Here is a 72,089-nt window from a genome sequence, read left to right on the forward strand (position 1 = left end):
CTTAATGTAATTATAACTGGACAGTGTGATTTCCTGAATATAATCTAGCTGCCTTTCCTGCTCTGAGCCTATTCTGAGTCCAGCTCATTATCTTTTTTCAGGAATTGTACAAGATATATATATATATATATATATATATATATATATATATTAGTATATATATGTGTGTGTATATACATATATATTAGTAGAGGTGCTCTAAGGGTGGTCTAACACTATATTATAATCTGCACAATAAGCATTGATTGGTCATCCACTTGGTTCTTTTCTGCCTGTATGAAGGCACTGTAATGTTTGCAATGTCACCAGAGAAATGTATGACTGTTTAAAAAAGGTTAGCTCCTCAAATTGAGAAAGAGAGAGAGAGAGAGAGAGAGAGAGAGAGAGAGAGAGAGAGAGAGAGAGAGAGAGAGAGAGAGAGAGAGAGAGAGAGAGAGAGAGAGGGAGGGAGGGAGGGAGAGAGGGAGAGAGGGAGAGAGAGAGAAATTGATTTTTAAAGTTATTGTGCAACCGTGTGCTAGGCATTGTGTTAAGCATGTTATGCACTATATTGCATTTCATCCTTACAACAACCTTGAGAGGGAGGTGTTATTATCATCTCCATTTTACAATTGAGGAAACTAAGGCAAACAAACAAGCAAAAAAAGATTTGCCCAAGGTCACGCAATGTCTGAGTGTCTGAACCTGGATTTAAATTAAGGATTATCTGACTTCAGGCCTAACACTCTATCCAGTGCCTCAAAGAGCTTTCTCTATGGATAGTCCACATGCTCTCTGAAATTATATATGTGTCTGCATGTTAACTATTTTTGAATTCCATTTAAAAATGTTTCATGATTCATTTTTTAAATGTTGAGCTCCCAGTTCTCTCTGTCCCTCCCATCTTTCCCCCATTCATTGAAAAGGCAAGCAATAGATCAATTATACATGTGAAGTACTGCCAAATATATTTCCATATTAGCCATGTCATTAAAAAGCAAAATAAAAAGCGAGAAACAAAGGAAGTTTTTTTTTAGAAATGCTTTGAATCTGCACTCAGAGTTCATCAGTTTTCTCTCATGATGGATCCTTTGGAATTATCTGACATGATTGCCTTAATCAGAGTTGATAAGTCTTTCACAGTTGATCATCCTTAAAATATTGCTATTACTATATATACTGTTCTTCTGGTTCTGCTCATGTTACTTTGCTTCAGTTAATAGAAAACATCTCATAATTTTCTGAAACAATCCTATCAGTTACTTCTTCAAACACCATAGTATTCTATCATGAACATGCATCATTACTTATTCAGTAACTCCTCAGTTACCTCAATTTTTAATTCTTTGTGACCACAAATAGCTACTATCAAACATTCTATACTCATAGATCATTTTCATTTTTCTTTTACTTCTTTAGGTTAGAGGTCTAGTAGTGATATTGCTGGGTCAAAGGGTAGGTACAGTTTTATAGCCCTTTGGGTATAGTTTCAAATATTTCTCCACAATGATCAGGCCAGTTTGCAACTCCACCAATAGTGTATGGGCATGCCTATTTTTTCTATATATTTTCCAACATTTGTCATTTTTTATCTTTTCTATCACATTAGCCAATTCCATATGTTATCTTATTATCCATTTGACATAAAGAGAAAAAAAATCAAGTTCCCTACAAGTTAGATGGAGTTTTATAGTATATTCATTTGAGAACATGGACAAGATTCAAGCAGAAAGGCAGATATGGAAAAGTTGAGATCATCATCATTAGAGAGCATACCCATATGAATGAGATCACTCTTAAAGTATAATCCACAATTTAGCTTTCTGTAACTTAATTAGTTACTTGAAAACACACTATGTGTTAAGGCATTGTGTAAAGTTCTGAAGATAAAAGGGACAGCAAAAATAGATGTGCACCTGAAAAACAGTAACTCAAAGAAGCAAAATAGCAAGTTTCTGACACCATTTTAAAATTCCCTCATCCTTACCAAATGTATGATTACTCACAAACTCCCATTTAACTCATTTCATTGAATAGACAGTAAGTGCTTACTTTGCTCACAGTATTGTGCTTCCTTTTTTTCCCTATCCCACTGGCTGATTTCCTGGTGAGATGAATTTGGGTGATATGGAATAACAGAAGCCTTAAGGAGAGCATCTGGATCACTATTCTACAGGACTGTGACTCATTGGTTTCCCTCACATATTGATATTAATCCAGAGTACACTTTGTGCAAAAGCTGAATTGGGAACAAGAAGAGATTCAGATTCATGTAGACCAATCCTTTCATCCGAATGCTAAGTAAATTGAGATTCATCACTAGTGTGACTTACTGATCTTTCAAGCTTTAACAGACTGCCCACCCTCACAACCATGAATAAAAATGGTTTTTAATTCTGACTAAACACTACAAAAAGAGTCAGGGCCAAGAGAAACAAAACTAATTCAATAATGAGTGTGAGAGGAAATAAAATCAGCATAGTGAAGTGAATTTAGGACTTTGCTAAACTCTTCCAACACAACTTCTCCAAAACAATCTAAAAATGCATTAAACCAAACTGTCAATTCAAAAATATATTAGAAATCACAGAGTTCTCTTTCTAACTGAGATTGGGGTTGGTTCAGGGAGTAACCTGTACTAGAAGCAGCAGTACTAGAGACATCAACACTTGCCTATGGCAGCAGCAGCAACTGAACATCAAGAGATAGGAATGTTATTCCAAATCTGATTAGAAAGACATCTCAGGGGACCTCTGTACTATTACTTAGTACAAGAATAGGTATCACCTGACCTCTCTTGCACCCCTCCCACAGTTCCAGAGTGGAGAGAGAAATAGGCATGATCATTAGGGAGCAATAGTCCTACATATATAAGGATCAAAACACAGACCAGGAGGGCAATGACCAGACAACAGCCTGGTTCATAACATGCTGGAAAACACAAAGGAATTACAGATTTCTACTAAGTTTTGAAAACAAAGGAACAACTGTAATGGTTAAAATTAAAATGGTTATATGATAATTATATGAAATTATGTGGTCACCAGTATTTATTATATCTTGAGTCAGAAATGTATTTACAAATAGAGAGGAAACAATAAAGAAGAGAAGTGTGAGTGGGATAGGAAAGTTATCTATCCTATCATTCTAAATGTTTTGCTCTGGACTGCTTAATCCAGGCAGAGATTAATTAGCTCTCAACCAGGAAGGCTGGTATTGAGTAACCATGTGGCCTCCTCCAAGATGGAAACTAGTCTCTTCAAAAGCTCAAAAAGGAGTCAGCCTTTGACTCACTCAACAAAGTAATTCAATTTTCAGAATCCAAGTAGAAGTGGATCTCTGAGCCCATGATCCAAACCATAGTCTCCAGTGAAGTTCCCTGGAAGACTATCTCTTCCAGAAGACAATCTCTTCAGACTTTCTTCTCAAAGACAATCTCCTCTGAAGGAGGCTTGCTTTTTATGGTGACTTCTTGTCCTTTCCAGTTTCCATATTGTCTAGCACTGCCCAGGAGGCAGTGTCTGTAGGATGGACTTCTCAACTTCTGCAGGTTAAATTCTCATCAAAAAGATTCACAGATTCTGGGCTGGTTGAACTTTTAAAGGTGTGAATTCTCTAAGTACCTGGCTAGCTTCTCACCTAGTACTAATTAGGGTATTTCATCTTTTGTTGATTCAACTCAAAAGTAGACATGGGGGAGTTAATCCTGTCTTCAGTCTAGGGAGGTATGAAGTAGGGGTACTTAAATTAGTGTTAACTCAGAATAGACAATAGAGTAAAGAATTTTCTTTCATACAACATGGAAGACAAAAGCTCAGGCCAGACATCTATTCTCCACTCCCCCACCCAAAAATTGTACAGCTGATCCTAACACAAAAATGAAGGCTAAAGTGAAGTCACAGGCTGAAAAAAATGAGCAAACAATAATGAACTCCCTAAGGAAAAAAAAATCAGGACCAGATGAATTTCCAAGTGAATCATAATAAACAATTCTTTGTAGAACTACAGGAATTTTTTAAGAGGTAAAAAAGGAGTCCCATCAAATTCCTTCTAGGATAGAAATATGACTTTGATACCTAAACCAGAAAGAGCAAAAATAGAGAAAGAAGCAATAGACCAATTCCCCCAATTAATATTGATGTTAAAATGATAAATACTATTAGAAAAGATATTACAGTTAATTTTTACAAAGATTATACATTATAATCAGACTGATTCAGTCAGATGAGAAATGCAAGGCTTATTCAATATTAGGAAAATGATGAGCATATTGATTATATCAATAAAAAACAACAAAAATCACATACCTCATTAGATGCAAAAAAAAAACCTTTTAATAGACTATGTAACCAATTCCTTTAAAAAAAAAACACTAGAAATTTTAGAAAGAAATAGATTCTTAAAATGAGAAGTAGTACCTATCTGAACCTAACAGCAGACATGATTTATATAGGGTAAAATAGAAGCCTTTCTAATAAAATGAAGGATGAAGCAAGAATGTCCAAGGTCACCATTGTTATGCACTATTATGGAAAAAGAGCTACTGCTAGAAATTGGGCTAGAAAAAAAATTGATGGAATAAGAATAGACAACAGGGAGTCAAAACTATCACTTTTTAGAGATGATATGATAGAATACTTGGAAAACCCTAGAAAATGAACTAAAAAACTAGTTGAAACAATTAACAACTCAGGCAAATTTGCAAGATATAAAATAAACAAATACCTGCCTTAGAGCACAACCTCTCATCTCTGCCCTGATTCAATCTCTGCCCACACTCCTAACCCTCCTCCTCTTAGCTTGGGTACCTCTATATACCCCAATTTGGTCTATTTACCTAGTTCCACTAAAAGGACTTGATATATGTACGGAGCCCAACTCTCTCTTCTGACTGCCTGATTTTAATTTACTTTTTTTGATTTCCTGAATTCTCACAACAAAACTTAAAGGACAGATTTAATATGTATCTTACAGATTAAATATAGACTTGATTCTCTGCCTTACTTCATAATCAGGAGATGTCTAAACAATCAGTATTTAGAGATCAGTCATCAGTAGACTTCTCTGAGGGAAGAACAATGAATTTCTACATAGTTCTTAGTTTTTTCTTCAACAATCAAATTAAATAATATGTATTTGAGTGTGAATAATTATGCTTTGACCTATGATTTCATAAAGGTGAGGAACTCCTCTAAGGAAACATCATTTACAACTAAAGAATGTCAGTGACTCTTTTTTGGCATCTTAGATTCTTAAAGAGTTGCCAGAGACAATAAAAGAAATGATTTGTCCAAGGTCATATAGTATAATTCAGAGATGGGTCTTAAACCCAAATCTATCTTTAGGTGGACTTTTTATCCACTATACAACATTGCCTTGTACTTATACAGATCTGTCAATCTGTCTCTGTCTCTGTCTCTCTCTATATATATGTATGAAAAAAATATATATATATGTCCTTCATCTTTAACTATCACATCAACCTGTCTTTTTATTTCTATCAATTTATCTATCATCTAACTAGCTATCATGTATCCATATAGGACTCTTTATATATGTACATACATGTTTCTCTCTCTGTGTGAAACTCTGGCAGATAGATAGCACAGTAGATAGAGTGCTAGGCTTGGAGTAAGAAGACCAGGAAGATCAGAGTTCAAACAGGACCTCAGATATCTGCTTGCCAGGTGACCCTGGAAAAGTCCCTTAACCATTGCCTACAATTGGTAAAGAAAATGGCAAAACTTCTTGATTTTCTCTGCCAAAAAACCCCATGGTTCATGGGGTCACAAAGAGTGATTGAACAATCACAACAAATTTTAAAGTTGGAGAAAATTGGAGCATGTTACAATTGAAAAATCATTGGTTCTAAGGATAGAGAATTTAGGACTTACCTCCACCTCTGACCTATAAACTCTATAATATTGATCAAGTTACTTAACCTCCCTGAACTCAGTTTCCCCACCTGAAAAATAAGGGTATGAAACTAGATGGCCTCAGGGGTCCATTCAAGTTCTAGATCAATTATCCTATGACAATATGCACATGTATTTACATGTGTGTACAAAAATGTGCAAGTGTGTATTTTTTTAACAGACTGGTTTTCCTCAGTCTAGGGAGGGAGTCCCCAGTGCAGGACCTCTTTTACTAACTCAACACACTCTTCATTTGCAATCTTTCCGACACATCTGGCCACAGAGACTTCTCAAGTAACTGGCCCAGGGTCATACAGCCAAGTTGTGTGAGCCCTGTTTGGGCTTGAACCTGGGTCTTCCCTGCTCTTAAGCCAGCCTCTATCCATGACAGCACACTCTTCTATGCCCAGTCAATTTGGCTATAATGCAACAGGGGCTCCCTAAGAATCACTATTGGGCATTAAATCATGTAATAACAACTACAGAGATTATGGGCAGAAAGCGGTGAGGGGAATAACTCCCAGAAATTCCATGAGGGACACCTACAGATGCAGGAATAGACTCAAAACTGTAGCTCAGTGTTATATTTGTTGAATGGTTGGTTAAGAACACTAAAATTTTACAATCGGCAGTGATAGCTGCCTCAGTCTCAGGCTGATGCTTGACTTGGGCCCCCTTGCCAGGGCCCAGACTGACAAAGTCAATGGCCATGGGTGAGGGGCAGCCACAGCTCTGGGATGTAGTGGGCCACAGTAGAAAACACGAGAGCTGGGGGTGGATGAGCCCTCTTCAGCCCACAATGCCTATTGTAGCAGGAGCAATAATTAGAGCATTTCACCCTGGCAAAGACATGAAGTCACCTTGTGAATGTAGGCAAAGGAAAGGGTGAAGCTTGTGATTAACTGTCAAGTGATACACTTTAAAGTGGTCTTGTGCAGAAGGGCACGGAAGCAAGCATGAGTTGGTGTTAAGCATAGAGCAATGGCATAGGGTTAAGTTGGCTTTTTGGAAACAAGCATCATAGTAGCACTGAATGGATTTTTTCATATGTTCAGAATTACATTGTATAATAGATTTAGCTAGCATATGTAATATTCTAAGCTTTGCAAAGCAGTATATGGGGTTCTTATTTTTTTAAAACCCTCACCGTCCATCTTAAAATCAATACTGTCTATTGACTTCAAGGGAGAAGAAGAATAGGAACAGGCAATAAGGGTTAAGTGATTTGCTCAGGGTCACTCAGCTAGGAAGTGTCTGAGGTCAGATTTGAACCTGGGACCTCCCATCTCTAGACCCAGTTTTCAATCCACGTACCCACTTAGCTACTCCTTATGTATATCTTATTGAATCTCATACAGAGATATAGAGATAACAAAATATCCTCATGTTAATAATTTCTATTTCTCCATATATATCATCCCTATAAGCATCCATAAATATTTTACATATGTATATTATTTGTATAATGTATCTATATCTATCTGTCTATATGTCCATCCATCCATGCATTCATCCATCCATCCACCCACATTATCTATCTATCTAATCTGTCCATCCATCTCTATCTATATCTAATCTATCCATCCATCTATATATCTATCTATATATATATCCATCTATTTAATCTATTCATCCATCCATTCATCCATCAATCCATCCATCCATCTATCCATCTGTCTAATCTATTTATGTATGTGTGTATCTATCTATCTGACTGACTATCAAATCTATCTATCTAAATGTATGCATGTTTGATCTTTATCTTGGAGCATATCATAAGGATGTGTGTCAGGCAGTGTTATTTTATTTTAGATGGAACAAGGACTTTCTATCAAATAAGCAAACTGGGACATTTGATCTCTAAGGTCTCTCCCATGACTGACATTCTATGACTCTATGTAACATTTAACTTGAGCTTTAGAGTAAATTAATTTGATAAACCTCCCATCTGTCAATGCAATCTCGTCTCTGTCTCTGGACTGTCTCCTCCTTCTCTATCTTTCTCTCTCTATCTCTGTCTCTCTCTGTCTCTCTCTCTCCCTCTCTGTGTCTCCCTCTCTGTCTATCTCTGTCTCTTTGTCTCTCTATGTCTCTCTGTCTCTGTCTCTATGTCTCTGTCTCTCTCTCTCCCTGTGTCTCTCTCTGTGTCTCTCTGTCTGCATGTGTGTATGTCTCTCTCTCTGTCTCTGTCTCTGTGTCTCTCTCTGTGTCTCCCTCTCTGTCTATCTCTGTCTCTCTCTGTCTCTCTGTCTCTGTCTCTATATCTCTGTCTCTCTCCCTCTGTGTCTCTCTGTCTGCATGTGTGTATGTCTCTCTCTGTCTCTCTCTCTCTGTCTCTGTCTCTCTCTCTGTCTCTCTCTCTTTCTTTCTCTCCTCCTCCTCCTCCTCCTCCTCCTCCTCCTCCTCCTCCTCCTCCTCCTCCCTCTCTCCGTCCCTCTCTGTCTCTCTCATCTGTGTGTGTGTGACTCTCTCTCCCTCTTCCTTTCTCCCCCCCCCCCCCCACCTTCTCCCCTTTGCTCTCATTCTTTATAGCACTAGGGAGAACATCATGAAACTCACGCTGTGCCTGGAGCAAAGACTCTAATTAGAAATGTAGGAAGCAGGTTTGGCATAAGTCTGTGGCCAAAGGCCTCCATCAGAATCTCTGTCGGGGGCGGGGGGGGGGGGGGGGGGGGGAGGGGGAGGGGGAGAGTCACTCCCATCCATCCCGTGCCAGGCTCTGCTTTCTTTCAGAAACACTTCTGTTCTGGTGTCAATCACGGAGACCCAACCTGGTGCCCAGAAGCAGGAAAATGCTGATTTGGGATTTGGATGGGATGGTGGAAGCCATGTAGGCCAGCCCGTATCAGAAAGAATGAAATGGCTCCACAGCCGACAAGTGGTCCCCCAGCCTTGCTTGGAGACCTCGACCTGGAAGGGAGCCGCCCCCAGCACATGAGGCGCTCCATCCCACTCCTGCAGAACTAGTTACTCTGATGCTCTCCCTGAAAATACGGATAGCGTGAAAACACCGGCATAACCTATTACAGAGGTGGGGGTGGGGTGGGGTGTCTTTTACCTGTGCGGGGAGGGCAGGAAGGAGGGAGGGAGAGAGAAGGGGAGTGACAGACAGACAGAAACAGAGACAGAGAGAGAGAAGGAGGGAGGGAAGGAGAGGGAGACAGACAGACAGAGAGGGAGGGAGGGCAAGAAGAAAGGAGAGAATCTGATTCACAAAATGTCAGAAAACCATAAATGGTCCAAAACTGTTTCCTAGGTAACTGAAAAACATAAAATTAACAAAAAGAAGGAAAAAGTGGCCCTCTCAATAAAACTCAAGTGAATTCTTTGGAGCTTCCCCCCAACATCCCTTGCTCTGCTATTGCCTCCTATAAAAATTAAAATTAATATCAAATAATAAAAATATCATATTTTAAGAGATTTATTAATGATCATTAGAAATAAAGGAATAAAAAAGTAATGAATAAAAATCATTTGTCAATACTTTTTAAAAAATGCTTACCTTCCATCTTAGCGTCAATACTGTGTATTGATTCTAAGTCAGAAGAGTGGTATGGGCTAGGCAATGGGGGTTAAGTGACTTGCCCAAGGTCACACAGCTAGGAAGTGTCTGAGGTCAGATTTGAACCCAGGACCTCCTGTCTCTAGGCCTGGCTCTCAATCCATTGAGCTACCCAGTTGCCCCCTGGAAATGCTTTTCTATAGAAGCCCAAACCCATTTGATTATAAGCACACAGAAGGCAGGGACTGTCTCTTGCTTCTTTTGTATCCCCAGTGGTTAGCACTATTCCTGGCACATAGTAGGCACTTAATAAATATTTAGAAATTGACTGATTTATAGATAACAAGCCTAGCTAAGTTTGGAGATAGACATCATGTGAAAAATGGCCACTAGCTGAATGGGTATCGATAGTTTCATTGACTTCTGAATAGTTTAAAGAACATTTAGCTCTTGGGTGACAGGGCAAGTATGCTATGTCAAGGATATCCCAGAACCTTGTGCATGTGAAAGTATTATTTTTTAAATGGCAACCATCCCCTTGGAGTACCTTAGGTGACTCAGTGGATAAAGAGTCAGACCTGAAGGTAGGAGGTCCTGGGTTCAATTCTGTCCTCAGACACTAGATAGCTGTGTGACCTTAGGTAAATCACTTAACTCTAATTGTCTATCCCTTACTACACTTCTGTCTTGGAACCAATACTTAGCATCTATTCTATGACAAAAGGTAAGGGTTTAAAAAAGCCCAACAAGCATCCTAGGAAACCTAATGGGATAAAAATCAAGTCTATCAAAAGACTCAAAAATCAAAAGACTGAGCTTTGCTTCAGATGCCTCGAACATAAGACTTCATTAAGTTATCTTCTTAAGCATGAGTAATGGAAATAATTTCAGGATTTGATAAATCAGAAAAATTGATTCATGAAGGTTTTCAGACCAGGATTGTGATTTCATTGGGTTCAAAGGACCCAAGGTGATGGGAAGAGCAGCAGGTGCTTTGAAATTTAGAGGTGTGTGGGGCCCTGGGGATCTGAGTGACTTGACCACACTCACACAGGAGAGTGTGTCCAGGGGCAAGAAGTAAACTGAGCCCTACCTGATCCTAGGGCACCTCTCAGAGGAGGCCTTTTCCAATCCTCTGGTTATTAGAATGTTTTTCCTTCACAAAGACTTTATAGGTTTTTCTTCATTAGCTTTACGTCCCTTGAGGACAATGATTCTGTCTGCTTTTTTCTATTTTTTTAATCCCTGTAGCAGAACAGGACCTCCCAACAGTAGGTGTTTCCTAAATACTGGTGTACTCAGGATGTACTCGGTAGTTACTTTCCAATGTATAAATTGTATTTCTCCAGGAAAATGCAAGCTTCTAGAGGAAAAAGAATGCTTCCATTTCATTTTTGACTAACCAGTGTTTTGTATCATGCTTGGCACCTAATAGATGCTTCATAAGTAATTATCAAATAGAAATCTCATCTCATCTCTTTTGGTTTGTTTTGTTTGTTTTTATCAGTGAGCCTCTAGATTTGGTGTGACCTGTAAGCCAGATGTTTTGAAGGAGCACATCAGTCACACTCTTGATTGTGCCATTTAAATGTACAGGGAAGGGGCAAATGGGTGACTCAGTGCCAGACTTGGAGATCAGTGGTCCTGGGTTCTGTGAAGATTGGATTTGGCTCTCCCCTGATTGTAACAATGAAGACAGTCTCTCAGAGCTGGAGGGAAGACAGATACTTGAGGAGAGACTGAAAGACAAACGCTCAGACTTGGAATGAAGACAGTTGGCTGTGGAACTGGACCCCTGGAGGAGCTCATGCAGGAGACCTCAGACTACTTTCGTTTTAAATTGGTCACTGTGGTGAGTGGAAAGGCTGACTGTCTTCCTTGCCCTTTCTGGAGGTGTGAACCTCTGAGAAAGGCCCACTGATTAGAGACTTCTTTTCCCTGATTGGTGCCTTAGGATTTCTAACTGGTTCAAAGGAAGCCAGAGCTGGCTCTCCCTCTGTCTCTGTCTCTGTCACTGTCTCTGTCTCTGTCTCTTTCTGTCTCTCTCTCTCTCTCTGTCTCTCTCTCTCTGTGTCTCTCTGTCTCTCTGTCTCTCTCTCTCTCTCTCTCTCTCTCTCTCTCTCTCTCTCTCTCTCTCTCTCTCTCTCTCTCCTTTTCTTTCTTCCTTAATATATTCCTTCTATTGTAAAATAAACTACCATAAATTCCATTTGAGTAATTGATTTTGGGACTTAGTAATCAAATCCCTGGTGATCACCAATTCAATATATTCAGTCCAATCATAAAAATTAACAGTTTGAATCTGACCTCAGATACTTTCTAGCTGTGTAATCCTGGACAAGTTACTTAAATCCCAATGCCTAGCCCTTACCTCTCTTCTGCCTTAGAACCAATATCCAATATTGATTCTAAGATGGAGGTAAGGTTTTAAAAAAGGAGACTTTAGGGGGCAGTTGGGTAGCTCAGTGGATTGAGAGCCAGGCCTAGAGATGGGAGATCCTAGGTTAAAATCTGACCTCAGCCACTTCCCGGCTGTGTGACCCTGGGCAAGTCACTTGACCCCCATTGCCTAGCCCTTACCACTCTTCTGCCTTGGAGCCAATACACAGTATTGACTCCAAGACTGAAGGTAAGACTTTAAAAAAAAAAAAGGAGACTTTAGACAAAGAGTGGTTATTCATTTGTGGGAGGTGTTGGAGTCAGGCTTCTTCTTTAGGGATGTTTTAGAATTGATGGAGGGGGGCCAAAGTCCTTCCACCCTCTGAACTACAATTCTTCCTAATGTACTTTTTAAAACTGTTTTTTTTTCCTGTGTGGTGAATTAGAAAAAAATCATCTTCAGAAATCATGTCATTCTTTTGGCTCTGAAAGGCACTTGGCTGTTAGCAGATCTGAAGCCCAGCTGAACTAGTCATACGAGTATCTCCTATGACCAAGAACATCATTTCAGCTCCCAACATAAGGAATTCTCTGTGATGTTTAATAATCTTTCCTTCTCTCCTACCTTTAAGTCTTAAGCTGGATTTGGCAAGCACACACTCAACTATCTGGCAGCCATGTGTTTCCCCATTGATAATTTCATGCTATTTGAAAACGGTATTGTTCGATTGCCTCATTCCCAGGCTGTGGGTGTGTATGGACTGTTATCATGTGCCCAAACCCAAACAGTTGCAAAGAAATCCTTTTACCCGGTGCCAGTAAGCCTCAAACTGTGTAATAGTGATACAGAACCTGGGAAGGATAATGTGTTCAGCTCTACTAAGCTCACACTGATTGAACCTTCCCAGCTGTTGCTGCCAGCAAGCATGAGGCTAGTCTATTTCTGCCCAGCATGATGTGGTCAGCTGAATGCCGCCCAGCCTTGGGATGTCCAATACACACTTAGTAAGTGTCTACCGTATTCCAGATAGTCTGCCATAAAGACAAAGGAAAGCAGTACCTGAAGGGAAACACTAAGAAAATTCATTTTTCAGAGATAAATTTGATGTGAACAAAAGTGATTCATTCACTTGCCCAGGTCAATACCGGAAAAGGGATCACTTTTTTTAAACCCTTACCTTCCATTTTAGAATCAATACTGTGCATTGGTTCCACGGCAGAAGAGTGGTAAGGGCTAGGCAATGGGGGTTGTGAATTTTATAACTACTCTACCCTACTCAGACTGTACCTTAGAAGATTTGATATAGCTATCTCCTGATTAGTAACAATGGAGATACATGGTTTAACAGAATCTGAACACAGAATCAGAAACAGAGTAGGAACTCTACATTTCTCCACCCTACTTAGTTTAACAAGGTCAGGAATGTCTGTGCCATATTCAAGGATTAAGTATTTGAGAAAATGGCCTTCAACAGACATGTGCAAAATCAGCAGTGTCTACCGTATTCCAGTATATACCGTATTCCAGACCCTTGGGCTGTCCTAATTCAAGCTAAGCTAACATTGGTACAGATGAGATGCAGGAAAGTGACGTAAAACCATCTATATAGGGCAAGTGACTTGCTCTCTTCAGTCTCTTTTTTCCTGGAGAGGCATTTCTGGCTGGCAGCATGCTAAGTGTTCCAACATTTTGGTGTAGTGGCAGCTATTTGTCTGGGTTTTGGCTGTGAGTTTTCCCTTGAGCTAATTCAGGTTCAGGCATCTTGGCTGAGCCCTCTTGGAGTTCAGACTGATCCCTTCCTCTTTCACACTCCAACATCTTCCCACCCAGTACAAGCCAGGAGGGAGAAAATCCTACACCCTTTCCTTCTCCCTTCTTCTTAATTTCTTTCCACTATATTAATTAAATCACCATAAAATTTCAGACTGACTTGGGTATTTTTATTTTATTATTTGGGATATCCAATAATTAATATAATTTAGGTCACAATGCTAAAATTATCCTTCATAGGGTCAAGTGACTTACCCAGGGTCATACATCTAGGAAGTGGATGAGACCATATTTGAACCCAGGACCTCCCATCCCTAGGCCTGGTTCTCCCAGCTGCCCCCAAAGAGATAACTTAATGGGAGAAAAGGAGAATGTCACATGTGAAGAGTATTTATACACAGCTATTGAAGCTCTGGTATATTGGCAGTACACATGGTACCTGATGAGTCAGTTAAATAACAGTGTGATAACAGGAAAGGTAGATTTCTTTTGACTTCTTGTTACCTAGGCTTGTGAATCTTAAAATTTCTCAGACTCTATTTTGGAACATTTGGTTAAGGCTATTCCCCATTTTAAACAATGAATTTACTTGATCAGGAATGTGAGAAGTCTAACATTACTCCACTCATACTTAAGCATACTTTAGGGGAAGATAAAGTTGTGAACTCCTTACTGAACACTGAAAAGTACTTAACACATACTTAAAGTGAAGCTAAAACCCTTAAGCTAAATCTATTTTAGATCTAATACAAAAGGGTGCTAAGTACCTATGAAGGTCAAATTAATCACTAAAAGGTCAGGCAACTTGCAAACTTGCAAGGGACAAGCTTAACAAAAGAGGTGTGAAGTTTTAGTCTACTCAGGTGTGAACTTAGAAGTTTTAGTCTACCCAGAGAAGTTGAGAACTAAAGAAGATGTGAATTAAGAATGGTCAGTCCTGTGAAAACATCTACTGTGATTGGTAGATGTGAGAACTTAGGTGAGGTGACATAGGAGAAAATTCTCTCTAAAAGAAGGCCAAAAGGCCTCTGAAAGGGGAGGTCAGCTTGCCAAAGCTGAATTGGAGGGCTCAGTGGCTGAACTTAGTTGAACTGAGGAGCTGTACTCGTGGGTCTCTCTGAATCTTGCTTGGGACAAATCTTTTGGTGAGTGGATTAAAGACTGACTGATCTCTCTCTTAAGGCTTAAGCCCAGGCTGGCCTAGCCCTTTTCTCATTGTTTCCTCTTACTCTCTCTCTCCCTTTCATTAATTCCTTAATTTGTATTAATTAAAATCTCTATAAAACCCAGCTGACTTGGGTATATTTAATATTTGGAAATTTTCCCATGGCGACCACTATATTTTTGATTTGAAACCATATTTTCACGGTCACAGTTTAAGGCAACCACTCTTTTAACAGTTACAGGATCCCACTGAAAATCACATTCCTAAACACCTCCCCCAAAGTCGAGGCAAATACATCAAGAGTTGTTAAGAGACAATGGCTTTTATGGAACATCTCCTCGAGGAAGAATTTTGGTTAAAAAATTTTACTCTAAACTAGAGCAAATAAAAGCATCCAGGTGAAGCTGTGATAGCCCTTCCTTAGACAAATAAATAACCAAGGAGATGTTTTACCATCCTGAAGAAGACAATAATTCTATTATGTTCTGATGGGTTTGAAATGTTTAAAGGTGGGGAGTGAAGGGAGGGGAAACTAGAAGGCTTCTGCAAGTATACCTTTGAATAATTGGTAAAAGTCTCAGATGAAGGGAAAGACTCAAACCATTGAGTTTTCAGTGGTTTGGGACCATGGAACTACTGTCATGAAACTTCCTCATTTTATAAAAGATGAGACTAGTAGCTTGGAATTCCACTTGAAATTTATTACTTTTTTTCATTACATTTTCATGCTGCTTTTCTATTGAGTATTCATAGAAGAGGAAAAATAGAGTGAATTGAATTAGTTAATAATCTCCTTCCTAAAGTAACTTTTGAATGAAATCACTTTAGAGTCTAACGTAGATAAGGAAGAGAGAAACAATACAATCATTTTTAGTTTTAATCCAGAAAAATAATATGCAGGAATTGAGGGTATCCCACAAAGGTGGGCTGAAATCTTCAGTGAGATTCAAACTGAAGCTAGATATTTACTTCCTCCAAGGCACTCTTGCTGTAATATTCCCTGGCTTATGAAAATGAGTCAAATTTCTGGAAACAGTATCTTCTTTAATGAGATCATTCAGTTCTTATCCATCAAAGTGATACATTGAACAATGCCATGGGGACAATCTTCCACCATACCTGATGCTTTCCTTCATTAATTCCGTTATTTTTCCCCTTATTTTTCTATCTTCCTATCTATTTCTGTGTGTATAGGTGAGGGAGTATGGCTCTAATTTAAACATTTAAAAATTATCTTCCATTTTAAAATCAATATTGCATATTATTTCCAAGGCAGAAGAGAAGAAAGGCTGGAAAATGGGGGTTAAATGATTTACCCAGGATCATAGAGCTAGTAAGTGCTTGAGACAAGCTTTGAACACAGAATCTTTCATCTCTAGGTCTGCCTCTCAATTTACTGAGCCACCTAACTGCCCCTACTTTGGGAACTTGTGATGTACAAACTCCTTTACTTAGTATTAATTTATTGTTTTCTTATTTTTAACTTACTCATGATTTTCATTGACTGAACACCAAATTCTTAAGAACCAGAAAACTAAATCACATGAATAGGCTGCTTTCCAAATGAGGGGTGTGGACTAGCAGATCTTGAAGATGTTTCTTCCTGCTCAAAATCCAATGACTTCTTCAGTATCGATTTGTACCATCTCTTGAATTGATCTATGGCAGTGACCATTATACAAGGTAAATTATCTTGTTATAAAATTGCCTTAGCAAGGAAGCTATTAACCTATGAAAAATGTACCTATTAGCTTCACTGCTCAGAGGCACTTTATCAAATTTGCCTTGTTTGGTTGAATATCTTGGGTACAGATTTCATTGCTTACACATAAAAGACTAAGCTCACCAAAGATAAGCATTGTTTATTATAGCCTTTGGGTTTTTCCATAACAATTAGCACATTACTAATCATATTCAACATGGCAGTTGGGAAGTTGGTAACCCACATGTGGGTTACCATATATATTTATTAATAATAAAGGTTGAAAGAGGTGGAGTTTTTAATCAGGGTGCAAAGGACCATACTCCAAAAAAAATGAAGCTTCATTAAAATATATATGTGTATATATACATATATATATGATGCAAACATTGGACAAACATTTATTAACAACAGAATATTTAGGAGTTAAGAGAAGCAGTATACTTCATTGGAGAGAGAATTAATCAGCATACCGATCATTGGTTCAAATCTATCTTTTGACCCATGGGAGTGTGTGATCATAACTCACTCTGGAAACTGTTTCCACCACCAACTTCCCTATTACTGCAGATTGCCAAAGCCCTGAAACCTAGGGATCATTCTCAACTCCTCACTAATTCTCAATCCCATATCCAAGTCATTGCCTGTTCCTGTCGATTTCACCATTTTTTTTAAATCTATACAGATTTTGGTATCTTTTTAAAGATGAAAAAATGATGTTTTTCAATTTAATTTTCCTTCCCATGGGTTTCAAATTCTACGTCTCTTTCCCTTTCTACCCTTTCCTTGAGATGGTATGCAGACTCATAAATGTGTAATCAATCATGTAAAATTTTCTCTGTATTAATCATTTTGTGGAAGGAAAATAATTTTAAACAGTTAAGAAAGAAAGTGAAAAAAGTTTCCTTTGGTATGGATTCAAACTATCAGCACTTTTTTCTCTTGAAGCAGGTGTCCTTTTATCATGAGGCTCTTGTCATAGTTTTACATCATTGTGTTGCTGAGAATAGTGAAGTTATTCAGTTCTTCACCATACAGTATGGCTGTCACTATGTACAATGTTCTCCTGGTTTTGCCTGTTTCACTCTGGTTCAGTTTATGTAAGTCTTTCCAGGCTTTTATGAGCTCTTCTTGCTTGTAATTTCTTACAGCTCAATAGTATTCCATTACAATCATATGCTATAATTCAATAAGTGATTCCCTAATTGATAATCATATCTTCACTTTCCAATTCTTTGTCTCCACAAACAAAAGCTGCTTTAAATATTTCTTTACATATATTTACTTCCCCTTTTTGTTTTCTATCTCTTTGAAATATTAACCTAGTAACACTATTGCTGGGTCAAAGAATATGCACTGTTTCATAACCCTTTGGGCATGGGTCCAAATTATCCTCTAGAATGATTGAATCAGCTCACAACTCCCCCAACAGTGCATTCCTTTCTCAATTTTCCCACATCCCTTCCAAGTTTTGTTGTTTTCCTTTTTGATCAGAATAGCCAATCTGATAGGTATGAGGTGGTACCTTACAGTTGTTTAATTTGCATTTCTCTAATTCATTTAGAACATTTTTGCATGACTAAATTGAGCTTTAATTACTTTGATAAGTGCCTATTCATATCCTTTGACTATCTATTGGGAAATCATTTGTATTCTTTTATATTTAACTCATTTCTCTCTGTATTTGAGAAATAAGCCTTTTAATACAGACTTTTGTGGAAAAACATTACATTATTATGATTGCTGTGTTTTACTTTTCATCCTATGTATGCCTATTTAGTTTCTGACCAAAATCACCCCCAATTTGCCCCCTTTTCTATCAACTACAGCCCCTTCTTTTATTCCCTGCCCCTCCTATTTTCCTGTAGGTTGATACATTTCTATACCCAATTGATTGTGTATGTACTTCCCTTTTAAAGTAAACTTTGATGAAAGTTAAGATTCATGTGCTTCCCTCCCTATCTTCCCCATTTCTCCCTCCACTGTAAAAGTTATTTCATGACTCTTTTATGTGACAATTTAATCCATTCTATTTTCTTCTCCTCTAAATGTATTCCTCTTTCTCCTCCCTTAATTTTTTATACTATCCCATTAAACTCAATTAATACCCATGACCTCTGTCTATGTATGCTCCTTCTAACTACCCTAATAATGAACCTCTCTGGAGTTTAAAGAATCATTTCTCAACATCTCCTACCCTACACCAAGATAAACTCAGAATAGGTGAATGACTGGAATATAAAGAAGGAAACTATAAGTAAATTTGGTGAACACAGAATAGTATACCTGTCAGATCTTTGGGAAAGAAAAGATTTCAAGACCAAGCAAGAATTAGGAAAAAATTACAAAATGTAAAATAAACAATTTTGATTACATTAAATTAAAAGGATTTTGTAGAAACAAAACCAATGCAACAAAAATTAGAAGGGAAGCATCAAATTAGGGAAAAAATATTTCTAACAAAAACCTCTGCCAAAGGTCTAATTTTTCAAATTTATAAGGAGCAAAATCAATTGTACAAAAAAGTAAGCCATTCCCAAATTGATAAATAGGCAAGGGAAAAACCAAAACTATAAATAAGAACATGTAAAAGTGTTCTAAATTTCTTAGAATTAGAGAAATGCAAATCAGAACAATTCTGAGATACCAACTCACACCTATCAGATTGGCTAAAATGACAGCAAAGGAAAGTAATAAATGTTGGAGGGGATGTGGTAAAATTGGGACATTACTGCATTGCTGGTGGAGTTGTGAATTGATCCAACCATTTTGGATGGCAATTTGGAAGTATACTCAAAGAGTGCTAAAATCCTTCACTGTTGGGTTTATACCCCAAAGAGATAATAAGGAAAAAGACATGTAGAAAAATATTTATAGCTGTGCTCATTGTGGTGGCAAAAATTTGGAAAATGAGGGGATGCCCTTCAAGTGGGGAATGGCTGAACAAATTGTGTTATCTTTTAGTGATGGAATACTATTGTGCTCAAAGGAATAATGAAATGGAGGATTTCCATGTTAACTGGAATGACCTCTAGGAATTAATGCAAAGTAAAAGTAGTAGAACCTTATACAAGGAGACAGATATACTGTGGCACAATCCAATGTAATGGATTTCTCTACTAGCAGCAGGGCAATGATCCAAAACATTTCTGAGGGACTTATGAGAAAGAACACTATCCACATCCAGAGAAAGAACTGTGGGAGGAGAATCACAGAAGAAAAACAACTGCTTGATCACATGGTTCTATGGGGGTATGATTGGGGATGTAAACTCTAAACAATCACCCTAATATTGATATTATATCAATAATATGGAAATAGGTCTTGATCAATGACACATGTAAAACCAGTAGAATTGCACATTGGCTATGGGAGGGAGGTGGGATGAGGGGTGGGAAAGGACATGAATCATGTAATCATGAAAAAAATATTCTTAATTCATCAATAAAATTAAATTTAAAAAATAATAAAAGAATCATATCTCCCTGGATGTAGGGATGTACATAGTTCAACCTTATTTAGTGTCTTTTGATTTCTCATTCCTCATTACCTTTTCATTCTTCTCTTGAGTTTTGTATTTGAGAGTCAAATTTTTCATTCAGTTCTTGTCTTTTCATCATGAATGTTTGAAAGACTTCTAATTTATTGAATATCCATTTTCTCCTGAAAGATTATACTCAGTTTTGCTGGGTAAGTGATTCTTGGTCAAAATCCTAGCTCCTTTGCCCTCTGCTATATCCTATTCTAGGTCCTCTCATCTCTTAATGTAGAAGATACTAAATGTTATACTGATTGTGGCTTCATTGCCTTTTTCTTTTTAGGCTGCTTGCAATATTTTCCCCTTGACCTGGGAGTTCTGGAATTTAGCTATAATTTTCCTGGGAGTTAAGCTTTTAGGATCTCTTTGAGGAAGTCATTGGTGGAGTCTTTCGATTTTTATTTTGTCCTCTGCTCTAGAACTACATGGCAGTTTTCCTTAATAATTTCTTGAATGATAATATTTAAGCTCTTTTTTTGATCATGGCTTTCAGGCAATCCAAAAATTCTTATATTACCTCTCCTGGATTTATTTTCCAAGTCAGGTTTTTTTTCAATGTGATATTTCACATTTTCTACTGTCTTTTCTTTCTTTTGACTTTGTCTGAATTCTTCTTGACATCTCATGAGTCATTAGCTTCTACTTGCCCAGTTCTAAATTTTAAAACCTGATTTTCCTGAGTGAGTATTTATACCTCCTTTTCTATTTGCTACTTTGTAGAGTTCTTTTTCTCAGTGAATTCCTGTACCACTTTTTTCCATATGGCCAATTCTGTCTTTAAGTACTTCTTCTCTTCAATTAATATTCTTAATTCATTTTGCCAATTCTTCTTTTTAAAGAGTTCTTATCTTCACTGGATTTTTGAGTCATACCAAATGACCTATTCTGTTTTTTAAGGTATTAATTTCTTTAGGATTTTTTGTGCCTCCTTTACTTATCTAGTGACTCTCTTTCCATGATTTTCCTATGTTATTCTAATTTTTCTTCCCATTTTTCTTCAACTCTCTTATTTGACTTTTAAAATACTTTTTGAGGTTCTATATTCATTTATTTTTTGGCTTGATTCATAATTTTCTTGGACATTTGGTATGCATCAGTATTGACTTTGTTGCCTTCTTCTGATTTTATATTTTGTCCTTTTCTGTCACCAAAATAACTTTCTTAGGGTTGAGTTTCTTCTTCTGTTGTTAGCTTGTTTTCTAGCCTTTTTCTCTTCTTTTAATTTTAATTTTCTTTTAATTTAAAAGCTGTTAGAGTTGGTAAAGGGTACAGTGTTCTAAGCTTCAGGTTCTTTGTGCAGCTGCCTTCAAAACTAGAATTGGGTTTCTATTTGCTTTCAGTGCTTCCAAAGTGATATGATGTACAGATAAGTGTGTATAATATTCCCCAGGTCTGTGCTCTTGTCTGTGAGTAACGCTAAGCACCTTTTTATCCCTTGAAACTATGACCAGTGCCCCCTACTCCTCTGTGAATGCAAGCACTGATGTATGTTGATACTCCTGCTCATCTTGTTATTGTTCCCCAGGATTGAGACTTGACTGCATGTGGGCAAAGTGACAAGAATCTTGTACCCAGAGTCATCAAAGGGACTTCTGAAAACTCCTTGTGAGCAGTTGTCCAACACTGCCCCCCCTTACCATCTATGGCTGAGAGCTCCAGTATTTTAGCTGTGCCCAAAGCATATCATTTTAGTGGGGTCTGCCCCATGTGGTTGAGCTCTTCTTCTACCCTGATGCCCTAGATCACTCTTGTCAGTCTTCTAAATAGTTTTGGGCTGAAAAATTACTTCATCTTGTCTTTTTATGGGTTACAACACTACAGAATTCATTTTGAGGTATCATCTCATATTTTTTGGAGAATAATTGATAGAGATCATATGGGTTTGTGTACCTTCTCCACCAACTAGGTTCCCAGTTTCATCTGTTTGCTATTTCCCAAATATGCTCCATTCTCTCCTCTGACTCTGCTGCCCTTCTAATATAGGCTTTCATCATCTCATTCCTGGACTATTACAATAGCCTGATAGCATGTCTGTCTGCCTCAAGTATCTCATCAAACAAATCCATCCTCCTTTCAGACAACAAAATGATTTCCTTAAAGCAGAGGACCATGTTGCTTCCCTACTCATTACCCTCCAGTGGCTCCCCATTGCCTTGACAGACAAGTACAAAATCCACTGTTTGCCACTCAAAGCCCTTTATAACCTAGCCTAGGCCCCTTCTATATTTCCAGACATGTATACCTTATACTTATTCTCCTCTTCTGCTGTTGCATGAACAAGTCACTCCAACTCTCAGCTCTAGGAATTTTCTCTGGTTGCTTCCCCATCACCCTCATGCCTAGAGAAATATATACTATTTTTCCTACCTATAGCTTGCACATAGTATGCACTTAGTAAATATTTATTGGTTTATTGATTGAGTTTACCATTCAGTTCCTAAGACTATTATAGGTCAGGTGCAGATATTCATTGGAAGAAGGAAGCTTCCATTTTACAATTAGTCACCGTGTTAAGAGCCAGGGATAAAAGGGCAGAATTGAAAAACAGTCCAAGGACTGAAGAAGACTACATTCTACCTGGGGATACATCATGTAAGAAAATAATTAAATACACAAGAATTTGAGAAGAAATGGAAAACAACAATTTGTGGGATCAGGGAAGACTTTACAGAGGAAGGGACACTTGAGAAAGCTCAAAGAAAGCTAAGGATTCTGAGAAATGGGCTTGAGCAGGAAATGCATTTTATAATTGAAAAGCTGATAATCTGTGAAAATACTGTTATAATTTGTTCATAAAATACTGATTGGCAGAAACAATTCTAAGCTTGAGAAAGTCTGATAGCTATATAAGTTCCCATGGGAGGTGGGGCATTGACTCAAAATGCTTGATTCCCTTGAAACCCCAAATTCTCTCTCCACTTAGGGAAAAACATTCCAAGATAGAGCTCTACTCATGCAGGATGAATAAGTTTATAGGGGAGGAGAGTTTTACCTGAATATGCAGATTATATGATTTTCAATAATATCAAATAATTTCTTTTGCTGGAATTTAGGAGTATGAGACTCACTTGCAATGTGGTAACATAAATCTGGATTATTTTAAGGTCCCTGGGGGAGGTGATGGCTCACCAGAGAGGGAAAAACATCTTTCTTGATTTTTTAATGGGCTCATTGTGGGTCTTTTGGAGCATATCACTTTCCTATTCTGTGAATTATAGCAGCTTTCTATTGCCTCTAGAATCAAATACAATTTGCTCTGTTTAGCTTTAAAATCCCTTCACAGTCTTGCTCCAATTTCTTTCCAGTTTCATTATTCATTATTTCCTCTCTTCCATTTTAGATTTGGATTTGACTAAAGCATTCTTCTTCATGTTCCTCACACAGCACCCATCTTCTAACTCTATGCCTTTATCTTGGTATCTCTCCCCCATGCGGAGAATATACTCTCACCTTACCTCTTCCTTCAATATTCAACTCAAACAACAGCTTTCACATGAAGTATTTCCTAATTCCCTCCAACTCCAAATCCCTCTCTACCAAATTACTTTATATTTATTTCATCTTCTTGTATTCATCCCATACATACCTCTCTATGCCCTTGTGGTTAGGATATAATTGCCTTACCAGAAGATATTTTTATTTATTCTACTTGTGTTCCCAGAGCCTAGTATAGTACCTGGCACATAGTAGGTACTCTGTAAATGTTTGTTGATTTATATAAAATAGAATTGGTTTATTGCAAACAAATATATATGTATGTATGTGCATATATTTATACATGTATTTTTTGACAGAGAGAAAGGTAAGAAGAGAGAGAAACTGAAGTAAGCTGACTTCTGTTAGCATGTAGTAGGTATAATGGGAGCACTGAGGTAGAGAGGGCAGACTGTGACAGGAGAGTTATCTACTTGTAGCAGACTATGTATTAGGAACATCAGTATTTCTTTTTTCCTATTACAGTAAACATTTTGCTAATCTCATGGCGCTTCATCAGAGACCTGAAATGGATGTCTTTGCATTTGGTTTTTTAAAATTAATTAATTTGTTGTATTTAGCTCTGACAAGAATATGATATGGAACAGATGAGGGAGACTGACAGGGAATTCTCCCAAGAGGAGGGGCAGGTGAGGTTAATGGAAAGTACGATGCTGTCTTCGTTAGTGGCAGATTCTTCTCATTATAATAATCCTTCTCATTTTTCTTGAAGCAAAACAGCCTTTGTGGATTATGTTGACACTGGCAACCAAGTCAACATATTTCTTTTTCTCATACTTATGAAAATGTGGTTCATAATTCACATGGAATGTTGTACACATTCCTTTCCCAAACTGAATTTACAAAGAGCTTCTCACCATGGAGACTCGTTATCTACTGCCTGAGCCTTAGAACCATAGAATCTTTGAGTTCAAAGAGACTCCTTAGGCCATCTAGCCCAGTGGAAAGGATGGATCCTTCATAAATTGTGATGAATCTATAACAAAAGAGGCAAAACAAGATTCCTTATTCATACTTAAAAATGTGGCTCATTTTCTCTTAGAGACATCATCAGTGGAAGAGCTTAGTTCATCCCCTCACTTGGTATCTTTATTGCCACCAGTGTTACCATTTGGTATTGTTAATATGCATCCCAGACTTTTCCAGAGATATATTATTCTCCCTTCCTTTGTAATTTCACTTCAACCTTTGTATTGGCCAACTTTGTAATGACAGGTAAGGAGTATCATTTAAATAACATTTTTAAATACTAGAGTTTTCTATTCTAGGTCCATGTAGGTGGCACAGTGGATAGAGTCCTGCACCAGGAGTCAGGAAAACTTAAGTTCAAAACCAGCTTTATACACTTGTTAGTGAGTAACTCTAGGCAAGTCACTTAACTTCTTTCTCATTCATAAGATTGGAACAATAATAATACCTCCTTCACAAGATCACTGTGTAGCTCAAGAGTAGCTATGGTTATGAGATTAGTAGTAGAAAAGAACAGAAGACAAAGTTCAAAAAATAATCCAATAATAAAAATCTATTGGTCCCAGCTATCTCTCCCCAAATATACAAAAACAGGTAAAAAGCAAGTTGAAATAGAGACCCAAAGTGGAAGAACCAAATTGTAATGAACAGATTGCACTGAATTTTGGAGATGATATCCATGAAATATTACAATGGAAGCTGTGACTTATTCAAAAGAAACAAGTGAGGTAAAGGGGAGCTAGCATTGAATATGAAAAATATATATTCATAAGGAAATCTAAGAAACAAAGGGAGCAACACAGTCATAATTTGGATGAGAAGCAATGTAAAGAGCAACAGAAACACCAGTGCATCACCAGAGTACACTAGAGGCAATAGTAACAAAAAGAGGAAGAGATGTAGAAATCATCAGAAGACAAACATGGGGGATGAAAACACACTGGATTAATAAGGGATTTCAAACAAAGTAGCTTGGACTTTCTTAACTATTCCATCAGTCAATAAATCCTTGAATAGGTGGAAGAACATAGAAAGAGAAACTGTTCCCATGCTTTTTCTCACCACCCAGGAAGAACTAGTTGGGGGGGCCGAAATGAGGGCAAACTAATTCTGCATAGTGTTGAGATGATCTATGCACCTTGGAGAGGGGAAAATAGTCTAATATGGGGTGAATACATTTCAAATGGTTCAGGTAAAAGATAGATAGGATGCCTTCTACTAAAACCCTATAGAGGAAGGCAGCCCAAAGGAATCAAAGCTTTCAAAAACTAATTATGAAGATGAATATACAAAATGAAAGCATTCTGGTGAGGAGGGAAAGTTTTCTAAACAAATTCATGTGAGTGCATTTATCAAACAACTTAAACTTTTCAAAACACAGTGAGCAGAGAAGTGGACCTGGTATCAACAAACTTGAGCTCAAATTCAGTCCTAGACATTATTGTGTGACCTTGGTCTATCACTTAACCATTATCTGCTTCATTTTTTCCATCTGTAAAATGGGATCATAATAGCATATACCTTGCAGAATTGTGTGAATCAAATGAGTTAATATTTGTAAAGCATTTTATAAAAATTTTAAAGTGCAATATAAATAATAATTGATGCTATTTTAATATTTATTAACTTTTTGATTGACAGGAGTTAATATAGAGAACCAACATTTTCTTAGGGAAAGATATGACTATTACATGACCTTTAAATTCTTACTTTAATTTACAATTAAAATTAAGATAGTAACTTATGAGAGAAATGACCTTTATATCTCAGAATCCTCTTTGATTTAGCATAAAAATCAAATCAGATGAGCAAAAAAGGCTGATAGAAGCACCTACACAAAACACTTATCTCTATTCAGCTTTTAAAAGAAAAGAAATTCAAAGTCTTTAAAAAAAAAGAGTTGCCTAACCAACCACACTAAAAAGATGAAGTGGATGAAAATGTAATGTTGCCCAGATTGAAACATGTAATCAGATGGATACCCATTGATTACTATATCAATAGATGCCTTAGAAGGGCATAATCTATGAAGAATGTGATAGGTCTAGAACTGAATGGAAGTAAATAATCACCATTCATTACATCTGCAAAGTTATACAACACTTTACATGAACCCCAAAGTCCATTTAAAAAAACACATATTTTGCTGATGATGTTATATAGCTGCAAATATTGGCATATCACACACCCACAGACTCAATTTTTTAGGTGTCCCAAAGGAAAATGACAGGTCTAAGAAAATGACAACTAGATGTTATGGAGAAAGTGATGAACATGCAATCAGGAACAATCAGGTTTAAATATAATTTCAGATATTAATTGTATAGCCCAGAATGATTTACCTGATTTCTCTAAAACTCAGTTTCCTTATCTGTAAATTTGGCAAAATCATAGCACCTACTCACAGGGTAGCCATGAGGTTCAATTGATAGCAGTTTTTTAATTTATATACAATATGATGGCTACTTATTATTAATTAAGAGTAGTGGTAGTAGTTATCTTATAAGTGGGCTGTAGTTACTTATCAATAATGACAGGTAAAATAAATTGTGGGAAAAATATCAAGGCTATGTATGAATAAATATGTAAATAAGACAGTGTAATGGATAACAAATGGATAGCTGGACTGTTATTCTGGTATCCAAATAATATTAACCTAGTCAAAGGAAATAAGATGCCACCATATGCTATTTCTTTGGGGAGGTAGATATATGAGGGTGGAGGAGAGAGTACATTTTTCATCAAATTTTCTTTTAGATAACATTAATTGCTGAACTTTTCCTCTTTTTTTTAAATTCTTTGTTATAAGAACTGCATCTCTGGTAGAGAGAGACAGAAGAGATACAATGGGAACTGTAGGCAATTGGGAAAATATTATAAAAATTTTCATAAATAAAATAAACCTTACCACTAGAAGGTTTTTATCACATTGTATGGACAGTCTACAGAGGATCTGGAGAAAGATATGACAAGAGTCTAGAGAACAAGTTTCTATGGAGTGGCCTTGATTTACACTAGAGGAGAGAATATCCCCACTGCAAAGATCATGAATTCTTTGAAGCATGGAAGCAAAAAGAAGCAATCATAATGCTTCTACATCTTTTGAGCTCTGAAAGAGAATGCTAGAAAGATCCCAGATATCCTACTTTTTACTTTATAATTCCTTATCCTTCTGCACTATAAACACTGACTGATACAGTGAGTTGAAACCCAAGACGACAGACTGATGCTGTTTACAGCTGCCTAATGATTTTTTATTGTGTTTCCTGTCAAAGAAAATTTGTTAGATACTTTGGACACTACTATTGAAGAATTTCCTCGCAAGATTTATTATTTACAAAACACTCTATTCCATTTCTGTGTAGATCAATTAAGTCTCAATGTTAACAATTCAGATTTTCTTTTCTCAGAAACAAATCTTCCAAATGCAGCAGCCCACCAAGTAGCTGCCAAGAACTGTCTACATGAACACACTGTTACAATTAAGGTGACAAACAAGATTCCCCTCTGGAAGAAAAGACATGAAAAGTGGGTACAGTGGCAAACCCTGAGCCTGAAAACTAGCTTATTTCTAAATGGGAATGATAGATTAAGAAAATAAAAGTTAATTACTTCTGCGAAAATTTATAGAGAAACCACTGCTTCACTGTACTCAAAATTCTTCTCCCTTTAATTGTTTAGTATAGGGGTGGAGAAAGGATATGGCCCTTGTAAGAAATAGACTGGAGTAGTAGAAGCACATGGTAAGATTATAGAAATTGTGTGTGGGCACAATTGATAGCTAGTGAAACATTGGAAGCCTTGGTTTCCTTATCATAAAAAGGAGAATAAATGTAGCTTTAATAATTATCTAGAAGATGGGATAGTGTGAGGACCAACTCTGATGAAGTACATGGCAGTCCTTAAAGAGTAAGATCAATGTTTTACAAAGTAACAAAAATAACGTAAGCTGATGAACTGTGAATGATTTAACTCTTATCAATAAGGTGAAGATCTAGGACAACTTCAAGGGATGCATGATGAAAAAATATACCCACCACCACAGAAGGAATAGACATGTCTAAATGCATATTGAAACTTATCATTCTTCATTTGATTTCCTTCATGGATTTTTCTCTAGTGTAAGTAGTGTGTCTTGTTTCACAAAATGACAAACAGAGAAATTATGTGATACTATATATACCACCTGTATCTTATTATCTGCCTTCTTGGGGAAGGGGAGGAGTTTGAAGTAGGGGGAAAAATGAGAGAGATTTTTGGACATACAATGATCCCTCACCTGTCATGGGAGTTATATTCCAGAGACCCCTGTGATAGGTGAAAATCGGCAAAGTAGCGGCATCTTATTTATTTTATTATTTATATATGTTTTAAGGCTTTGTAAACCCTTCCCACTTTCCTACAAGCCTTTTCCACATTCTTATTAACCTTTCTCACTGTCTTATAAACACTTCATATGCCCTTAAACACTTTCTGAACATATGGGCACAGAGTGGGAGAGCAAACAGTCCAATGCTACAGTTGCTGAGTCAATCAGAACCCAGGAAACAGAACACAGTGATTTGGTTGGTCACTTTTCATTCCAGCAGCCAATAGTGTGCTGGGTACAATCTCATGTTGGCAAACTTGCACAAGAGGTAGTGGCATACTGCATTTCCATTGTGTACAGTATGGTTTTCATCTGCAAAATTTCACAACATAGCGAAAACTCTTTGATACAGAATTAGATATATATTTTTTTAAAACCTGAAATACAGTAAAATTGCAATAAATGAACCATGATATCACAAGGGACAACTGTAGTTTATATGAGAATTGGCTTTTCTAGGGTAAGCAAATTTATTATCATTGATTATATATTTATAATAAATTATATGCATTATCTTATTGTTACATATTATATATACATATATAATAAAATAAACTAACAAAAAGAGTAAGTTCAAAGTCAATTACTGAGAGGATAGGAGGTACAGTGTATTGAATGATAGGAAATAGGCTGAAATTTTATTTCAGTTGTTTATTCTCTATGGGCAAGTCCCTTTGATTATTTTTTTATTTTAATTTTATTTCATCAATTTAAAACATTCTTTGGTTATAAGAATCAGATTCTTTAATTGCCCTCCCCTCCCCCCACCTTTCCTGTAGCTGACACACAATTCCACTAGGTATTACATGTGTCCTTGATGAGAACCTATTTCCATGTTATTGATGTTTACAGTAGAATGATCATTTAGTGTCTATATCCCCAATCATATCCCCACTCGACCCATGTAATCAAGTAGGTGTTTTTCTTTGGTGTTTTTACTCCCACAGTGTTTCCTCTGAATGTGGATAGTGTTCTTTCTCCTAGATCCCTCCAGGTTGTTCAGGATCACTGCATTGCCACTAATGGAGAAGTCCATTACATTTGATTGTACCACAAATTCTCCTGGTTCTGCACCTTTTGCTCTGCATCACTTCCTGGAGGTCGTTCCAGTCTCCATGGAATTCCTCCATGTTATTATTCCTTTGAGCATAATAGTTTTCCATCACCAACATATACCTTAATTTATTCAGCCATTCCCTAATTGATGGGCATCCCCTCATTTTCCAATTTTTTGCCACCACAAAGACCACAACTATGAATATTCTAATACAGGTCTTTTTCCTTATTATCTTTTTGGGATACAGACCCAGCAGTGCTATGGCTGGATCAAAGGGCAGACAGTCTTTTATCGCCCTTTGTGCATAGTTCCAAATTGCCCTCCAGAATGGTTGGATCAATTCACAACTCCACCAACAATAAATTAGTGTCCCTACTTTGCCATATCCCCTCCAGCATTCATTACTTTCCTTTGCTGTCATGTTAGCCAATCTGCTAGGTGTGAGGTGATACCTCAGAGTTGTTTTGATTTGCATCTCTCTGGTTATCAGAGATTTAGAACACTTTTTCATGTGCTTATTAATAGTTTTGATTTCTTTAACTAAAAATTGCCTATTCATGTCCCTTGCCCATTTATCAATTGGAGAATGGCTTGATTTTTTGTACAATTGATTTAGCTCTTTATGAATTTGAGTAATTAGATTTTTGTCAGAGGTTTTTGTAATGAAGATTGTTTCCCAATTTGTTGCTTCCCTTCTAATTTTGTTTGCATTGGTTTTGTTTGTACAAAAACTTTTTAATTGGATGTAATCAAAATTATTTATTTTACATTTTGTGACTTTTTTCAAACTATTGCTGGGCCTTTAAATCTTTCCTTTCCCAAAGATCTGACATGTATACTATTCTGTGTTCATCTAATTTACTTATGATTTCCTTCTTTACCTTCAGGTCATTCACTCATTCTGAGTTTATCTTGGTGTAGGGTGTGAGATGTTGATTGAACTCCAATCTCTCCCTTACTGTCTTCCATTTTTCCCAGAAATTTTTTGTCAAATAGTGGATTTTGTTCCCCAAAGCTGGGATCTTTGGGTTTATCATAGACTGTCTTGCTGAGGTCATTTACCCCAGTTCTATTCCACTGATCCTACTTTCTGTCTCTTAGACAGTACCAAATTGTTTTGATGACCACTGCTTTATAGTATAATCTGAGATCTGACACTACAAGATCCCCTTCCTTTGCAGTTTTTTTTATTATTTCCCTGGATATCCTTGATCTTTTGTTCTTCCAAAAGAACTTATTTATGTTTTTTTTTTCTAATTCAGTAAAAAAGTTTTTTTGATAGTTCAATGGGTATGACACTAAATAACTAAATAAGTTTGGGTAGGATGGTCATTTTTATTATATTAGTTCATCCTATCCATGAGCAGTTGATGTTTTTTTTCCAATTGTCTAGATCTAATTTTAGTTGTGTGAAAAGTGTTTTGTAGTTGTGTTCATATAGTTCCTGTGTTTGTCTTGGCAGATAGATTCCTAAGTATTTTATATTGTCTAGGGTGATTTTAAATGGAATTTATCTTTCTAATTCTTGCTGCTGAAATGGATTGGAGACATATAGATACAATACTGCCACTGCACAAAGCTTCCCTTTGATTCTTAATGCCTTCATTTCTTTATTCATAAAGCAGTAGTAAAACTTGTCCTAAGTAATGGGGTGTTAGATACAAAAAAGACATTGAAATCAGGAAGACCTAGGTTAAAGTTCTGTTTCACATATAGATTATCAGTGTGACCCTAGGTGAATTATTTAGCCTCTCATTGTCAGAGGCAATTTTCTATGCCTCTAAGTTAGAGAAGTGATAATTTGTGCTATTATAGGGCATTTCCACAATGAGAGCTCCATATAACTATGAAACCACACATATAGATTCTTTATCTGACCCAGCTACCCTACTACTCCCAACCTATTATATTGTTAGATGGACTATGGAGGAATGATCAAAGACAGTTCAGCCCTTATAAGCTTGCACAGTATGCTAAATCTGATATAATCCCTTTGGACAATGGTCATATATTGCATAATGCTCCCTAATCAATTGCATACTTTTTAGGTGGCTGATGAGGCAAAACTGGATTGCATACAAAAGACCAATCTCCAAGAGTACAACTCCAACTTTTGTCATCCTTGATTGAATGCAAGGTAGGAGATAATAACTACTGTAAGTTCCAGGTAGAGTGACAGATAGAAGTAAAAATCAGTCACCTTAGGTTTTCAGGCACTCATCTGTACACCTGGCCTGACATGGAAATTTGATATGTTTCCCATGGTTCCTTTGCCTCTCTCCATTTGCTCTGCCCTGCTCTTAATTAAAAGAGAAAACCTCATGAAATGGTATGAAATGGTCCAGAGGAGACCATGGTAGAATTTGTAAACAGTCAAGAATGATGAAGAACAAAACCCTGTAACCCACTTTCCCCAGCCCAGGAATAGAGAGATGCTACAAGATTCTGGTTTTTACAAGCTAAACCTCCCCAGAAAAGAATTTGTGGGAGGTAAAGATGAATGCTTGGTAGCAACTTGTCACTGTTGTGACATGAAAGCCCATGATTCTCAGCACAGAGGGGTTAGAAGAAAGAATGTATCCCCAGAGGGAGATATGTTTATACTTATGTTCTTGTTATATCTTCTTAGTGAATCTCTTTTGTTAATCCTTAATTATTGATGTTAATTAACTAAATAATTACTGGAATAGTTAATGCTATGGAGGACATACTATGACAGGTAATTAAATAATTAACATCTAATTGATATTAGAAAGAACATAATAGAATAGTGTCTCCAGATGATAGAACTAAAGATATACCTCAACCAACTCGTGTTAATCCCTAGAACCTTGAGGATTTTATATAGAGACTAACTAGTAAAAGTGAGGATTAGAATAAAGATATCCCCTCCAAGTCCATAGCTAGAATGTCCTTTGGGAACCCAATGAGAGTGAGAATTGTAAAAAGGACCTCTATCTAATATTCTTTTAGGACATGACTTGCTAATAGAATGGGGGTTTGGGATAAGCAGCCTCATGGCTTATAAATACTAGATAAGCATTTTAGAAACTTTAAGATGCTATAAAAATGAATTATCCCCCAGGGTGACTTTAGAAATCAGAAGTCTGTAACAAGACATCACCCAGGAGAGAAGAGTTGTCCTGATTTTCCAGGGTCTAGAGATAAAGACTTCCTAGCCTGTTCATGACTTTCCAGAATTCAAAGCAATTCCTCTATCACTGTCTCATCCTGGAATTTTGTTCCACTCCTGGGACCTCCTTGAAGCAATGAACATAAGCTCAGACAGACTTTGGGAGATAAGAGGATAGAAGGTCCAGACATGCTGCAGTCCATGGGATCATAAAGCATGGGGTGTGACAATGACTGAAGTGCAAGAATAACAAATATAGGCTCCTTGTCCTGTCACATACAACCATTCCTGTGTCCTTCTCAACCTGTAATATCTCTGTATGAGGCCTTCCCCTGTCTTCCATTGACGAGTTCCTCTTGGGATCTCCATTTTTTAGAAGAACCCAGATTGGTCTTACTTCCCCTCTTGGAACTGATTTGTTCTTCCATACCTCCCTCCCTACCCCAACCCCCCCCCTCCTTCCCTGCACTCATTATCCATCATCTGATTTTCAGCTCCCTTTCATATCTCTCCTCTCATTAGAATGGAAGCTCCTTTTGGGCAAGGATTGCCATTTTCTTGTGTTTATATGGACTTTTCAGGGAGGACTAACAACTTTTGTGGGAGGGTTTTTTCGTGCTTCTTTTTCAGGGTGACTCATCAATCTCTGGTGTTCACTTTACACCCAACTTCCATCTGTGGCTCCAAGAAGCTATAGCATATTCAGTAGCCACACAACAGGAAAATCATGTTGGCAGACATGATGAACTATGTTGAAAGTAATTGACAGGTTTCAAACTCAGTGATTTAGGGGATAATATGCCCCAAGTATGTGAAGACTTCTCCCAACAGAAGAGGCACCTGAAAACAACTTGTTCCAATAGCCATGAAAGTGGTTAGAGCAGTGCTTTGGAGCACTTAGAACTTAGTTAAGTGTCAAAGACCCCAAGGCCATCCACTGCATCCTAAGCCATCACCAGTCTTTTGTCTTGCCACTAGATTTGGATGATTCTGCAAGAGAGAGAGTGAGGTTTATTCCTATATGCCTTACTTATGTACAGTTCATTAACAAGTCAAGACATCACCCCATGCTGCCATTGGTCCTCTTGGAAAATGAAGAATAAACAACAATTCCCAGTACTTTACACAGTACCTGGTACATAATAACTGCTTGATGCTTCTTGTTTTCTTTCCTCCACTAAATATAACCTATCCAATATTCAATGAAAAAATGTGTTATTATTTTCTTAGATTAGTACTCAAGAGAAACAGCCTGCTAAAGTAGATAAGAGGCTAGCCTGGAGTCAAGGGATGGGTTCAATTTCTGCATTGACACATACTGTTCATGTGACTAGAGTTTAGTCCTTTAATATCTTTCTTTAAAACTGAAAGTATGTGAAATCTGCTTCATTAGAGAGGTTACTCGCATGATGAAATCCTAGTTCTAGGACAATCCCTTCACCCCCCCCAAAAAATCAGAGCTCTTATTTCCCCTCTCCTGTGATAACTCAAATCCTTATTTCCCCTCTCCAGTGATAACTCAAATCCTCAAATCCTATTAAAGTTGAAGTTTTATTTTCAGTTGATTTAGGTGTAAATTCTCTGGGAAAGAGATTCATTTTCAAATATTCTTCATCTGAAACAACACTAGAGCCCTCCAAGTTTAAATGGACTGCTTCAGTCTGTTATCAAAACTGGTATTTTGTGTTCACTAGGAAAATGATTATTTTTTGTTTCTCTTAATTGCTATAAGATAAACTCTTATACCTTGTCAGGGTGAGGGGGGTATTTAAATTTCAAGAGAAGATTTTAGATTTAGTGGAGTAACTTAGATAAAATGAAGATTTAAAGATTTGGGTGTGAGAACTTGTGGTTAGACTTTAGGATCTTAAAATCAGTATTCTGTATTTTCCAGCACATCCAAGCTCAAATGAATGGAACTGGATTATTATCAATCAAAAGGGAATATAAATTAGTAGAAAACGTTTGTTGTTTGTAGTCACAGAATCATAGAATTTGATCCTAGAGGAAATAGGGAGCCAATAGAGTTTTTGCATAAAGGGGTAACATAGTTCTTTCCTTTAGGAAGTTCACTTTTATAACTGAATGAAGGATGGACTGAAGTGGGGAGAGATTTGATGCAAGGAAGTCAACTAGATTTCTATTGCAATTTTCCAGACATGGAGCCATAATGGTTTGCTCCAGAGTGGATGCTGTGTCAGAGAAGAGAGTATTACATATACAGGAGCTTTTGTAAACATAAAACTACAGGACATTACAATTGATTGGCTATATATGATGAAAGTGAGTGAGTAACTGAGGATGAAACCAATATTCAAAGTCTTGCTATTGGAAGGATGATATTGCCTTCTACAGAAAGAAGACAGATATTGGGACATGGGTTGAAAATGCTTACATGACATACATTTTAAGATATCTAGTAGGCTGTTGGAGATGTGAGGGCAGAGGACAGGAAAGAGATTTGGATAAGTCTATCAGACATTTATCTACATAGAGGTGATCTTTGAATCTATGGGAGCTGATGAAATAATCAAAGGAAATAAGAGGGAGAAAAGAAGGCCCTGAAAAGGGTCTGGGGAAGCATGCAATGTCAATAAGCTGTACTGGATGAAGATACAACAGAAGAAATTTAGAAGGAATAGTCACACTGGTAAGAATTGTGTCAAAAATCTTAGAAGAAAGCATTAAGGGGTAGAGAGTAAATGATAGGTTCAAAGACTAATGAGACATCAAGAAGAATGATTATTGAGAAAAAGACTTGAGTAATCTCAAAATGTTTTGTAATTCTATTTTTGTAAACAACATCTTTTATTAAATGGAAAAATATTTAATCATAAGCTAAAAGAAATACTTTGAAATCCAGTTTATACTTGATGTTAGGCAAAATGGCTGAGTATCTATCTATACACAATATTTTGAGCCTATACAATCAAGGCCACTGTATTACTGTTTATCAGTTAATGGTTTTCCAAATTGTAGACATCCAGCAAAAAATTAAAAAGACTAGTTAATGTAGAAGAAAGGAAGGAAACAAAACATTTCTTGAATGTCTTGTTGGCCTGGGCACTTTACAAATGTTTTATTTTAATTGAGCATAATAACAACAATTCTGGGAAGTAGGCACTCTTATTATCCCCATTTTGATAAAGTAATTTCTTTATGCCAGGTACTGGTCTAGTTGCTGAGGATAAAAAGATAAATAGGGAAATGGATGGAATGCAGTGAGTTTATATTTTATTTGGGGAAACAGAGAGATATGTTTAGTATCAACCCAAGGTAACTTTAAGAATAGGGAGAAAGGATGGAACTGGTTGGTGGTGGGATCAGAAAGAGAAACATATGGTAGTACAACCCATTATTTGGCCTTTGAAGGAAAGCAGAAATTTTGCTGTGCCATGAAGGAATGCATTACAGGTGTGAGGGACAGATAGCCTGTGTAAATTTGTAGATATAAAGGATATGGTATTATGTGTGGAGAACAGTTAGGGAACCAGTGTGAGTAAGCCAAGAAATATAGGAAGCAGAGTCATATAATAAGCCTAGAAAACTAAATTGGAGCCAAAATATAAAGGACTGAAAATGTCAAGAAGAGGAGTTTATATTTGACACTGACAGTAATAGGGAGCTGCTCCAGGTTATTGAGGGCAGTGACTTGAGTAGACCTAGATTTTTAGAATATTGATTTAGCAGTTATTTGAATGGATCAGAAAGTGGAGAAACTTGAGTCAAGAAGATCATTTAACTGGATATTTTAATGGGAATAAATAAAAATCTATGTCATCTATCCAATTTTTATGAGGCTTAAATGAGATCATATATGCACTTTTCTAGCCTGAAAGTACTATATCAGCCTAAATAGAATACAATCTCCACGAGGGAAATCCAACTTCATTTGTTTGTTTCTGTCTTTAGCACCTTGTATATAATAGGGAATTTTAAAATGTCTATTTATTCCTTGAAGAGAATTGGATATTGGCTGTTATCATTGTAGTTTAGGGAAATAAATCAAGGAAGAAAATTAATTTCCAGGCACTTGAGTTATCTTAAGGCTATCATATTGTTTCCATCGCTTTTGTGGGCAATGCCTGAAAGGTGACTAGAAAGATGTGCACTACCCAGAAAGTGGCACAAAAAAATCTGATATTTCTGTTACTGGTAGATATCCAGCCTAAAAGGGAAATGTAGCTCTTATATGTCCTTGATTTTATTCATAGTCCTCACTTCCCATTATAGCAAAGAGGATCATGGGAGCAAAGTGAGCCTAGTATCTAGTCAAGACACATGCTCTATGGAATTCCAGGGAAAAGGAGTCCCTGAAGTGGTTTTAGGGGATTTAATCAAGGATTTATCAGGTTTTATAGGAAGTATTTGAATCATGTTAGGTAGCTCTCTAGGATCTAAGATCTTAATATACCCCGGAGGTAATCAATGAAATAGATAATGTTGACCCAGGAGGGGTGGGAGTTTATTGGAGCTTTGGGGCTTACTGATTAGGTGTCTTACCAATTGCTCCACCTTTGAACTAAAAGTTACCTAATCCGTTTTAAGGAGAGACTTTAGGCACCAAATATCAGTAAAAGGGAGCTAGCTAGTGCAGCAGGAGACTCAGCTGAAGACCCAGCAGGAGACCCAGGGCTGAAGCCCAAATAACTGAATGAAAGGCCACAGTGGCCAATATAGACAAAGCAGTTATGGAGAGAGGAGGTACATTACCCAGTAGAGTTGCCAAAAGTGGTACAGTGCTTCTTTCCGACAGTTCTTCAGTCGCTCCTTGGTTTATGGGTTTTCCTGGCATGATGTCATGTGACTTCATCGCTCCGTGAAAGTTTTCCTTTCATACATGTCCCCTGGATAAATATGTTCCTTGGTCATGTAAAGATCTCCTGCCTGTCCTCAAGGTATGAGTGCCGACTCTTGTCATATGCAGTCATTTGTGTGCTCACCTGGGCTGGTGGTATGTTTGGGGAGTGGCCCCCGGCCTCTTTGTGTGCAAGGAAAGAGCACCTTTTGTGTAGGTAGTTTTAAGTATCCTTTGTTTTGATTGATTGGGTCTTGCAGCTAAAAGTACGCCAGTTGGGGCTCACAACTTAGCGTTAGAAACGGATGCTAAACGGGGGAGCGACTCAAACCTGAGCTGGCTCTTGAGGGCTTCCGTAATAGAACGGTCCCAGTTCCTGTGTATCCTGTAGTCCTCAAAAGCTTCTGGAGGGTCCAGTACAACGAGTCTCCGAGCATCACTACCTTGTGGCTAACCTGAATGGTGGCTACCCTAAAAGTTAATGTTGGATGGGAGAGGTAGAAAGGCTAGAAAATACGCCTTTGGGCACGTCTCGGAGGCACTCCCGCCCACTGTCATTCCCCTTTCCATGCACTGTTCTCTTTGGGAAGCCAGTCTTCACGTGGTGTCCTGTTCCATCCGAAACATCCCTTAAGCAGGGCCTTGATCGTTTGTCCCACAGAATAAGGCTACTGCTAACGTCCTTTCGATCCACGCGCCCCACCACCTCACACATACTCAATCTCCGAAGCGTTCATAAACGCGAAGTACACTCTCGGGGCTCTTTCTGGAGATGGGGCATTTCGACTTCCAAACGGCTGACTTCTTCCAACATAACTTTGTCAAAGGAGGATGCCTTCATCAGGGCGGAGTTTCTGATTCGTTCCTGCATCGCGAATCACCAACAGCCTTCTGTGCTCTGTGAATAAATACTACGGGCAGGTTGGTCATTATCAGGTGTAGCCTTGCTAGTGATACTTTAATTGAATGGGCTGCCTAAAGATTAGTCGGATTCAGTACTGCTCAACCCATTTTCGGCTTTCCTTGTTAAAGTCTTTTGTCGACTCTAATTGTTCTATTTTGTAAATGGTGAAGGGAGGTTTGGTTTTTTTGTTTTGTTTTGTTTTGTTTGTTGGTTTGGTTTAGTTTGGTTGTTTTTTTTTTTTTAATTCCCTGACTGGGGAAAGAGGTACCATTGTGAGGGGGATGTTAACAAAGAACATCTAGAGGGAGGATGAGCCACACCTGAACTGCCCTGGCTTATTTCAACGTGTAATTATAGGTTGTTATAAAATCCAGACCTATTTGATTTTAATTAATGCTTCTACAAGCCAAAGTGTCTAATGACTGGGAAGGTTAGAGATACTGGCGGCTTCCCTCCCCCCCTCCCCCTTATGTTTTTCTGATATAACCCTGATCGCCAGAGACACTCTCACACACTCTTGTACTCACTTCAGGAGGAATGGCAGCAACATCAAAACCTGCAGCCCAGGTCAGACTCCTCCCTGCTCCTGAGTACTACACAGGCCCAGCTGTGTAATTCTAATCTCACGGCATAAGAAGTCAGGAAGCTCGCCTTGGCAGAGTTCAAGAAAAGAGCTGAACTCTCCTACCGAGGCGCACAGAGAAACCACTAATTGTCAGAAGGGAGGCTGCTCTCCTGGGGATGGATATGATGGCAGGTGGCTTGTGAGGATGCTCATCACCTGGGTCTTCAGGGATTCTATTTAAGGAAAGGCTTATCAGCATAAAGGAAGTCAAAAAGAGACATGTACATTAAGTCTAATTGCCTGCATTGCTGTTTTTGTGATTGAGCAACTGTGCGACTTTTCATTTCACCAAGAAACTGCTACCAATTTTTTGACCCTCCTTTAACTTTTCTCCAAACTCTTCTTCCTACTCTTGTTTAGCTCATATCTGTCAAGAGACTGTACTTGATCTGAACTCCTGAAAGATGCAAATTACATTCTGTGCTTCCTTGAAAGGGAGAGCAGGAGGTGGAAGGGAGGGAAAGAAGAAAAGAAAGGAGGGAGGAAGGAGGGAAGGAGGGAATGAAGGAAGAAGGGAGGAAGGAAGAGAAGTAAAAATTAAGAAAAGAAAGGAAGAAAGTAAAAGCAAAGAAAATAAATGAGTAAAGAAGGAGGTAAAGGAGGCAAGAAAGATGATAAAAAGAAAGGTAGGAAGAATAAAACATGAAAAAGAAAAGAAAAAAATCTGTCCTCTCTCCTTTTTAATCCAGAGTTTTTAAAAGTAATAAAAGGTGGATTTTGTAGAGAATATAAATCAACTTCACAAGCCCAAGAAGGAAAGACATGTCTAAACCATAGTTTTTAAGTGAAAATTGGTTGTCTTTTTATTAGATTTACTGTAAGTTGTTAGTTTCAGAAGTCAGACAAAGTAATCATTCAATTTAAACTTCATTAAGAAATTATTCAGGGAACAGCTAGGTGAGTCAGTGGATTGAGAAACAGGCTCAGTGGCAGGAGGTCCTTGGTTCAAATATGAACTCAGACAATTCTTGACTATATCACCCTGGGCAAGTCACTTGACACCCATTGCCTAGCCCTTACTGCTCTTTGGCCTTGGAATGGGTACTTAGTATTTTTTTTTCCTAAGGAAGGCAGAGGTTAAGACTTTAAAAAAGGCATCCAAAATGGGAAAGCTGGTGGCAAGGGGGTTTATGGGGGGAGATACATAGCATTATTCTTTCCCAATAAGTCCCAAAATAGAATATTGTCTTAAATTTGAATTCCGGATCCAAAGGGGTGAAGCAGCATTAACTAGTGACAATCAGTGGGATTCAGAGAGTCAGATTTTTGACTAGATGTAAAGGAAAAATTTCCTGTCAATTAGAGATAATCAAAAATGGAAAGGGGTTGCCTCAGGGAAATTAGTGGGCTTCCTTTCTCTAGAGGTCACTGAAAAAAAGTCTAAAGAACTACTAGGATTCTTTTTCAGGTATGAATTGAACTAGGTGGTTTCTGACATCCTTTCCAATTCTGCAATTATGGGATTCTCTGAGATCATAAAGATCTGGCTCAGAATACAAAAGAAGTAGCTAAGTATTGTTTAGGGAAGGTAGTGATTTAGACTATTCTGCAACTTTATAAACCAAACTGATCAAGGCTGCCAAATTCAGTGAAAACAAAATTCCTAGTCAATACCATGGAAAGAAAAAAATCACTCAAACCAGCTGCTTGGTTGATTGACTAAATTGTTCATTTATCTACCGGTTTTTATTTTAATTGTGAAGCTACAGTCCAAGCCTCTGCTCCAGTCCTTAATCATCTTTCTCCTATTTGAATGGTCTCCTAACTGATTGCAGTTGCTATTTTGATTACCCCTTGCATTTTGCCTTTAACATACACTCAGACATATCACAGGAAATGATGAACTAAGTCTGAAAGATCGAGTAACTCATAAACTTACAAAAATATACAAAGATGAGGCAAACAGGAAATATTTAAATAGCACGCTGAGCCCATTTTCACAAGTCTTATCATAAGAAAAATATGACTTCACTTTTTCTGCTTATCAGAAATACCAAGTTGGTGGGGTTGGGAAGAAACCACACTGAAACCCCATTTCTTCACAGAGAAGTTACAAGAGCTATTGAGTTAATAAATGCTGACAAACCAGTGTGAGGATTTTCAATTGGGCTTGGGTCAACCACAATTGTTGACATTGAGCCTGTAGATGTCGAAAATCAGGTTGAGCTCTCAACCTAACCAGCACAGAGAAAGGGGAGTTTTAAAGAAAGTGAATCCAGTAGAAACAAGTACAGTTCTTTATTTTTTTTTTATGCTTATGAATCATTTCCACTGAGGTCTTCACTTGGGTTGGATCTCCTTTAAGGGATGTAGATGTTAACTTACTTTCAAAAGTTACACTTTACTAATTTGTTTTTTCCATTCATAAATATGATTAGTGATCAGAGCTCATTCCCTCCCCTCCAAGAAGGTTACACTTCTATCTAGTTTGTGCCATGTACCTAAATTTTAAATATGAGGTAACTTAGAAGGTGTACTTGATCTCAATGATAAGACCAGTAAATCTTTGAGATAAGACTTGAACCCAGTTTTTTTATTAAGTCCACTTCCCAGACTGCTCCTAGTATGCCATGAATCTACTATGTTTTCTGAAATAAAGGACTATATCATTTTTCATATTTATCCTTAATGTCTAGCAGAGTGAACTACCCAAAATAGATGTTTAATTAAAAAACTTTAGAAAGAAATTATTAATATTAACTGATGTTTATATAATTTTACTATATACCAGGCACTTTACAAATATTTCATTTGATCCTTGCAACAACCCATCATCCTCATTGTACAGATAGAGAAACTAAGGCACACAGGGGTTGAGTGACTTGTCTAGAGTCACATAGCTAGTAAATGAATGAAACTAAATTTGAACTCAGGTCTTCTGGATTCTGGGCCCATTGCTCTCCACCCAAGGGATTAATTTGGAGATATACAGACAACTAGCAGAAGAATGAGAAGAAAAAGCTGAGGTCTCATTGAACAGTTTAGGTTTATACTCTCCCTGCCCACTCCCCACACAATATTTGTGGCATTGTTGTTTAAAAGCAAGTGAGTCAAGTGAATCCCTGTGGTGGTTCTAGGATAAGGATGACTTCCAGAAGAAATGGGTTCTTGCTGCTCCTTCTCTCAACCTCAAAAGAGTATGAAATGTATGGTTCATCTCATTCCCATAAGCTATGGAATAAATACCCTTGGGCGGCTGTCTATCACTGCCATCTGGTTCCTAAACTGGAGCCATGTTCACCAAAGATGTTCAGTGGAGTTTACTGACAATAAATGAACAGAACTAAAGCAGAAATCTGAAATGACTAAGGAAACAAAGTGCCTTATTTCTGGTCAGCAGAAAGACTTAAAGTTGATCCCTTGTCCCATCCTCCTGAGAGAATTGCCATCTTTTCCCCCAAACCCATTGACTCCTAGCATGAAATAGCACCCACACAACCACACCCTCTCATCTGGCAGCTTTTTCCATTTGCACTTACAAACGGATTGACTGAACTCATTCACAGAGTCATTCAAAAAATCTCTTCCCTTCAACTGGAAGTCTATTCAAGTCTATTCATATTTAAAATCATCCTTTTCAAAAAAGACACTGTCTTAACTACAACAATGACCTTTATGTCAAGGCTTCCCAACTGTCTAGATCTTTCTCAACCCTTACCACCAATCCTGAATTCTAGGTATCTTAGATATCTCTTCCCCAGCACATAGTAGTATTTGTCAGTGAATTGATTGAATAACTGAGCTTCAAAATACTATCCAACCTTCTCTTGCTTTGCTTCCTTTCATACACTCCATATGATGGACATAGAGATGTGAGACGTTCTGGACCAGTTAATCTCCAATTTCTTTCCTAACTGTCATTTGAGGATTGGAGCCATGATTAAATGCAGAGCTCTCTTGGACCTGAATTCAAAGGATTGACTTGGTCTGCCACAATAGTTGGTTTTCCAGCATAGTTTTACTGAAGGATATAAGGGGAAAAAGAAAAGTTGGCAGTCTAGATGGCCCTAAGCATTCAGTTACACTAAATAAACAGTCCCTCTGACCACAGGATTTCCACCACCCCAGGGGACACTAAGAGATTGGAACTTCTTTTGGATCTGACAAAACCACATTTGGGGGGAGGGACTTAAAGGAAAGAAATGTAATTCACTGCTTAAATTGAATCTCCAGGCAAAGCCTAACTGAGAGAGCTTAGTCCTCTATGGATGGTAATTACCTCAAAAGTATTTCTTCTCCAAGCTTACCATCTGATACCATCACTCACTAAAGTCTTCTTCTTCAATTCATCCACACCAACCAATCAAAATTCTGGTCACTCTTGTCTGATGATGTTCACTTTCACTCTTTCCTTAAAGAGTTAAATGCCTGTCTCTTTTCCTCTAGGTCTTTTTTTCTCCACATCTCCTACTCTCATACTAGGGGCTTCATTATATATAGAGAGAGATATAGATAGATAGATAGATAGATAGATAGATAGATAGATAGATAGATAGATAGATAGATAGATAGATAGATTATATATATGTAGATAGATAGATTGATAGATACTTCCTAAAACACCCAAACTTCTTAGTTCCTTATTTGGTCATTTAGCAATACGTTTCTTCCACCTCCTCAATTATGCCCAGAGGGAATCTTGCCATTACCCCAAAGAATTCCATCTTTATGTTTGTGAACTCTAAAATTCCTTCATCTGATTACCTTTTGATGTCATTTTGTCTCTCCCACTGCCTACAAGTTCCAAATCCTATTTAAAATTTAAAAAAAAAATGTGTCCTATTTCCAGTCTCTCAGTTCTTTGAAGCCTATTATCTCTGCATTCTTTGTACTCTCATCCCTTCCTCTTTTTGATCTATTGGCAAATTAGAACTCAGTACTGTCCTCTTATCTTCACTCATAAGTTTGTCTTGCCAAGCCTCACCCTTAACTAATTCTCATCATCTGCTGCCTTCAATCCTACTTCCTTGCTCCTGAATGAAGTTGGAGAATATAGTGAAACTGTATAGATGGTATCTAATGAAAATGTGTGTCGCATAATTTTCATTGAGCCCTCACTGCAGCAAGGTAATCTTTTTAAACTTTCCTAATCAATTTGTTATCCCACACACCATAGCCACACAACTAGACTTTTACATCCCTCCTCAAAATCTCTTATGCCTACTTCTCCCTTAAATTTTCATGAGAGAATCTTGTCTTATATTTCAACAAAAAAAAATCAAGGCCATTTATTCAGAGGTCTCTGTTCTCCCTTCCTCCTTATCTCACATCACTCAGAAACATCAATATCTATTTTTTATACCCTTCTCTCCCATGAAAAGGTGACTTTATTTCTTTGCCAAAGGAGTCTTCTCTATATGATTTAATTTGATCATCTTCTCTAGTAGTTCATCCATACACTCTCACTGGATCTTCAATTACTTAACCTACTGTCTATTTACCTCCTGTCTACAAACACATCTAGATCTTCTTCATCCTCCAAAAACCCTCAGGTGATTTGTCTATTCTTCCTTTTATGGCTAAACTCTTTGAGAAAATCATCAATAATTGATGCCTCCTTTTCCTTTCCTATCACTTTTTTAAACTTTTCAGTCTAATTTCTCTTTTTATCATTCAATTGGAACTATTATTTTAACAACAATCTCTTAATTGCCCAATCAAATAGCATTTTGGCAATCCTCAGCCTTTTTTTTTTTAGCCTCTGCAGCCTTCAACACTGTCAATAATTTTCTCCTTGTTTTGTGACATAGCTCCTTCCTCGTTCTCTTCCTGTCCATTTGACTACTCCCCAGATTCCTTTCTTTGCCATTCATACAGGTCATTCCTTCTAATCATGTGTTTCCCCTAAGTCTCTGTCCTTGGTCCTCTTCCCTCCTCTTCCTATACTATGACTCTTGATGATTTAATCAGCTCTCATGCATTCAACTCTCAACTAGTTTATAGTCTTGGGGACCAATATCTAAATACCCAAAGCACAAACATTAATTTTTCTTCTCATTGCAAATTTTTTCTCTTTTTTAGTGTTTTTTTATTGTAAAACCAAAAAAATGTGCATCAAAACTGCTGCTCTGAGAGAATTGAATGTAATTTCCATTAAAATTGGATGCTGGAGTTAGAAATTCAGGCAAGAGATTACTGCCCTTGCCTTAATAAGGAAAGTTTATGCCTCTCTCCTGAAAAGGTCCCTATGAAGGAAAAGGAATAGTTAGAGTATTTTCTCTGCACTAGACTCAGTAAAGATAAAATATGACTCTTATAACTAAATGCTGCATTTATTATTTAAGACTAAGCTTTCTCAAATAATCATGTTATTATGAAATTGCATTTCGGCATTGAGCTTAAGTTTCCCTGTATCATTCTAGGTATATTTTTTTCAAGCCCAAGATAAGAAGCATGAACTTCCTGCCCAAAACATTTCCAGTCTACCCCAAATTTCAGGAAGTGAATCTATTATCAGACTTTACAGATGTTTCTTCAACTTGCCTCTCCAAAGCTAATCTGTTTCCTTTAAAGACACAGTGTCCCCTTTCCGCCTCCTTTCTGGTGATTCAAAGTGTCGAGGGCAGACTCTACCTCAGTGTCTCATTTATCGTTCTAAAATTATAGGTGAACATGTGGTTCTCTCTTTCTCTTGTCTCAGGAAAAAGTGTGTCATGGTGGTTTCCTCAGTTAGAAATGTGTTTTTCCTCAAAAAGGAAATGTAGTCTTCCTTTAAAAATATTGAAAATCCTGACACCACTTTTCCCCACCCCCACCTCTACCAAAAACACTACAAATAAACCTGGAAGTATCCTGGCATTATCCTTTTCTGACAATGTCATTGTGTTAGATAATTTATGAGGGGATTTTTTTGACCTCTCTGGATTGATAGTTCATGATAATTCTTGAGCTTTCCAGTGCCAAAGTTACAGATGTGCAGTGGGAAATGCTGTAATTTTATTTATGATGAATTTGTCAGTTTTACAATGTAAAGAACAGTACAGAGAGGAGAAAATTCAAAATGCAACAGATCTGGGAATACTTGATATTACCATCACCCAAACAGTCCAGAGAAGGACTTTGCAGAGGTACCAGGAGCCAATTATATATCTAAGTGCTTGTAAAATGCTCTCTACCATATCACTAACAAATACATTTCATTTGTAACCTATAGGTCTTTCCTAAAACTGCTTCTCATTCAGGAAATAAAAAAAATGTGTTTTTGTTTGTTTTTTTTGTGAATCACTTCAATTAAATTCAATGAGGATTTATTTATTGAGAACTTTCTGTGGAAAGCACCATCCCAGGAGCTGGGGATGCAAAGTAAAATATGAAACAGAGTCTAGCCTCAAATTACTCATGTTCTGCTGATTTCTTTCACTTGTAAACTCATTTTTGACATCCCTTAGAGCTATTATGTGTTTTGGTAATAGCTCTTCTACCCCTAAACTGTGTTCTTTAATCGAATCATTACTGTCTTTATTTCAGTCTTCTGGGACATCCTGCTCTCTTTCTGAGGGGAATAGATGGATAGTTGGATAGATGTTTATATGAATGAATGGATGAAAAGCATTTCACATTTATAGAAAGGAAAGTAGGAAGGAAAGAAGGAAAGAAAGAAGGAAAGAAGGAAAGAAGGAAAGAAAGAAAGAAAGAAAGAAAGAAAGAAAGAAAGAAAGAAAGAAAGAAAGAAAGAAAGAAAGAAAGAAAGAAAGAAAGAAAGAAAGAAAGAAAGAAAGAAAGAAAGAAAGAAAGAAAGAAAGAAAGAAAGAAAGAAAGAAAGAAAGAAAGAAGGAAGGAAGGAAGGAATTTGGGAACAAACATTTATTAAGCTAAGACTTCATGGACAGGGCTTCACCATGTCCCCAGGAAACATCCTCATTAGGAAACTCATCATCATGAAATAGTGCATCAGCTTTGATACTCTTACCTCATCAATTCCTCTTAGACCTCTTTGTTCCTCTGAGCAGAGGACTGGAAGGTGAAATAAAATCTCCTTCCTTACCTTCTATTTGAAGAAGACACATCTCTCCATTTCCCTACCAGCTCTGCTTCTTTGATTAGAATGCACCATTATTTGGTGGCTATCTTCCACCCCAACCTTCTCCTCAGCTAAAATACTTTTATGGCTTCTCCTCTGGCATTAGATTGTCAGTCCCTTAAGGACAAGAATAGCCATTCTCTTTCACTATTTCTATCCCTAGAATTTAGCACAGTGACTAGTACATAATATGGCCTGAATAAAGACATTTTCTGACTCAAGATGAGTGTGATAAGCGATAGAAGACTTTGTAGGTGGGGAAGATATTATGAGCTAGAGTCTTGTACATATTCATGGAGGAGGTAAGAATTTTGGGTTGGGCTTTGATGGATGACTAGAATCTACCAATTGGTTTCAACTTCCATTAGTTGACAATATGTTGACTCTCATAAAACTAAATATTAGAAGATCAAAGTCCCATCTTCATTGGTTGAAAGTATTTCCCTCTTAATATAAAAAAATGGAGGAAAGGAATTTCTTAGAAAAAAGATACAGTAGGAAATGCATGTTTTTACATGCATGGTTCAGATATTCTGCCTCTAGCTATATCTGAATTGCTACTCTGTCAAAAAGCATCATGGTTCAAATTCAGTCTTATCCATTGTAGATGTGTAGCTTTAGTGATTCACTTCTAGTCTAAGATTCAGTATATTTGTTAGCAAAATGAGAATGAAAATGGTGGTACCTCTCACCTTGAAGGGTTATTGAAGTAAGCTGATGAAAGTATCTGTGACACTTTATAAACCACTAAAGTATTAGAGAAATGTAACTGCTATTAGAGAAAAAGTAAATTAATTTGCAGAAGTCTCATTTCTAGATGAATTAATAGTCTAACATATAACCATAACTACCATTATTGGATTTCAGATACACATGTATGTGTGTATACATATCATATAAAATATATACTATATGTGTAAAGAGAGAGGAAAGGCAGAGAGAATGACTATTATTTTAACAACTATTATTTTTTTTGTCTTTCACTAAGATCTTCCTTCCCTCCTCAAACCAATGACAAAGGTTGTTTTTGCTTTTTATTTCATTCCGTCATTAGATTGACCAATAACAAGTGAATCAAGTACAAACAAATTGGATAATTATGCAATTAGCTATTGTTATTGATCAGTTCAATGTAGTTAGTGGATGCTGGGAGGGAAAAGAAATTGATTCCTCTCCTTCTTGCTGGATTCATTTCCTCCCAATTTGTGACAGTGGCAGAGAACTGAGCTCCAGCAGTTTTTGGTTAAGTAACAATCCTTGTGTTTACTGGTAGACAATGTCCTTTTTGACTCCATAAAGCAGTCACTGGCTCAGCTGGAATCTTCCTCATATTCCTTCCTACTCTCTCATTTATTTGTATTTCTTTTCTGTTTCTGTTTCTTCCCAGAGAATAAATAGATGTAAAATTGCAGATGGAATTACCTTAGGATTTTGCTTCCAAATGCTGAAATATGTCTTCCTTGGGTTTAACTAACCACATATCTTTGGTCTGTCTACCATATTTATGTCTTCCTGATGAAAAGCTGTTTTGATTTCTCTCTCTATGACCTCCAACACTTCTGGGTTTTTAAATCCTGGTAGACAACATCCATCAAGAAAAGTGAATATGTTGGGCATTGACACTATTCAGTAGTGGCAAAAGAGACTAAGGGTGGTAGTAGAATTCCCTGTTCCATCTGCATCTGGTGTCCTGGAAGATTTGACAAGTGGGGTTTAAGGTAGACTCTTGAGAATGTTGGAGCTAATGGTTAGGGCCGGACTGATCTTAGGAAGCAGTCCTGCTTTTGTGAAGTCAATCACTAGGAAGGCGGGGTAGAAGTAGGCCCTATTTTATATTGCCTCAGCTCATTTTTCTTTTACCATGACAAGCCTTCTCAGCTAAGGCTTGAATGAATGATTAGCTTGACTTCCGTGCCCCTGGGGCAGAAAAGACAGCCCAGTTTTAGCAGCATTGCCCTTGCCCTGCCTAGATTCCCTTCCAGTCCAGTAGAGCCTCCTGCCATGGTTAATATGGAGCAGGGCATAGGAGTGTTATGTGTGAATTGGTGTCTCTTTTAACCTCATTCTAAAGGAAGTTGCTTCTAAAGCATTTTTTGATCTGGGAGTATGAAATTTCATTCCAATTCCAAAACTGAATCACTGAACCACGCTGGACTAAGTCTGGCAGAATAAAAGGTTTGGTTAGGAGGAGATAATGGAAATAAAACTGTCTTCAGCTTTCAAAATTCAGGGCCACTAGAATATCGAAAGGTCTTGTCCCTTTACACACACACTCACACACACACACACATATATATCCACACATGTTTCTATAGAGATATGTGTGTGCATGTATAATATATATGCATGTGTGTATATGTCTATATTTATATTTGCCTATATGAACATATCTTTGTTTATATATGCATGTTTACACATATAAGAATATTACCAGTATTTGTTGGGGGGATATATGTGTTTGTGGGGGGTTAAACAGCCTGCTTTGTTTTGTTTTACCTTTTAAATTTCACTGCCTAGCACATGGTGTACAGTATTCAGGGAAGAGTAGCACCTCTGCTGTGAGAGCTTGCTGAGGCCTTTTCAGGGTTGCTTTCATCCTTTCCTGTCCACCTGCCACTGAGCTCTCTCACATGTAGTTCCCAGGAAAGCCCAGTAGCCACACCCTGGGAGAACATCTTTGTAGGTTGGCTAAACCAGTTTTGGAGAATCCACAGGCTTCATGGATGAGTAAGGCAGGTATCTATCCAGGCATGTAACTTCTCATGGAGGAAGAGTAGATGAGAATGTTTTGTTTGAGCAGCCACAAAAGAGTCTGAAACAAGCACCACGGCAAGCTTAGAGCTTGATTAGATATCCAAAACAACAAAGTCATCCATTGCATCCCCAGTCATTCTCTCTTAACTTTTCTCTTACACTGAACTTCAGTGGCTCTGGAGGAGAGATTGAGACTGGTGACTTTGTGAACCTCTGCTTCACTAAAATCTCATTTATGTAGGAGTCCAAAGGCATCACCATTGAAGTCTTCTTGGAGGATGAAGAACCACTAACCAGCCTACCAAATTGTCTTACACATATTGAGCACCATCTAGGTGATTATCAAATTGAACTCAATTGAATTGGATGGTTATCCACAAATAAGCCTCCTTTTCCCTCATTCTTATAGTTCTCCAGACTTGGCTGCCATTCTTCTGCTCTCTTTTCCTTGCAGTCTCTGTAATCTCTTTTTTCCCCATTGATGAGTTCCATCTCCCCCAACCACCATTTTGAGGAAGTGCCCGGATTAGTCATGCTTCTCCTTCTCTGCTCCTGACTCTCCAGGCTTGACCACCATTCCCCATGGGAATACTCTCCACCTTTTTATAGGTGCCTTTATGGGTTGTCTTCCCTCATATGACTAAATTCCTAGAGGGCAAATTGCTTGTATTTGTAGTTCAAGTTTTTAGCCCAACAACCATCACACAGAAAGAACTTAATAAATACTTGATTTGAGTTGATATAGCATGAATCTTCCAAAATTTTAACAGATTAAAAAAATTAGTCCAGAAAGAAAGATTTACATTCCAAGATTCTCTTTCTATATTTTCTTCTCTGAGGATATTTTATCATGTCACATCATCTGTTTAAACTTCTGCAAAGCAAGGATCATATCAGATTAATTAGCTTTGTAGAATATCTAGCACAGAGCCATATGCCTAAGCCCAGATTCTACTGATGTCTGCTACCTGAAGTGACAAGAATATGGTATGAAGACCCCAGCTGCCTGAGTCTTTAAAGTTCCCTCTTCTTCCCTCTGTCCCACTCTCTAAGGCATCAGAAAGGTAGCATGCTTCTCTTTTCTCAGTCCTAAATTCAGATGGTTGGTGAATTTTTAAATTTAGTTTTGAATATTGCATTCTATAAATGATGAAAGTCAAGTCAAGTTACCATTTACTTTTTTGCTGAACTACAGGCTTTCCTCAGCTTCTCATCATTTTAGAATTCACAAAATATACATCATCACATTTTCTGACCTCAGTGGTTCTTTAACACTACTCACTAGGTTTTTGTTTATTCCTTCCTTGTGGAACCATTCAAATGCAACAAGCAGATCTATGAACCCTGTGTACACATGTCTGTTCTGCTCCTTTGATACTGTCAAGTCATGAGAACTTGTGGAAGATCATGGCAAAATTGGGCAGCCCAGAGAAATTCATCAATATTGTACACCAGTTCCATGATGGCATGCTTGAATTGGTTCTCAGTGATAGATGGTGCTTTTACAATTTCCAGATCACCACTGATTAAAGTGAAACAGGACTCTGTTCTTAGCTTCATACTTTTTAGCATGATTTTTTTTCAAAATGTTGTCACATGCCTGCAACAAGGATAAAAATGGCATCAAGGTAAGCTACCGTACTGACAATAAGCAATTTAAGTTGAAATGGCTACACGCCAAGACTAAAGTAGAGGGATAGTTGGTACCCAACTTTTGTTCACAGATGATTGTGTACTTAATGCTGCCTCTGAGGCTGAGATGCAATAGAGTACATCTCCATTCTCTGCCTCTAATGCTAATTTTGGCCTGATAATTAACACCAAGAAAAAAGACGTTTTCTACCATGCAGCACTATGCCACCCATAAATAGAACCATTAGTTACTCCAAATGGAGAATTCTTGAATGCTGTCAAGTACTTAAATTGAAAGTATATTTTCTAGGAATGTACCCTTAGAAGATAAGATTGGCATATATATTGCCAGAGGTAGCTCTGTGTTTGGGAGGCTTCAAAAGGAAATATGGAGAGAAGAGTTATTAGGCTACCTATTCAATTGAAGGTCTATAAAGCTGTTGTTGCACACTTATGGAACTTAGAAATTGAGTGGGTTTGATTTCCATTATATTAGGAAGATTCTGAAAATCGTCTAGCAAAACAAGGTACCAGATACTGAGTTCCTTTCTTGAGCTGAACTGCCAAGCATTCAGACTCTACTGCAGAGAGCATAACTCTGATGTTTTGGTCAGGTTGTCTGAACACCTAAAGTGCAAAAAGCTATGGATAATTAACACAAGGCAAGCTCTCACACAGGTCAGAAGAAGTGACACAAAGGCACTCGCAATGTCTCTCTGAAGAAATGAAATATTAATTGTGAGGCCTGGGAGATCCTGGTATGAGATTACCCAGGATGGTGTGTATGCATCAAAGATGTCACCATGTTCTATGAGCAAAACAGAACCACAACAACTCAAAAGAACTGTGGGATGTACATATCTGCCGTTGTTTCAGGTCCAGCCTTGTCCACGGCTTCAGGTGTCCTCAATTAGTTGTGACAGTGAAGGCACGGATGAGTGATGGGAAGACAGTTGAGAGTGTCAGCATGGGTCAGGCTTTGCACAGAACTACTCCTCTGACTGGCCCAGAGTTGTGTTTATTTTTATACTCCTCAATGGTTACATATTTTCTTGGCACACAGCTACTTTATTCAACATACATGTTCAATGAAGATAATTGGATAAGTGATACATTAACTTTTAACAAATCATTTGATTAACATTCTGTGAACATTCTACATGCTTATATTGTTACTATTGATTCAGACAGCATACACAAAGCTTTGGCAAAAGATCAATTATTTGATCACAGGTGGCATAGCTAGAGGTCAGTTCTTTCATTAACCTGTGAGATGCTTGGGTTTGTGGATAATCAAAGAAAATCATTTGTAATAAAATAATAAATCAGGAGTTCTAGAAGGAAGTCAACAAACACTATTTTTGCCACGTTGAAGGATCAAAGGATAACAGAAACAATCCAGTTTTAAATATCATTTTTCTAATGTTACATTGGGGGTTTCCAAGACAGGTTTTAGTTGGTAAAACAAGTCATTGAGGCATGGCATACTGAAGGGTAATTAATAAATTTGCTCAGGAGAACTTGTTCCAGGCCTGTACATTGGGTGGAGAATTTTGAGTGCAGCTTTGTCAGAAGTTATATGCATAAGCAGAAGTTAACCCATGATAATCTTTAAGTTTGGTTTTGTAAGCATAATCTTTTAGTGATATTTGCGGGGGGGGTGGGGAATGTGGAACATTAGTATTAACCCTGCAGGTATTTTGCTCTCATATTATTTTTCCTTAAACTAGGGAGAAAACCATAATCATAGCACTTCCAATAGTAAGGGATGTTAGTCAGAGAAGTCACACAGAGGGGGACTGAGTGAATGTCTCTATCCTTCCTGGGGGCCACTTTGTGACCTCCTGTTTTCCACATCTGATTGTGTCAAACAGTGTGGCTTTGATGGCCCCTGGAACAGATCTAGAGACATTTTTGCTCAAAAAGTACAAGTGGACTATTTGTACTTCACCTATTGTAGAACCTTCCAAGTTCATACTGCCACAGTAGAACACACTTATACCCTTACCCCAACATCATGATGTCCTTTTGATCCTCTCTGAGTATTGTGTACAAGGGAATGACCAGAGGCAAAGAAAAATTGAAATATTAAGAAATGCTTCAGAAGATGAGCAGATGGAAGCCCACAAGACCTGGGGGGATGGGATGGAATTCCAGCCAGGCTCAAAAGCAGTTGGAGGAAAAACCAAAGTTCTTCTGGTCTTGGGTTCTTTGGAGCTGGGAGGGAGAACCTCTTGGCTGGAAATATACCCCAAATCTCTCCATCCTTTTATCTGAGAAGAAGAAAGAAGATCTCATTTCTCAACTGTTGGCAATATTTGGGATAAAGACTCTCTTTTTCCATTAGGGGAACCCAGAGCTTATTTCTGAAGAAGATTCCCTAGACAAACCCTCAAAATCTATATAGGGAAAATACCTTAGGGATTTTCCTCTTCCCCCTGTTTTTCCATTACCCCTTCAACCCTTTATATTCAAATCAAGATTAGACATCTTGATTTATAATAGAACTTGAATTAGTCCATGTGTTAGGAGGGGGACTTCAAACCCATCACTTCAAGAAGGAGGCTGAGAGAAAATCTGATTTATCCTTTAGTCTAATCAGACTGACTCCATTAGTAAACAGCTCAGCTTGGGGAAAGGGGAGGAAGGAAGGAAGGAAGGAAGTGTCATGTTATATTCAATTCCCAAATAGCTGAATATTGGTTCTTCTTCTTTAAAGTCCCCCTTGTTAATACAGTATGAAGGATGAACAACAACATTCTCCAATGCTTCCTTATTACAATTCAGCAGTCTTAATGTTATTTCCTCATTGGTAAAATGATTTGGAAAAGGAAATAACAAACCACTCTAGTGGTTTCTTTGCCAAGAAAACCCCAAATGGGTTAACAAAAATGCACAAATGACTGAATAAATCCACAAAAGATGTAATGGAGTAAAAGAGGGCCAGGTTTGGAAAGGCAAATAGTGAAGATTACAGTCTAAATATAATTTAGGGTTCATGAAGGAATAGGAATATAAAATGAAGTGGTGATTTATTTGGGATAGGGAAATCTCAGGTGAGGAATTCCTTCTATCAATGCAGGTCAGAAATTTTCTGCAATAAATATTTTTAGAAAACCTCCAAATCAGTGAGAGATGAAATGATTTGCCAAAGCTCATACAGTCAGTTATGTATTGGATATATGACTTGAATACAGATTCTTCTGGTTCTAAGATCAGTTCTTTATCTACCAGGCCACAGAGGGAAAAAAGGTATATTGAATCAAGATTTAAATAATCTTTTTTTTTTTTCTGGGAACATGAGTGTAAACATTATCCTCTAGATGACTCATCCCTAGAACCACTGAATTTTCTGTGTGTGTGTGTGTGTGTGTGTGGTTTGTTTTAATATAAAAGTGAAATAATCATAGGAGTGCTTTAAATTTTCCATCATTTGTCCTTTGTCTTTGAAGAGACCAGTGATATCATGATGTTGGAGAAGGGTGATATTGTGACTTGCATGTCAATTGTATTTAAGTGAGAAAGAACTACATGAAGTCATCAGCTTCACTCTCTCTTCCAGAGACATCAAACTCTAGTAACAATATAAAAGTCAGGATAACTGGCAATGGCCTTGGATGCAATGGATGATGTTGGCACCTGCAATGTCGGAGCAAGCTCTAACAACTCCACAGGACCTGTTTCAACTGCCTTCATGGTTGTTAGAACAAATTGTTCTCATCCACCCATTATAAAGTGATAGGTGGGGGGAATCCTCATATGGTTGGGATAGACACCCTCTCTTTGTTGAGTCTGAGATATGCCAATTATCCTAAACTCAATTGAGAGAAACAGAGACAGAGATAGAGACAGAGAGAGACAGAGAGACAAAGACAGAGAGAAATACAGAGAAAGAGAGAGAAAAACAAGAGAGATAGACCGAGAAACATACACTTTGCCCTCAAGTTACTTACATTTCACAGAGCAAGAAAATATGCACTTATATAATTATAGACAGATTGTAAGGATGGGGTCTAGTCTATGATTTCATTGAAGGAAACTCCTATATATGGACATTCTTCCAGCATATAAAATTAATGCCAAGGCATGGAGAGAAAAGGTCCTTGGAGCTATGAGGATGAGGAAAGGCTTCATGTCAGACCACAGAGGTCAAATGATCAATTAAGTCAATGAAGATAAAGCTAGAAAATGCCCATTGGAGGTTACAACAAGTAAACCATTAATAGAGATAAGTTGTCTGAGTAGGTTGAAACCTGACATCAAATTAAGTGAGATATGGATTCAAGTACTGCCCTGTGGCACTTAGAAGCTGAAACACTTAGAAAGTCACTTTAATTCTTAGAGTCCTCACATAACTAACTAAAATCATGATTTTCTAAGATAGTATCAATATGTATTAATAGAAATATTTTCCTTGCAAAGTGTCCTCTTTGCCCATGAAATTAGAAGTCTTGTCCTGACTTCTTCCCACCAAATAGTCATTAATAACCTTCAAAAAAATTGATTCCTACATGGTAGGAAACAGAAGCCAAACTGGAGAGAAAAGAACAATAAAGTGGAGGGGAAAGATGTGCCAAGTATAGATAGATAGAATACAGAAAGATAGAGGTTTGGCATTGGATTTCTCAATGGATAAGTAGTGTAAACCTTGAAATTTCTCAGACTTGTGAATGTTAAAAATTTCCCCATTGGACTGGGAACATTCCCCATTTTGATGAGAAAACTCCTTGCTATGGGAGGACCTCTACTCCACCCATACTTAAGACTGCTTTAGGGGAGAAAACTCCTTGCTAAACAATGAAAGTACTTGGACCCATGCTTATAATAAGGCAAGGAGTTCTTTGAGCCATGCCTGTTTTATATAATTGATACAATGAGATGCTAGGTACCTAAAAGGGTCGGGCACGTTTTTTTCTCTTAATGAGATTAGTTGACTCAGCTGTGTTTTCACTGGTTCAGACTTATTGAGGAGATTTGTCGACTTAGCAGGAATTCAGATGGGCAGTCCTTTGGAAAATATCTACAGTGATTGGTAGATGTAAGGACTTAGGGAAGGTGACATAGGAGAAAAACCGCTATATAAGAAAAAGCAGAGTCCCTTGAGAAAAGAATCCTTTTGGAGGATCTCTGATGAGGATCACTTAGGAAGAATCTCTTGAGAGAGGCTCTGGAGAAGGGAAGCTCTTGGAGGACAATCTCTAAGGAGATCTTGCTGGAGCTCCTCTGAGGGGACTCTGTCCCTCTGGAGGCTCTGGAGAGAGGCCCTTTGGAACTCTCTCTGGTGAAGTCAGCAGAGATGGAGCTGGCCTGGTGTCACTAGAATCCTTGCTTAGACAGACCTTGTGGTGAGTGTTAAAAGACTGACTAACTGATCTATCTCTCTTAAGACTCAGGTCTAGGCCATGTTGGCTTAAGGCCTTTCATACTTATTTCCTTTTTCTCTCTTTCTCTCTTTTCTTTAATTCCACATTTGTATTAATTAAAATCTCTATAAAACCCAGTTGACTTGGGTATTTGAATAATTGGGAATATTTCCCTGGCGACCACCTTATATTTGATTTAAAAACCAAGACACTGTAGTGAAACATATTTTCTGCAGTCAAATTTACTCACCCTCTCTTATATCTATCACAATTTATATCTTCCACCATTTTAACTCACTACAGTTTACAACATCACTCTTTTAACTGTTACAGTTTAAGGCCTTCAACCATTTTAAATCTAACAGTAGTCAGAGGATATGAGCAGTTTTTATCAGAAAAGATGCAAATTGTTAATAATTATATGAAGAAATGGTCCAAATCATGATCAATAAATCAAAACAAAGATGGTATGTAATATTAAATGGAATCAGTAAATGCTGGAGGGGTTGTGGAAAGATGGGTACATTGATATATCATTGGCGGCACTATGAATTAGTCTAACTGTTCCAGAAACTTGTTTAGAATGCTAAGGCATGATTGATATGTTTAATCTAATTATCCCACTACTGGGTTTATATCTTAAAGAAGTTATTTGACAGAAAGTTCCCATTCATACAAAAATATGCAACATAGAATTATTTAATAGTAAAACAAAAATATGAAAGAAAATATGTTCATCAAGCAATGTTTGGAAAAATTATAGTGTATGAATTATACTATAAGAAAAATGAACATAATTTCAGAGAAATATGGAGAGATTTACATGAATTGATGCAGAGTGAGTAAGGAAAAGTCAAAGCAGAAGACTACTACTCATGATGACATCAATGATGGATGAAGATTGAGTAAAAAGCCAGTGGAATTTCTATTAAATGTAATCTAACTTAGATGCCTAATATTAGAATTCATTCTTCTATTGCATTATGGGAGCCAAATGTTAACTGCTCTACCATACCTGATCACTACATTAGACTGTTTCCTTAACTAGTGTTATTTTGTTTAAGGGAAATTATTTTGGGGGCAAGGAGAATGTGTACTAAGAAGTCATACTTGTATCAAATCACAATTCTATTCTATTTAAAAGGTGAGAAGTGTCCTTTTAAAAACAAAAACAAAAACAAAAACAAAAAACAAAACAATGGAAAACCTGGGTCTTAATTAGGTTAGTCTTTGGATGACTGAACTATAATCTATCACCATACCCATATTGTCTTGTTATTCCTATCAAGTCAAATGCTCTATCTCTAGAGAATATAAATCAAAGTGTCCAGTGATTTATCATGGCTGGGGAGAGGGAGGAAGGGAAAAAGAGAAGGAGATACAGAGAGAGATAGAGACCGAGAGACAAGGACAGAGAAACAGAGTACCTAGGAGAAAGAAGAGCTCAGGTGCCATAGAATTTGAGTAGCTCTTCAGGAAGAGAAAAGCCAATGATTTACTAAAAAGTTCAGGTTCAAGGTGAGTTGAGAGTTCTTGTTTATAAGCACCTCATTGTGACTATTTTTTTGGCTAGGAAGATCAATGAGCCTAATGAACTATTTGAATTCCTTAAATCTTTGCTTAAGCCCATGTTCAAGGACTTTAAGTAGTTTTAATCTTGTATGTTTTTTGAGGCGGAAGAAATCAAGACTGCCCCATACGCAATATTCATAGATATTGAGTGTCAGTTGAGACCCTGTTATCCACTCTTAGGAAAATGTAGGAGTGAATTCTACTTAACCTGTGTGAGAGGTTTCCTTATGGCTAAACCAGCCATGGGAGCATGAGCCAAAGAATCAATCAATGAATGAATAAATTTTCATTAAGAATAGACTATGTTCTAGGCACTGTGCTAAACACTGAGGATACAAAAAGATGCAAGAGATAACTGATTCAATTAAGGATCTTGCAATTTACTGGATAATAAAAATAAATGAACCCTTTATTGACAGCCACCAATATAAAACCTGATCCACATGAAGCCATAGTCCTTAAAAGGCCCCAGAGTATGAGTTACTTATCTCTCAACAAGTTGTACGCAGAAATCATTTTTCTATTTGTATCCTAAGTACCTAGGATACCTAATAAACTCTTGTTAACTGATGGGAAAAAAAAAAACTGTAATCCATTGTTAACCTTATTCTAACAATTGTTATCTAAACAGAAATTAATGTCTCAGTCAGCGTATACCATACAAATAATTAGAATGTTTACCAAAACAAAGATAAATTATATAGATCTGTAGACATGTAGTGATCTTGTGAATTATAAATTAATTTCATACTACAGTTTATATTCATTGCTACATACATTCTAAGAGTAAGAAATAAGATTCATATCCTAATCAGATTCAAGCTTACTGAAGATTATACAATTTAATATTGACTCCATCTTGTGAAATTCCTCTGATATATGCGAATTCACCTGGGCAATTCAATTATTCTGGTATTTATATTCAAATTTGTGATTGATATTGATCACTGTCACTTTTTTCCATCTTCGGTTACTAGTTGGTGTAATCTGATTAAGCATTAGAAGATAGGGAAAAAATGGAAAGTACTAAAAACTACCAGCAGTGTTCATTTTGCTCGCTGTGACTTCCCCTGAAAAATGGTGCAGATTGAAGAGCACTTAAATCAAAGAGCTAAAGCAATTAGCTTTATATTTAAATACACACTTTCCCTTCCATCCTATTCTCCCCACTCTTACACACTCCCAGTAGACCATTCCTTTCTTCTTCTTCTCTCCCTTTTACCCAAGAGTAGCAGAAAATCATAGAATCTCAGAGTAGAAAGAATCTCAGAAGTCATTTATTCCAACCTGCTATCTCCTACATGCCACCTATCCCAGTTGCTAGTGTTGTCTCCCCAATTATGTTGTATTTCCTTTTTCCATATTTGATATCTATTTATGTACACGCTGCTCTACCTTTTCCCCCTCCTGTTGTAAATATGGTAAAAAATATACACAATTAAATCAATTCTGTATCTTTGCTGAATATCCTTCTGGTGCTACTGTTAAGTAACCCTGCTTTTCACTAAAGATCAGATAATCTATTAGAATCTCATTTCATTCTAATTCTGAATGTGGATCCAAATTAGGACTAGTCCAGAGTACTTGAATAATGTACGTGCTTCAGAAGTGTATGACTGACTAATTGATCAATACACTTAGGGATGAGCAAGTTTAATGTAGAACACGATTAATCCAGATGATAATCTCTAAACTCAACAAACACAACCCAAAACATGTCAATTAAACTAATCACTTTTGTTATTTTTAAAGACATTAAGACAAATGAAAAATAAACAATATACCTTTAACTCTTACATGGAAGAGCAGTAACTGGGCAGTATTGAACTAACCAATTCATTTTAACCTTGAGTTCCTCTGAACTATGAGATACCACCACAATTTCTCTCATTTTTCTCTTAGCATAAAAATATGTATTATTAATTATTCAACTTCAACCTCAAAGCTCCAAATAATTGATAAAACTCTAATACCAATTGTTGCCCATTACAAATACAAATGATGGTGATGATGACAAGTGACATAAGGACTTTATTTTAAAGAAAAATAATAGGCATAAAAACTTAAAGAATGTATAGGTCAAAAATAATTGAAGTGTGACATTCCCAGTTGGCCATCTGGCACATTCTATTGTGGTGATTTTTCTCTCTGATGACAGCTAATTAATCAGTACCTCTGGATATAGTCTCATGTGTATCTTTGTCTTCCCTAGAGTCAATAGATATGTGAAGTCCCAAAGGCAAAACTTGATCCTATTTCAAGAATGTCAGAAATTACATGATCAGCCTGAAATGCCTATACCTTTGTTAAACTCTTCCAAAACTGAAGAATCAACCAAATCAGTTGGTATTTGTTGACATCTTGGATTTTGAGCTGAAAGAGAACTTAAGAGCTATTTTGTTCAACTCCTTACAGATGAAGAAACTGAATGTATAATGGAGGAAACGCCATGCCCCAAATCACACACATAGCGAGCTGAGACAGACTTCAAGCCCAAATCCTTTCTATCTAAGAGACATAAAGATAAAGTACTGAGAATAGCATTAGGAAGTCTAAAGAATGAATTGCCAACTGTGTGATCCTGAGCAGTTCAGTTAACCATCATCTGCCTCAGTTTACTCAATTGTCAAATAGGGATAATAATAGCACCTACATCCCAAAGTCGTTAGGAGTGTCAAATGAAATAATATTTGTATAGTGCTTAGCATATATTAGGTACTTAATAAATGTTAGACTGCCTCCTTCTTTCCTCTAAATGCAATTGCATAGTACTCACAATTTTGAAAAAGGCTTTGCATTATATTAGATTTACTATATATATAGTCCTGTAAGACAAATGCTAGAGAAGGGTAAAGAAGTATTTATTAAGCCCTCCTATGTACTAAGAACTGTGCCAAGTTCGGGAAATGGAAAAAAAAGGTGAAAAGGGAGGGCAAAAAAAGTCTCTGACCGCAAGGAGATAACAATCTAGTAATATCACTCACTACAGCAAGGAAATGGATGCCCAAAGAACATAAAAAGCTTGCCTGCCAACACACAGCTCTAAGTGTCTGATGCAAGATTCAATCTCTGTTTAATGATTTCAAACCCAGAATTTAACTACTGTAACCATCTTTTGCCTTTCTTTTCTAGTCTTTAGTATGGTCTCTGGCATTGGGTATTTAAATGAAACTTGATTGATTAACAACTTTATCCCTCTTTTGCTAGTCTGGATTCTAAGTGCAATAACTTCAGAGACAGGAACAATCACTGGCGATCAGAAGGCAGAAAGAAAAATAGCCAAGAAGAGTTGGACTTGTGAGGAATTTGAAACACTACATCGGACTTAAAAAAGTCTAAGTGAGGCAAGAGATCATTCTAAGCAAAAGGAGGCATTTGAGCAAAGTACAAGTCCCTTTGACAAAAGTATTATTCCATCTAATTAGATATAAACAAGAAATGAAGGGATGAGACTGGAAGCTGAAAGTAACCTATTAACTCTGTGATCCTGAGCAAATCTTTCCTCTCATTCTCATTTTCCTCATGAATAAAATGGGAATAACCAAAACACATAACTTATAGGAGAATAAAAATCAAATAATATATGTAAATAATGTTGTAACTTTAAGATATTATTCAAAATGTTAATTCTTTTAAAAATTTAAATGTATTTATTTATTTGCTGCAAGAAAATATCCTGGTAACTTCCTATTAGAAGGTATTCCTATTAGGTAACTTCTCCTATTAGAGAAAGCATTATCTGACAAAAAAATATAATAAATATGTGTAAAATTAAATTTTACTTCTATATTTCAGATTTTTCACTGGAGTTAAACATGAACAAGTCATTCTTCAAACAATATTTTTTGCTGCATATAATGTTCTCTGGGTCTGCTCATTTCATTCTTTATAATTTAATATATAACCTTATTTGAAATGTTAGTTCTTGATAGTTCACAAAACAATCTCCTATTTTGCAAAACCAATAACTTTTTCTCAAGTATCATTCTCCATGATCTCTGCACAGTGACACAGTAACAATTTTTCTCTTCAAATTCTTCAATTCTTCAAATGAAAATAAACAATAGAAAGAGCACTTTCAAGTCACAGGAACCAATTTCAATTGATACCTCTGATATTTATAATCCTGGCAAATTTTCTGATATCTGGTGTTCTCAGTTTCCTCATCTGTAAAATGAAGAGGTTAAACCAGAAAGTCTCTGTTGTCTCTTCTGGCTTTAAGTTTATTGTTCTATAAGATTATTGGGGATTCCTTCTTCTCAATCTGCTTCTTCATTTCTTTCTAAGACTTTACCCAGAGTTAAAATTAGAGTAAGCAAACAATTTTTCCATAAAGGCACTGAAATTTAGAAGATATTGTCAAATAGGAGCAACTAAAGTTAGCACCTAGTTACTGAGGATAATTAGGAAAAGTTGGAAAAACTAGCATTCTGAATTATGCAAAATAAAATAACAAAAATGTCCAAGTCCTCTAGTAAAAGAAAGGTTGTACTCCAAATTATTAATAGCAACACTTTTGTGATTGGTAGAAAAGCAATGGAAACAAATTGGATGATTATCCACTGAGGAATGATGGAAAAAAATTATAGTACATGAATGTAATGGAATATTACTATGTGTTAAGAAAACGATAAATACAGTGGATAAAGAGAAACATAGAAAGAGTGATGCTTACATTTAAACATAGCCTTGAAAACAATATACATAATTACTGCATTGATAGAAATGAAGGAATACCAATCACAAAACAAGTGGAACTGAATATTGTGGAAGTATAAAGAATAAGGTTGTTCCTAGAGTCAATAGAATGGAATGCAATTGCCTCCTCTTCAAGTGGAGGTCCACAAATGTGGAACATTTTGCATTACATCAGATATTTTTGATATGTTAATTGGTTTGGCTAATTTTTTTTCTTTTCTTTCTTTAAGAAAATCCTTTGTTATAAAGAATTATCTCAGAAAGCAGAAGAAAGAAGATAGAGGAGGAAATCTTAAAACAAACTCTGTGATTAAACAGCAACCAAAAAAAAAGGACAGACATTATACTTCTTCCCCCAGATTACTTTCTAGAAGAATCCTTTTTCTTTGTCTAATTCTTATCTTTCTCCTGATGATATGTTTCCCAGTAGTAGCTTTACAGTGTCCCAGGCTCTCTTTTGCCTTAACTCCTTTCTCTCTCTAAGATGGTACCCATGGGTTTCTTCTCAGACACGGCATTATATTCTAAAGTCCCAAGTCTTTCATGAAAGTTGAAATAGAATAGGTAAACTGAGGAAATTGATTCTTTTGCAATTACTGCTGTCCTCTGGCTTATGACTAGAGAGAGCTGTTAAGGGAATCTGAAGCTTATTATTCATAATGGAGGTAGGAATGAGAAATACTGAGGAATGCTGATACACAGAGATGCTGGTACACAGGGGAACTGCTCTGGGGAATGCTCTGGGGTTTGCCTACTGATCCCTACTGATGGCTGATGGATCAGTATATCTTTCTAATCTCCTCCTCCCCTTCACTCCCACCTTTTTTCAACCCTCTTCTTCCTGCCACCCTCTCCTCCCAATTCTTCTTGAAGCCTTTGGCTTCTTCCCTCCCCCCTGAATGAACTATAAAGATACTCTTTTCTTTTCCTTTTTAAATTCAAGGGGTTTCTTGGGATAACAGGATGGGAAATTGAGGTTAGAAGGATGAGGATATCCCTAATCTAAAATGAGAGAAAATTGAGGGTTTGAAAAAGTAGTCCAGTCACAAACTGTGACTCTAACACAGTTAGAGAAATGGAGGACAATAGCTATTTAAGATCTTCCTTCTTCACAAAATCAGCAAGGTCTCTCAGCTTAACCCCAGAGAGAAAGCAAGTTCAAAATCTCTCTTTCAACCTGTCTTGTCTCCTTCCTCAGCTTCAACTCCAGAGAAAAACAAAATTCAATGTCTCCCCTTCAGCCTGACTTTCTTCCAACTCTTGATCAGTCAAAATCTCAGAAAGAACAGAGGTCACCCCTTGATCAGAGAACCCCAAAACCAAGTCAACCCCACAAGGGTATTTCAGCCAGGTTCAACTGCCCAAACAAAACCAAAGAGACAGAGACAAAGTCAAAGCCAAGTTTTTGTTTCTTCTCTGTGTGTCCAGAAACCCCCAACTGCCACTCCTGGGAACATTCCCTTTGGAACCTTCTCCAGGTTCCAGGACCTCCAGGTCCCCAGCCTTGATTCTTGTCTCTTGGCTTACAAGTCCTCTCTCTCTCTCTCTCCATGCCTCTACCTCAAAGTCTTTCTTTTTATTCCTGGCTGAAGTTATCTTACAAAGATGATCTGAGTATACTTTTTCTGCTGTTCCTTCTGGTATGCATTGTTTCATGCTTGGATCAGTCCCCTGCATTATTATTTGTGGTTTAACTAATTTTCCTCTATTTACCTAAATGAGGACATATGATAAATTTTAGTGCTTGAAGTACTTCTTTTTCTCTTTCCTCTAAAGGTTTTATCCACTCACAGATTTCAATATTACCTCTATGAAGATGGTTTCTAAATATCATTTTCCATCCTTTACCTAAGTTTTAGACCTACCCCTTTATCTGTTGATGGACATTTTCACATGGATGTCTTATCATATCAAACTTAATATGTTGGATTTTTCTCCTTACACCAGCCTCTTCTCACCCCTATCTTCTGCATTTCTATTTGAGGGCTACCACTATCCTCCTAATCACCACTTGAGGAGTTTTAGAGGTAATAAGGTATAAAATAAGGCCAAATTCGATTTTATAGGTAGGAAAATAAAAGTTCAAATAATTTTAGTGTTTGACTTTGAAAGGGTCGTGTATCTTGTTAGTGTAGTAGGCAGAATTCAAATTAGAGTCTTCATGACCCCAAATTCAGTATTCTATCTATTATACCATTCTTCTCCTTCCTATTTTCCTTTCCTTCAAGGAGCTGGAGTCAAAATCTTTACACATGAAGAACTAATGTTCAAAGGAAATATCATTGAGTGCCAGAAAAGTGGAAGTGATGAAAACTATTAGAATTTGGAAGAACTCACTGAATGGTAGAGTGAACATAGAAAACTTCTTAGAGGACATGGGAATTCAGTGGAAACTTAGGAATCACCCTGGCACAAGTTGGCCTTAGAACCAAAAAATCCTATGTTTAAATCCTATCTCTGATAGATAGTAATTGGGTGACCTTATAAGCAAGCAGGCCTCTTAACTTCTAAGTATTCCAGTCAACTCTCTAACAAGATAAATGGTGGAATAGATCTCAACATGGAATATTACAGAGTTTCCTGATTTAGGAGTTCCTGATACAAAAAAAAAAATCCCAGATCTACTTTTTATCAGCTTCTCAAAAGATGGAAGGAATAGCAACAGCATTTCTGACCATTTTCTGTATAGTGATGGAGAAATCTGATCAATTTATCGAAGCTCCCTTGATGACATGGGCATGACAAAATGGGCAGGTACCAGGGTCAATGAAGGATTAAGAAGACAGATGTGTAGTAAGGCACCTGGATTCCCTGACCATATGATATGCAGCAAACCTGCCAAATCTGTTTGTCTATGCTGACGTTCCTAGAAGTCCCCATAGTCCTCAGCATCATGTTTAACAAGGTAATAAAGAAATATTTGGGTTCAGTATGCCATTATAACCTCCATTTTTTAACTTCTTGAAAACAGATGACAGGCATTCTTGGGCATATGAAGAACTCAGCTTTTCAAGAAAAGACAAGGCGCACACATTAAATTTCTGGGACATCAAAGCTCCTGGGACAGGAGAATACAGCATGGATTTTTATTCTGCTTCTAATTAATCTATAAGAGCTAGGGAGCTCATTTTGGAGAGAAGCACATTGCTTTGGGTCTTAGATTGGGGGTTTGCTTTTTAAATACAGTAATGGCATTGATAAATGTTCATAGATGGGAAAAAAGAATGGATGACCTGGAAGTTTGATTATAAAGAAAGTTTCTCAAAGGAAATATCAGCCAGAAAAGATGGTTCTGATATGTCTGGGTATCTATCACCATCAGTGATTCAATTGGGACCTTATTGAAGAGGATTTTGTGAAGTCCTGAAGAAATCCAAATTCTTCCACAATTGCAGAATCCAGGTCATCCCCACTTGGCAGGAAGCAATATTGCTTTGACTGAAATCCTTTAGTTATATTATCCATATGCTTAGAATCATGAACAGTTAAAGTAGACCTTTGGGAAAGATTTGGAGTAGGATTAAAAAATAGATAAATTAAAGATTTTAGAGTGTTAGTTCTCTTGTCTAGGGAAAGGGGATATTTTTTTCTTTCTAAAGAAGAAAAAAAGATGCCAAGGATAATTGCAGATCTTATAGCCATCAGTCCATGTTTTATTTACTATACCGTGTTATCTAAGGACAGAAAGAAACTTCCATTCTATCATTCTGGTCATAGAATCTTTTTTATAAAAATAGGGCAGCAGATTGAAAGAACTCTGTCCATAGTACAGGCCACTAGTATGTTATGTAACGAAATAAACTCCATGGGGTAATAAATGTATTTAATTTTTACTGAATGTGTTCTTATGGAATACTGGAGTATTAGCATAAACCTATGGGGCGCAGGGCAGGGGATGAGTAAGGAACTAATAATTTGTTTAGAGAGGCTCTGGTCCATGCTATCCCTGGCAGATTGTTATTAGAATCTGGATTACAATTCATGCAGGCTGACTTAGTTGCTGTCTCAGCAGAGCTATCTCCATGGATGCATGTGACTTTTTAGCATTCCTTAAATGCTCACCCTTTTAATATGCAATTCACATTCAGAAGGTAAGTCTGTAAAGAGGCTGGAAGAGGGTTTGGGTCTCCTGCTTCATATTCCCTCCCCATCCTGCCTTCTGTAGGCTTTGACATTCCGGGTTACCATGTTCAGTGACTCATTCTCACATTTTGTTTTGTCCACATTGGTTCAGTGACTCGTGCCATCCAGGCTAACACAATTATCATTCCGAGTCTGACACTTGCAAATAGCAATTAATGTCCATCCTCTTCTATGTGCAGTAAAAGCGAATGCATTTAAAAACTTACATTAACTACCAGAGTGAAGTCCATAAAGATTAAGAAAACATATGAGGCCACTATTTATTATAAAGTGCTGGCAGATTTTAATGTCACGTTGTTGCTAGGCAAAGGGAGAATGGGAAACAAGATGAGGAGACAGCTACACAATGTTTAGCTCAATTCTTCCTAAAGTGCATTGCAGGAGGAAACAGTCGATGTAATCATTTGGCATTTAGCACATTGAAGTTTTTGTTTATACTGGATAATGCCATGTTAAGACGTTTATTTACTGAGGTTGCATGATAAAGAAACAATAGCATAGCTCCATGTGTGTTCTCTGGCTGGGAGAGTAGGGGGAGCTAGTTTTAAAATGGCAGGGACTCATTTATTTTAATGAGAACTTGCTATTCTCTCTGTATTTATTCCCATAATACTGTTTATGAACCCCTGGCAATCTCATAAGAACGCTTTGCTGGAGACATTTTAACATGTCAAAACACAAGTTCATCAGTGCTTAATGAGGAAGCTCATTTTTTCTGTCAGTTTCTTTACCCCAGAATCTTGGACCAGAATATTATTAATTTGAGTGGCTTCAAGATATGCAAGATGAGCAAGCAGTTAGTTCTGATCTCCTCTGCATTTAGACTCTCCCTTTAGTAAAGAAGGGGGACCACCCTCACCATCTCTATAACCTTATGCAAGGCTGGGGTTTAGAATTCAAGGCTATGTCCAATAAATATTCCAATTATTATTCTTGTGGCTCTCTTCCCAGTCATCTTTGCCTTGCTCTATTGGGTTAGCACTTATACTTTTTCATTGCTTATAATATAAAATATCCAGTTACTGTTGACTTGTAGAATCTAGCAGAGAACCATAGTTCTTTAGAGGGAAGCAATTATAAATAAAACCGGGTCTTACTCTCTCATTGTAAGGAAGAGGAAACTGAGGAATAGAGACTTTTTTTTCCTGAAACCATTTTATTCTCTCACATCAGCCAATGTAGCCAATAAGTTTAGCATTTGGTAATATCTTATATTGGGATGATGATGATGATAATAAAAATAATAATTTGGCATTGTTTGGGCTTAGTATATATGGTTGTTATTCCAGGATAGTCATGACATTTTACTAATTTTTACCATAAATACCTTTATAGAGACATCTTCATACATTTTTGTATTAGGGGTAGGTCCTAAGGGAAGAAGGGAAGTGACTTCCTATTCTTTGTTTTCCAACCTTGGTCTCCCTGGCTTGTAAAGTTGTCAATTCTCACCTAGCTATCCACCAAAGCCCTAGATAGCAAATCCAATAACTGGGGAAAGTTCACCAAGATGCTATTCTCAAATTAAATTTAAAAAGCATTGATTAAGCATGTATAATGTATCATAGATTATGCTCAAGGTTAGGAATAGAAACAAAGGGAAAAAGTGTTCCTTGCTGTCAATGAACTTGCTGGCTCATGGGAGAAATAACAAACAAACCACAAAGTTCAAAGGAGATATGCAGAAGAAAACTGAGACAATCTTCCTTAGGGAGAAGGTCTTCTTCATTTTTGTTTTGTATTGCTAGAATTTAGCACATAGTGGACTTCTTATCTAGCTGATCTAATAATACTGGTTGAAACACAGTTATGTGTTCATAAGAAGTATACTAAAAGATAATATCCATACACACATTATATTCACATATAAAAGCAATTATATGCAGATATGATATATGTACTTCTATGTGTTAGCATATAACGTAAATGCATCCATACAGTTTTGAAGTGAGATACCTGGGTTCAATTTGATTATGTGATAATGCAGGTACATATATGAGCATACATGAATACATGTAGTAAATGTATATATAACTTGTTGGATAGGTCTCAGTCCACCAGGAATAAAGTTAAAGTAGAACAAGTCTATAACCCATGGGACATTGGAATGATGGTATTCTTGTAGCACCTGATAAGGTAGGTTCTCTTACCTGAGGAGACTGTCTTTCTCAGTTTCCCTCTGAGAAAACTACTTTGTATAGCTACTCTTCATTCCAGCTTGGGTGTTTCTGAAGGGTCAATAAGCTTTCAATCAGTTTGGATTCCAGGATAGGTGGCAGAGAACCCTATTAAAAAAATCTGAAGAACTATTCAAGATGAATATGTAGGAAGATGATAAATAAATAGATACATATCTACATAGATAAATGAATACATGTATCAGGTGAGTATTTATTAAGGACTCATTATGTTTCAGACATAGAAATAACCATGCAATGGACGCCTTTTCCTATAGTTTTCCCAAAGGCCTTGGCAGCACCCAATTTGCAATTTTGGGATTGTGCTTGACCCACTTGTTGATACAATTGACCAAATGGTTCTGAAATCTTCTTCCTTAATTAACCATGATTAGGGAATTGAGTGAACTTCTAATGGTCAGCCCTAATCATTTAATCAGGGATAAGTCAAGGAAATACCCAGGTTGAATTTTCCCATTTAAAAAACTGAATATTTAAAGATTAGAATGTGGATGAGAATGTATAACTGAGTTCAAATAATGCACTATCATTGTCAAGTTATTTAAATTTATACTACAACATTTAAATGTATACATTATATACATTGTACAAATTGGATTTGGCTCTGCCCTGTTTGTAACAATGAAGGTACTTAGCTCTTCCTTGATTGTGAAGATTAAATTGTAATCCCCTGTCTATTTTTAGATTTTAATCCCCCAAAATGTAAGCATAGTACTTAAAGTTGAGTATGGAGATCTACCCATTTTGGATTTTAACCACAAAAAGGTATGAACACCCATTTCATACATTGAGTGGGAGGTCTGTGACCCACATGTGAAGGAGGGGGAAGTCGTGGAGTAGAGTGTCGGCTGTGATTGGTAATAGTAAAAATTTAGGGGAAGTGACACAAGAGAAAAAGGTCTTCAAAAGTGGAAACAGACGCACAGACACACTTGGAGTGAAGACACTTGAAGTGAAGACCCACACTTAGAGGAAAGAGACACTTGGAGTTAAGAGAGACACTTGAAGTGAAGAGACACTTGGAGTGGAACCTCCTGTAAGAAGCAGTTCTATTGGAGTTGAGGCTGATAAAGAATCTGCTGATTGAACTGACAAGTGGTGATTGTAAAGGGTGAATTCCTTTCTTTGGCCTTTCCAGAGGCATCAGCCTCCATTATCTTGAGACTCCTTTCCCCTGGCTGGAGCCTTTGAATTCCTACCTGACTAAGAGGAAGCACTCTCTCTCTCTCTCTCTCTTTTTCTCTCTCCCTCTCCCCCTCTCTCCTTTTTTTCTCTTTGTGTCCCTTCCTTAATATCTTCCCTCCATTATAAAATCATTATAAAATAAACTACCACAAATTCCATTCTGTCTTTAATAATTCATTTTTGGGATTTAGTAATAAAAATCCCTGGTGACCAATTAAATATATTCAGTCCAACCATAAGTTTTACCCCTAGCAAGTTACTACTACATACTATACTAAATTTATACTACATTTATACGTATACTACATACAAGTGTGGTATAATACATTTAAATTTATACTACATTAAATTTATTGACACACTACATGTGTCTTGTTTTGGAACCAAGTAAAAGATATGACATAATTATAACTACATATAGCATAAATTCATATACATATGATCACTCTGTAAGATTCATTATTTACATTAATTCACATTATTCACATTAATTCACATTATTCACAGAACTTAGCTATATATTCTAGGAGTATATCACAAATCTTCCCTTTTAATTACCCAATGCATTGTCCAGGGACAGGCCTAGCTATGTTTTGAGTATAGATGATCAAATTTCCCATCAAATGGTGAAGAATTTGGTCCCATCCACTCTTGAAGACAGAGCATAAAATTGTAGAGGGATTGAAATCGAAAAGAGCAGAGGGAAAATTCACACTGATAACATGAAATTACACATCCTTGAAGAATGGAAGTAAATATGTACCCTTGTACTTGGAGATACCATATTTCAGCTGTGCAAAATATGATGTTTTATCAAGTGGCCCATCTCAATTGAAACCAATCTGATTTCTTCTGACCTAAATAAAAATCAGCATTCATTGATACTTGTTGAGCATCAGTTGTTACCTTTCCTAGGTGTGACCATTTGACAAGGCTACTTTTGAAAATATCCTTTTGGTTGTTATTGCCATTTTACTTTCTAAGAGTGTGGGAAATAGAACTTTCAGTTAAAAGACCTTGTAACAGCCTCCCCATTCAAGGTTAAAGGAATATGCTACCACCTGTCCAAATTAAGCATGCAAACGGATTGGCCCAGAAGGTGAAATCAAAGAGTTCAACTGGATATGAAATGGCCCCAGATTATCCACAACATTATGGTGTGAAGAATAGAAATTAGGCCATTCAAAATGTAATAAAATGTAATAAAATTAAACTGGAAGTAT

This window comes from Monodelphis domestica, chromosome 8, assembly GCF_027887165.1.
Source record: "Monodelphis domestica isolate mMonDom1 chromosome 8, mMonDom1.pri, whole genome shotgun sequence".
NCBI lineage: Eukaryota > Metazoa > Chordata > Mammalia > Didelphimorphia > Didelphidae > Monodelphis > Monodelphis domestica.